The sequence below is a fragment of the Cygnus olor genome, unplaced genomic scaffold (genome assembly GCF_009769625.2).
Source record: "Cygnus olor isolate bCygOlo1 unplaced genomic scaffold, bCygOlo1.pri.v2 S93, whole genome shotgun sequence".
Lineage (NCBI taxonomy): Eukaryota > Metazoa > Chordata > Aves > Anseriformes > Anatidae > Cygnus > Cygnus olor.
This window is the reverse complement of record NW_024429090.1, coordinates 33,037-97,321: the sequence shown is the minus strand read 5'-3', so window position 1 is coordinate 97,321 and position 64,285 is coordinate 33,037. Positions and strand designations below refer to the sequence as shown.

The following is a 64,285-nucleotide window of genomic DNA, read 5'->3' as shown; positions in this document are numbered from 1 at the left end:
GGTATCTCCAACTGTGGTGGCCCCAAACCAATGTGGCCCCAACCATGGTGGCCCCAACCATGGTATTTCCAACCATGGTGGCACCCAACTGTGGTGTCCCCAACCCATAGTGGCTCCAACTCATGGTGTCATCAACCATAATGTTGCCAACTCATGGTGTCATCAACCATGACGGCCCAAATTCGTGGTGTCCCTAACCCATGGTGTTCCTAACCATGGTGTCCCCAACCCATGGTGGCTCCAACTCATGATGTCATCAACCATGATGACCCAAACTCAGGGTGTCATCAACCATGGTGGCCCAAGCTCATGGTGTCCCAACCATGCTGTCCCCAACCTAGGGTGGCGCCAACCCATGGTGTTGTCAACCGTGATGGCCCAAACTCATGGTGTCCCCAACCATGGTGTCCCCAACCCATGGCGTCTCCAACTCATGTCATCAACCATGATGGCCCAAACTCACGGTGTCCCACCCATGGTGACCCCAATGGTGTCCCCACCCACGGTGTCCCCAACCCCTGACATCTCGAGCACCCCACCCGCCTTCCCACAATGCCCTGGGGCCCAGGACTCACGTAGAGGGAGCGGTGGGGCACCCCGTAGAAGGAGAAGGTCTCCCACAGCAGGATCTCGGGGCTCATGCCGTCGTCCTCGCGGGGGGTGGCCATGTCCCCCTCCTCCGGCCCGAAGGGGTAGAGCAGCTCGCTTACGGGGCGCCCACCTGGGGGACCCCCAAAATGTGGTCCGTGAGGTGGCCCAGGAACCCCAGTGTCACCTTGGGACCATCCCAGTATGGATTTTGGACACCCAGTGTAACCATGGGATCTCCCAGTATGGGTTTGGGACCCCCAGTGCCACCCCAGGACCATCCCAGTATGGGTTTGGGACCCCCAGTGCCACCTCTGGACCATCCCAGTATGGGTTTGGGACCCCCAGTGCCACCCCTGGACCATCCCAGTATGGGTTTGGGACCCCCAGGATCACCCTGGGACCATCCCAATATGGGTTTGGGACATCCAGTGTCACCCTGGGACCCCCCAGTATGGGTTTGGGACCCCCAGTGCCACCCAAGGACCATTGCAGTATGGGGTTGGGACCCCCAGTGTCACCCTGGCACCTCCCAGTATGGCTCTGGGATCTCCAGTGTTACCTCAGCACCTCCCAGTATGGCTCTGAGACCTCCCATTATGGCTCTGGGACCTCCCAGTATGACACTGGAACCTCCCAGTATGGTTCTAGGACCTCCCAGTATGACTCTGGGACCTCTCAGTATCCCTCCAGATGGGTCTGGGACCCCCTCTCACCCCATGGGTGCCCCCCATGTCCTCAGGGTGCCCCCCATGTCCCCAGGGTCCCCACGCACTCACCCGTGTGGCCGAGGAGGAAGAGGAGGAGGACGGGGGCAGCCTTCATCTGTGTGGACCTGGGTGGGGGCGGTTCCACTGGGTCACCCCAGGGTGTCCCTGTCCCCACAGGTGTCCCTGTCCCCATGGGTGTCCCTGTCCCCACAGGTAACCCCATCCTTACGGGGTGTCCCCATCCCCATGGTTGTCCCTGTCCACATGGGTGTCCCCGTCCCCATGGGTGCCCCATTCCCCACGGGTGTCCCCATCCCCACGGGTGTCCCCGTCCTAGTGGGTGTCCCTGTCCCTGTGGGTGTCCCCATGGGTGTCCCTGTCCCTATGGGTGTCCCCATCCCCAAGGTGACCCCATCCCCACGGTCGTCCTTGTCCCTAAGGGTGTCCCTGTCCCCAAGGGTGTCCTCGTCCCCATGGGTGTCCCCGTCCTAGTGGGTGTCCCTGTCCCCATGGGTGTCCCCATCCCCAAGGTGACCCCATCCCCACGGTCGTCCTTGTCCCTAAGGGTGTCCCTGTCCCCAAGGGTGTCCTCGTCCCCACAGGTGTCCCCATCCTAGTGGGTGTCCCCGTCCCCATGGGTGTCCCCATCCCCAAGGTGACCCCCATCCCCACGGGTGTCCTTGTCTCTAAGGGTGTCCCTGTCCCCAAGGGTGTCCTTGTCCCCATGGGTAACCCCCAAGGGTGTCCCCGTCCCCGTGGGTGTCCCCATAGGTGTCCCCATCCCCACAGGTGTCCCCATGGGTGTCCCTGTCCCCAACCCCCCCATTTTCCCGACCCCTCCCCCATGTCCCCACTCACCCGGGTGCCATGGTGTCTCTGGTGCCCACGGGGGTGGCCCGGAGCTGCTTTATCCCCTGGGACGGGGACAGGGACGGGGACAAGGGGGAGGGGGCAGGGGGGCACCTCCCAGAGCCCCGAGGCGGTTCCGCCTCCGTTCCCACGGCCACTGGGGACACTGGGATGTACTGGGAGGGACTGGGGGAGCCAAAGGGGGGGGGGGGGACACTAGGGTGTATTGGGGACACTGGGTGAGGGGGGAACTGGGAGGGACTGGGAGAACTGAAGGGGGTGCTATGGGGGACTGGGATATACTGGGGAGGACTGAGGACACTGCGGGTGACACTGGAGGGCCGAACTGGGGTATATTGGGAGGGCTGGGGGACGCTGGGATGTACTGGGAGGCACTGGGGACATGGGGGGGGGAGTGGAACTGGGACGTACTGGGGTGGACTGGGAGGACTGAAGAGGATGCTATGGGGGACTGGGACATACTGGGAGGGACTGGGGACACTGGGGGTGACACTGGAGGGCCAAATTGGCACATATTGGGAGGGCTGAGGGACACTGGGATGTACTGGGAGGCACTGGGAACATGGCGGGGGGGAACTGGGACATACTGGGGCTACTGAGGATCACTGGAATGTACTGAAAGGACTGGGACATAATGAAAGAGGATGGGTCACTGCGGGGGAAGAACACTGGGTGTGGACTGGGACAAACTGGGAGATAACTGGGGACACTGGGAATGGACTGGGACAATCTGGGGGATAACTGGGGCCACTGGGAGTGGACAGGGACAAACTGGAGGATAACTGGGACGTAGGTAGGACATCCTGGGGTTAACTGGGTTTGGGAACCGCGACACCTTTGGAGTGGGGAGGTGGGAACCGGAGCCAACTGGGACATACTGGGAGGGACAGCGGTGGCCCGGGGCGATGCCAGCGGCGGTTCCCAGTGTCCCTCCTGGCACGAGGGAACGCATCCGGGATGGGGGGGGAAAGGGACACGTGGCCACCCCCCAAGGGACCCAGGTGCCACCCCCCCCCCCCGGGGACCTGGGTGCCACCCTCGTCCCCCCCCTCAGGGGATCCACATGTCTGGGTGTCACCCCCCCAGGGGACCAAATTGTCACCCCCCCAGGGGACCCAGGTGCCACCCCCCTCCCAGGGGGATGCAGGTGCCACCACCCCAAGGGACAAAATTGTCACCCCCCAGGGGACCCACGTGCCACCCCCCTCCAAGGGGATCCACATGTCCGGGTGCCACCCCCCCCCCCCCAAGGGGGTGCCCCGGGGCCATGGGCAGGGAGGTGACAATGACGGGAGGTGACAATGACGTGGCCTGACGGGAAATATTGACTGAGGGGGGGGGACAGGGACACCTTGGGGGGGGACAGGAGGTGCCTGGGGCACCGCAGGGCTGGCAGGGGACCTATGCATCCGGGTCCCCCCCCTCCATCCAACCCCACTTGCCCCAAGCCTGATGCTTTTTTACTTTTATTTTTTTTCCCTTAATTTCAGCCATTTTATTGCAAAACAAAACCCTGTAGTTTTGGGGAGAAAAAAGGGGTTAAAAGCCAGCTTTTTGTTACGTATTGTCTGGGCGGCGGTGGTGGCCTCAGGGACGAGGCGTGACATTTCTCTTTTTCTACGTCACTGGATGAAAAAAAGAGAAAAATCCACATTAATTAACCCTTTTTTCAGTTGTTTTGCCCATTTTCATTTTTTTTTTACCCCCTTTTCTCTTTTTTTCTCCTCTTTATTGTTTTCCCCCTCCTTTTAGGCTCTTTCCCATCATTTTTCCCCCTTTTGGTGCTGATGAACTTAGCCATTCATTGTAAGCCCCATGGGGCCGAATTCTGAGGTGAGAAAAGAGGATTTTGGTTAATATGGCCTACACCCTGGGGGGGTTTTCCTCGCGTTAAATTTATGGGGAGTAAAAGGTGATTTTTGGTTAATGTGAAGGGATGAACTGATGGGTGAGGACCTACTACTGTTAGTAAGATGAATGACAACTGCCTCTTTTTGTGTGAAACTGGTGGAAAAAAGGTAATTTTGGTAAATCTGAAGGGATGGGCTGATGAACAGCGGGCTGCTGACAACACCCATGGAGATCTGCCTTGTGTGAAACTGGGGGAAAACCAAAGAATTTTGGTTAAAATGAAGGGGTTGGCACCTCTTGGTGATGGCAGCCCACCTGGGTGCTTCCCTTGCATGAAAACGGTGGAGAAAAAAAAAAGACAATTTTGCTTAATTTCATATGGATATCTTTTGGTGATAGCGGTGTGGAGGATGGCAGCTGTGGGGACTTCCCTTGCAGCAAACTGGGGGAGAAAAGGCAATTTTGGTTAGTCTGAAGGCTTGGGCTGATGGTGGGATGAAGGACAACTCATGTTGCTACTTCCTTCTACAAAAAATTTGTAGGAAAAAGGACAACTTTGGTTAATCTGAAAGTTTTTGACCAACTGATGGACACTTCTCCAAGATGGCGGCACTGCTGCCTACAAGGCCACAACCAGGCCGCAAAACACTACAAATATCCCCCCGAATCGCCCCTAAAAAAGACTCCCCGTGCTGTCACCGCTCAGGGACGCTCACATGGGTGAAGTCAGGTGCTCTCCAGGCCTTCATCGCCGCCGCCATGTTGGCCACCAAACCCCCATCAGGGCCCCGGAGGTCGTTGGCCGCGTCGGCGTCGTAGTTGCCGCACAGGCCGCAGAGGAGCTTGGTCAGCTCCTTGGGGACCGTCACTGTCACCTCACCGGCGGGGCTGAGGCCGATGAGGACGACGGATTTTTGGGAGAGCCACACGGTGTTCTCGGCCTCGTAGACGGTCAGCTGGTTGGAGATTTCAGCCGGGATGGAGGCCGGGACCCCGTTGACCTGAAGGAGAGAGAAGCGGGTAGAACACAACACCTCAATGAGTTAGCCTCAAATTTGGGGGAGAAATAGATGGGGAATTGGTTTTCCTTCCCCACCATTCTTGAGGAGCCTAAAATAGGGTGAAATCCCTCAATTGGAGGGTTTTTGGTTAAGCTATGTGTTGTTCTTGGCCTTGTAGGCGACCAGTTGGCCTCCAAATTTGGGAAGAAATAGATGGGGAATTGGTTCTTCCACTCTATTATAGTGGGGGAGCATAAAATAGGGTGAAATCCCTCAATTTGAGGGCTTTTAGTTGAGTCATGTGGTGTTGGCGTCGTAGGTGGTCAACTGGTTGGAGATTTTGGCCAGGATGGAGGCCAGGACCCCCCAAATTGGTGGAAAAAAAGGCATTTTGGGTCCATATAAAGGGCTGGGCAGCTGCGTGGACATCTCTTGGTAGTGGGATGAAGGGCAACACGTGGCAGCCCTTCTCTTGCAATATTGGTGGAAAAAGACATTGATTTGGTTAAAATGGAGAGACAAACCAACGCATGGACATCTTGTGATGAAGGATGGCACCCATGGGTGTTTCCTCTTGAATAAATTGGAGGAAAGAAGGTGATTTTGGTAAAAATGAAGGGTGGTACATCTGCATGGCAATCCCATGATGATGGTGGGATGAAGCACAACACATAGGTGTCCTTCTCTTGCAATAAACCAATGAAAAAAGATTATTTTGGTTAAAATGGAGGGACAGACCAATGCATGGCCATCTTGTGATGATGGTGGGATGAAGGATGGCACCCATGGGTGTTTCTTCTGGAATAAAGGAGTGGAAAGAAGGAAATTTGGGTTAAAATGAAGGGATGAGCTGAAGGATGAAGACCTCCTGATGATGGTGGGCTGAAGCCTTGCACGAAGCCAGTGCCCCTTGCAAAATATTGATGGAAAACCCACCAAATTTGGTTCCAACGAAGGGCCGGGCTGACACCGGGGGATTTTTGGGGTGGATTCAACCTACCCAAATCTTCTTGTCCCTCTTGATGGTGACGAAAGACGAGCCGCCGAAGAAGTGGATGGCCACCACGACCGGCCGGTCTTCATCCTCCCTGACGTCAGCCAAGAGCCGGAACCAGTGGGGATGGCCGGGGTTGCAAAGAGAGGTCACCACGTAGTTGCCAGTGGCCATGGTTGCACCGGTGGCACCATCAAAGGAGGCGAAGCGGGTGGCAGGGACCAGGGTGCAGCGGCCGGGCTGCTCCACGCACCCACGGATGCCGTTGCGCATGCCACAGACTTGGCCAAAGGGGCAGCCGGCTGGCTGGCACAGCATGCCGCCTGCCGCCCGGCACGTGCAGCTCTCGCTGCAGTCGGCGGAGAGGATGGTCTCGGCGATCTGCGGGGCGGGAGAGGGGTGGTTAGGGTGGTAGAATCCTTTGGGGGGATTAAAAATGCAGCGTGCAGCGGGGTTCTGCCTTGCTAAGGGTGTAAAAGTGGGAGAAAGATGCATGCAAGCAGTTTTTCCTCTTTTGCAAAGGTTGCAAAAAGGGAAAAAAGATGCATGCAACAGGGTTCTGCCTTGCAAAGGTTGCAAAGAAAGGGAAAGAAATGCAGTATGCAATGGGGCTCTACCTTGCAAAGGGTGCAAAAATAGGAGAAAGGTGCATGCAAGCAATTTTTTTCCCTTGCAAAGGGTGCAAAAAGGGAAAAAGGGAAAAAAGCTGCATGCAACAGGGTTCTGTCTTCCAAAGGTTGCAGAGAAAATGAAAGAAACACAGCATGTAATAGGGTTCTGCCTTGCAAAGGATGCAAACACCCACGGCGTGTGCAATGCTGCAAAGCTGCCCCTGCAAAATGCAAGCACCCATTGGGTATGCAATTCTGCAACAGTCACTTTGCAAGGATGCAAACACCCTCAGCACGTGTAATGGTGCAAAGCCGCCTGTGCAAGCACCCAGCGGCACCCACCTCGAAGAGGCGGCCGCGGTGCATGCACCCGCAGGACTCCATGGGGACGCACTCGCCCCCGTTGAAGACGAAACCCTCATCGCACTGGCAGCCCTCGAAGCACTTGTTGGTGGTGCAGCTGCTGCCGGTGGAGAGGCTGGCGCACGTCTGGTCACAAGTGCGGGCACAGAGCTCGTAGTGGCTGTCGGGAGGGCAGGAGAGCGCTGGCGGATGGAAAAACAGAAAGAAAAGCACCAAGTTTGCTATTTCTCGCTTATTTTCTCCTTCTCTCCCCACAAAAATACCCAAATGTGTTGCAAAAGTTGCTGCAAGAATAGTGTCCAAAAGATGGGGCTGCATGTGGACTGCTTCTCCCTAGCAAAAGCTTCCCCCAAATTCCATGCAAAATGTTTTCTCTTAGCAATTTTTTCTAAATACCAACAAAATGTTGATGCAACCACTTCCCCCTCCCCCTTGCAAAAGTTTGCAGGCCTAAAGAATTGCTGCATGCAACTGCTCGACTGCTCGTAGGGATTTAAAATTGCATGTGATTGCTTTCCCCATGCAAAAACCAGCAAAAGTAAATTTACATTGCTGCATGCAAACACTTTCTCACCTGCAGACATTTGACATTGCTGCATGCAAACAGGAACCCCTGCAACGGCTTCCACTCTTGCAAAAATGCAGTCACTGCTGCATGCAACTGCGCGCAAACTCTGCAGTATTAAACTGCTGCATGCAAGTGATTTCATTCTTGCAAACTCTGCAGAACTGGTGCATGTAACCATGTGCAAAACAGGGAACTAAATTGCTGCTGCATGCAGCTGCTCACATTCTTAGAAAAATGCAAGTACATCTGCAAACAACTGTGCACAAACTCTGCAGAACTGCTGCACACAGCTGCGTGCAAACCATGGAACTAAACTGCTGGTGCATGCAACTGCTGGCACTCAGAAATGCAAGCACCACTGCATGCAGCCATGTGCAAACTCTGCAAAACTGGTACATGCAACTGTGCGCAAACTCTGCAGAAAAAGTGCGTGCAATCACGTGCAAACCATGGAACTAAACTGTTGCTGCATGCAACGGCTCCCCCCTTGCAGAACCGCCTCCTGCAGCCTCCCCTCCGCCCACTCACGGCACTTGGCTGTTTCCCTCCACTCCTGCAGCTCCCCGCCGGCGGCCTGGCAGGCGGCGGCATAGGCCTGCAAGATCCTGCACAGCTCCGCGCCTTCCGCCTTGCCGCACCCTTCCTGCGCGCAGCTCGCCGTGTGCTCCCAGGGCGCCACCGCCTTGTGGCACCCCCCGAAAGGCCCTGTCTTGTCCTCCAGCAACCCGCAGAGCTCGGGTTTGCTTTGGGGACAGGGCTCCAGCTGCGAGCCGTGTGTGCAACCCCTGACAGGGATGCCCCAGCTGTTCCCCAGCTGCTCTGGGCTGGCAGCGTCGTTGGCAGCGTCGCCGTCGAAGTTGCCGCAGAGGCCACCGGTGTGGTGCTGGTAGGAAGCGGGGAGGGTGAGCAGCACGTAGGAGATGCTGTCGTAGAGCAGCTTGAGGCCCCCCTGCGCCCGCAGCACCTGGTGGGCGCCCTCCTGCGTCACCGTCACCGCGCCCCCCACCAGCGTCAGGGGCAGGAGGTGCCGCTCGCCGTCCACCTGCGGGGGGGGGAAAAAGGGGGTGTCAGGGTGGGCACCTCGAGGAATGAAGGGGTTTGGGGGTTCTGCAACTTGAAATGGGGTTGCAGGTAAAGGTGGGGTGCAGATAAAGTGGGGGTTGTGTCTTCTGCAACCTGAAATGGGGTTGCAGGTAAAATAGGGTTTGCATTTAAAATAGGTTTGCATTTAAAAGGGAGTTTGCATTTAAAATGGGGTGTGGATGCTCTGCAGCCTGAAATGGGGTTGCACCCAGAAAAGGGCTGCAAGAGCACTGCAAGCCCAAGCAGCATCCTCGGGTGCACGCGCAGTGGGGACAGGATGCACGAGTTCTCCACCTCCAAGCAGCACCTTTGGGTGCATGCACGATCAGGACAGGGTGCAGGAGCCAAACCAGCACCCTTGGGTGCACGCATGCCACATGCACACCGAGGACCCCTTGCACCAACCCTGGCCCCTCACCTTCACCTCCCACTGCTTCCCCCGGCTCATGGTGATGGTGATGCCGTGCACGGTGATCAGCAGCTGCTGGGTGAGCGGCTCCGGCCCTCTGTGGTCCTTCTGCACCCGCACTATGAAGGGCACCAGCTCCACCTCGGGGCCGGCAGCTTCGGCCGCTGCCAGCGTGTAGGTGCAGGAGCCAGCAAAACGCAGCATGTGCCCGTCGAAGGTGCGGAAAGAAGTGGCGCCCAGCACCTCGCAGCGCCCGCAGGTGCTGGGGTAGCAGCCCTGCACGCCGTCCTGCACCGTGCACGTTTCTCCCTCGCCGCAGCTCGCCTCTTTGCACTCAACCTCCCCGTTCTCTTTGCAGGTGCAACGCTCGCTGCACCGCGGGCAGGAGAAAAACTCCTCGCCCCGCTGGTAGTAGCGGCCGTTGTGCAAGCAGCCGCAGTGGGCCAGGGGGACGCAGCGGTCGCCACTCTGCAGGAAGCCGGCGTCGCAGAAACAGCCCTCGGTGCACGGGGCCGATTCGTCGCAGCCTTCAACCTCCACCTGGCCGTGGCACGTGGCCGGGCAGGCCAAGCCGCAGAGCTCGTAGTGCTGGTTCGGGGGGCAGACGGGGCCTGCAGGGGGGCGAGATGGGTACAGGGTCCTACGTCTGTCTGTGCCCAACTCCCTCCATGCAATTCCAAATCCCTGCAGAAATGCGATCCCAAATCCCTTCCTGCAATTCCAAAACCCTCCAGAAGTGTGAGCCCAAATCCCTTCTTGCAATTCCCAAACACGCCAGAAATGAAAGCCCAAATCCCTCCCTGCAATTCCAAACACCTGCAGAAATGCAAACCCAAATCCCTTCCTGCAATTCTAAAACCCTGCAGAATTGTGAGCCCAAATTTCTTCCTGCAATTCCCAAATCCTGCAGAAATGTGAGCCCAAATCATGCATGCAAACCCCAGGCTTTTCATGTAGACCCCAAATCCCTTTGTGCATGCAAACCCAACCGCCTCCGTGCATGCACACCCCAATTGCTCCATGCAAACCCAAACCCCTCCATGCATGCACACCCCAAAAGCCTCCTTGCAACCCCCCAATGCAACCCCAGTGGCTCTCCCCGCACTGAGCCCCACGTACTGCAGAAGGCGGCCGTGCGCCACTGCTCGACGCGAATCCCCTGGCTCTGGCAGGCGGTGACGTAGGCACTGACGGCACTGCAGACGGCTTCCTGGTGCCCCTTGTAGAAACAAGTGTCAAAGAGGCAATCGTCAAAGTAGGGGGCCGGGTCGATGGTGCTGTGACAGGCGGCGAAGGGTCCTTGCTTCTTCACCAGGACCCCGCAGTGCTTGTCGCCGCGGTAGGCGCGCTTCTCTGCTTCGGTGCAAACTTGGCAATCCTTGGTGCAACCGGCAGAGCAGCCGGGGACATCGGCCACCTTCCAGGAGTCGGCAAATTGGATTTCGTCGGTGGCCGAGCTGCCGTCAGGCAAAGCGAAGTCGTCCTCGGGGTTTCCATCGGCGTTGCCGCAGAGGCCGCAGACGGACCGCGAGTAGGTGCTGGGGAGGATGACCCTGGCGTAGCTGTGCCAGTCAAAGGTGACAATGACATCGAAGTCGGTCTTGATGAAGCCGTGGACGCCGCTGATGTAGGCGCGGAGCTGGTTGCCGTGGGTGAAGGGCAGATCCACCAGGATCCCGTTGACCTGGAAGGGGAGCGGAGGGGCAGCAGGATGCCATGCGATGGGCGTGCAACCCACCCAGATGTCATGCAACGAGCTTGAGATCCACCTGGATGTCTCACGATGACCTTGCAATTCAATTGGACACTGTGCAACCATGGCCAGTTGTCTCCCAACGCCCTCGGCACCCAACTGGATGCCTCCCGACGCCCTCAGCACCCAACTGGACGCCTCCCGACGCCCTCGCAACTCACCCACATGCCATACAATGAGCTTGCAACCCAACTGGATGCCATGCAACAGGCTTGTATGATGTCTAGTTGGATTTCTATGACCTTGCAACCCACACAAGGAGCCTGCAAGCTGCCTGGATGCCATGCAAGGAGCTTGCAACCCAACCAGATGCCTTGCTACAACTGGATGCCTTCCCCCCCCCTACCTTGAGCTTCTGGGGGTCTGCTTGGCTGAGGCTGAGGGTCATGTTGTAGACCTTCAAGATGACCTCCTTGGTGTAAGAGACCACACGACTGCCCCGGTTGTTATTCTCCACTGTGACCATGAAGGGGACAAGGGTGGGGTCTTCGGAGCAGAGGGCAGCGAACTGGTAGACGCAGGTGCCCATGAAGTCGTAGCGGCGCCCATCGAAGGTGGTGTAATGGGGGTCCCCGGTGGCCACGCAGACGGAGCGACCCTTGGCCACGCACCGCCGCACGCCCTTCACCATGGCGCACTGCTCGCCCACCTTGCAGCTGGCCTCCTTGCACACCACCATGCCCAAACCCGGGTCGCACCTGCACTGGGAATGGCAGGTCTCGTCATCCCAAAACTCCTCTCCGGGTTGGTAGTAGCGACCGTCGCGGGTGCAACCGCAGTCGGCCACTGCCACGCACTGGCCACCGCTGAGGACGTAGCCCTGGTTGCAAGCACAGGTCTCCACGCAGGGCTGGGTGCAAGAGGCGGGTGCGTCCCGGTTGGTGCACGTGGCCGGGCAGGCGTTGCCACAAGCTTCGTAGTGGCTGTTTTCCGGGCAGGGTAATGCTGCAGGAGGAAGGGGGCAATTAGCTGAGGAGTGGGTGGGAATGCAGCGGGGTTGCATGCATTTCAAAGTGTTATGCGCACCATTTTGCATGCAACATCCCAAGGATGAACATTGCACCTTGCGAATGCACCAAGCATTTTGCATGCAACATCCTGCAGATATTGCACCATGTAAATGCATGCAGCACTCTGCATGCAGCAACCTGCAGATGGATATTGCTCCATGCAAATGCAACGAGCAGTTTGCATGCAGTGTCCTGAGGATATTGCAAAATGCTCACTGCATTTGCATGGTGCAATACCCATTCAGGGATGCTGCACGCAGCATGCAAGCACCTTGACTACTTTGCACGTGGTCTCCTGAGGATTGATATTGCATTGCGTGAGCATGCTTCACATGCAACCCTCCCTGGATGGCTAACTTTTGCAAATGCACCAATTATTTTGCACACACCACCCCAGAGCTAAATAATCCCCCCCCCCCCCCGCAAACTCGCCAAGCACTTTGCATGCATCATCCCATGCCAGATATTCCCCCTATTTTGCAAAACCACATTGGCAAGGAGGAAGCCCATTGCTCACAGCAGCCTGATGGTGTCCTCCAGTCGTGCACCACGGCCCCTTGCTTTTTGCAGGTGGATGCATAAGCTTCCAGTGCCTTGCAGAGGATGCTTTTTGCCCCATCACTCATGCACACGTCATAGAGGCAGTTGCGGAAGAAATCTCTGGGTTTGACAACATCGTGGCAAGCTTTGAAGGGCCCCTGGAAGCTTTTTTTGATCAGGCCACAATACTGGTTGCCACTATACAGCTCCTTCTTCTCCTCCTCGCACACGGGGCAGTCGCCTTCACAGAAATCCCAGCAAAACGGGTCGTCGTCGGGGACTTTCCAGCCCTTGGCCCAATCCACGATGGAGGCGGTGAGGTCACCGCTCTGCTGGGGGATGTCGTCCTCCGGCTTGAGGTTGAAGTTGCCACAGAGGCCGCAGGTGTGCTTGTAGTAGCTGCTGGGGAGCTCGACGACCAGGTACCAGTTCCAGTCGTATGTCACCCGGAGGCCAAAATTGGTCTCCAGAACAGCAGTGAGCCCGCTCTGGTAGAGCTCCAGCCTGCCGTCCTCCAGGCTCACCGGGAGCAGGGTCAGCACCCCGTTCACCTGGGGATGGGGAGCATTACATGTGAGCGTGGTGCAAGGATCTGCATGCTCCTGGGGCGTGCAATTATTTTGCATCCACTTGCAATTACTTTTGTTGGGCTTTGCCTTACCCAATTTACACACACCAGCTGCTATCGCAAACCTCCCGGAGGTGTCCCATGTGCTTTGAGGTTTCTTGCACACCTTTTGGCTTCCCCAGGGGGCAGAAAACCACCCCACATTGCCCCATGTGAGGCAGCGCATTCCCCTTGTACCCCAACATTTCAAAACTTCACATTTTGGCTTGACAGATTCAGCCAAAAATGACGGTGGCCTTGATGGAACGCATGGAGATGTTAGCCATGATGGAAGAAGAGATGGGTGGGAAAGGAGGTGGGGATGAGATAGGTGTGAAAGGAGATGGAAAAAGGCCAATCCTGCCTGTTTTAAGCCAACTCACCCTAATTTTGCCCACTTCCTTCTGATGGATGGAGATTTGTTGGCCATAGACCTCAATGTTGGCCAAGTTGATGTAGGAGACAGATTTCACCCCCCCTCGGATGTTGTTCTTGGCCTCCACCTTGAAGGGCACCAACTTGGAGTCGTTCCCACAGGATTCAGCCATGGTGTAGGTGCAGGTGCCTTGGAAGTCAAAATCGTGCCCGTCGAAGGTGTGGTAGTGGGGGTCACCCCAACCCCAGCAGGTGGCCACCAGGGATGGGACACACTTGGCCTGGCCATCCTCGAATTTGCACGTCTCCTTGGGCCGGCACTGAAGGGCTTTGCAGGGGTCTGGAAGGAGAAGAAATGTCCATGGGGGATGTTCTGGTGAGGAGCACATCCCATGTCATCATGCAGACCAAGCGTCTTCACTGGCCTTGAGGTCCACCAAGCATCCTCTGCTCCCCCTTGGGCTTTAAGAGGGGCTCAGCAGCTCTGAGATGCAAATCAGAGCACAATAATCCACCCCTGAGCCCAAATCCCCCCTTTTCAGCTGTCTCTCCCCCCATTTCATGAGGAAAAGCATCAAGATTGGGTTCGTCCTTACCCAAGATCCCTCCTGCCCTTCAAGAAGGTGCCAGCATGGTTAGAATTGGACATTTGGGCGGACCCAAAGGAAAGAGGTGGCTTGAAGCCCTTTATTTCTCCAGAATCTTCCCACCACTTTCCTGACCATCTCAGTGTTGAGATGGGATCTGTGTCCTCCATCTCCCCTTGCTGTAGGGTTCCCACCTCAGCCTGCACCTTCATCCGCACATCCCAGCCAGCCCCAGGATCTTCTCTGGCTCAGAGATCCCTTTCCCCTCAGCTCATACAACCCCGTTTTTCCTTACTTTGGTTGATGCAACCCAAGACCCCGTCCCGAATTTCACAGGTTTCATCATCACTGCATCCGTGGCTCTCGCAGGTCAAACCCTTCCCAGGGATGCACGTGCAACGCGACTGGCAGTTCTCCTTCACGACCGACTGATGGGGCTGCAGGGCAAGAGGTTGCAAATGTTGCGATGAGAAGCACAAACCATTAGGTGTAAATGCATAAAAATGTGGAAATAAAACCCAGGGACCAGATCCTTAATCCACCCATTATTAGAAAAATTGCCTCCGTCTTGGAAAAAAAACTCCATTATATTTATCCATTTATTTTTGCTCCAAAAGGAGCTGATTTTGGGTGATTAAGATATTTAGAAAAATGTGGAAAGTGCAAGAACTTAATGTTTCTTCCACGTTCTCCTACAGAGAGAAAAATCAGGTCATCTGAGACACGGAAGTGTGCTCTTTTTTGGTCTTAATGTGTTCAAAAGGGCGGAAAACTGCATTGAGATCTACCGGTGCAAATACGCAGCTTGCAGAAAGCAAAATTGCTGAAGGATGTCTGGCTTTTGTTGCCAGGAAGGAGTTTGGGACAAAAAAGCAAAAAGCTATCTGCCTTCTTTCACCTTCCCTAAAGGAAAAATGTATTACTTAGCACCTTCAGCTGTGGAAAACATTGCATCTATCTGTAGGCATCCACAGCTATGCTAGCACTTTTATGCCAAGTGATGAAAAGACGTGAAAATTCCTCAGTTTTCTTCATAACAAAGAGCAGAATTACTTGGCAGATGGAAGACTGTGTTTTTCTTTGTGCAAGGTTCTTTGTGTCATGCACGCATTGCCTTTGAAGGTCCTTGCTTGCACTAGGTTGCTACACAAGTGGGAAGAATAAAACCCAAATAAAATTGATTAAGAAAACCCAAAGTCCCCCAGCCTCAAGACATGACTACCTTGTAATATATCCCGTCCACAAAACATCCACATTTGTCCTTGGGGACACAGGCGTTCCCATCAAAGGTGTATCCTTCGTCGCAGCGGCAGCCTTCGGTGCATTTTTTGGGGCATTTGGAGGCATCCACGAGCCCCACGCAGCTGTTGCTGCAGAGGTTGGCGCACAGGGAGTAGCTGCTGTTGGCCGGGCAACTCAAGGCTGGAAGGAAAAGGATGATTGTCCCCAAACTGAAGGTTGGGCAGCCCACAATTGCACCCGAGGGAGACGGTGGAGCCCCAACATTCGTGAAAATCCACCCCTTTGATGCTTGTGTTGGCTTTTCCTATTTGTTCCCAAGGGGAACCAAAATCCACCCCATTGATGCTTGTGTTGGCTTTTTCCATTCACCCTCAATACCAATTAAAAATCATCTTATTGGCATTGCAAAGTCTATTCCCACTTACTCAAAGTACTCAAAGCACCATTCAAAACACGCCCCATCACATTGTTTTTTCCCAGTATTTTCATGCCACTATCATCATTCCACCCCAACACCACCATTTGCATCACCCCGTGCTTTGATGGTGCTTCAGCTCTCAAGACACTTGGCCAAGATGCTGTCCCTCTGAATTTATTTTTCAATTCATCCCAACAGGGCATGAATTCTGAACCATGGAGGAAGTTTCCCACCTGTGACCCCCACTTACGGCAGAAGGAAGGTTTCCTCCATGCCTCGATGGTGACGCCAGCACCTTGACAGGTGGATACGTAGCTCTGGATGCTCTGGCAGAGGACGTTGGTGTTGCCTTCAGTGAGGCAGAGGTCACGGATGCAGGCGTGGTAATACGGGGCTGGGCTGATGGTATTGTAGCAGGAGGAAAAGGGGCCCTCAGGGACCATGAGGATGCCACAGTAGTTGGGTTTCTGGAAGACCTCCTCCTTCTCCTTCGTGCAGACCGGGCAGTCATCTTTGGAGCAGTCGTCACTGCAAGCCACCTCAGGTGTTTTCCAGGCAGAGCCAAAGGCAGTCACATCGGGGGCGTTGTGGCCATCGGGGAGGAGATGATCATCATCTTGTTGCCCGTTGTTGTTGCCACAGAGCCCACAGAGGTGGCCCTTGTAGCTCTGGGGAGCTGTGACCAACACATGGTGGAGGAGGTCGTAGTGTACAATGAGGCCAAAGTCGGTCTGAAGAAGGACGCCCATCCCATGTTGGTGCACCTGGACCCGTCCCTCGCTCAGGATGGCCGGGAGGTTGTAGAATATTGAGTCCACCTGGGACAGAGAGAGAAATCCCATGGTGAGCCTCAGGGAGGAGGACACGGGGGTAGGAGCAAAAAACATTGGGGGAGGCACATTCCAACCAATGTTTTTATGAATTTATGGCTCCCAGTTTGCAACTGGAAGGGGAAATGGGGATGGAAATGGCTTTCTGTTGGACATAAATGTAAGTTCTTCTCTCCATCAAGGAAAAATGTTTGGATCTCTTGTGTTCGCACCCAAAATTGGTGTACCCCAAAATATGGCCTTACTTGGACCATTCAGTTCTTGCTTCATGGCAAAGTCAACACCAGCCTGTAGACTTTGACACCAGCTTGCAACCAAGAAGAGGCTGAGCACGAAGCACAACTATACCAGGGTGTCCCCTCTATCTTGATGCCAAAGTCAATGTTAGGCTGTAGACTTTGTCACCAGCATGTTTGCACCCATGTTGGGCCACCAACTACCTCCTTACCATGACTGTTCCTGTCTTGCCTTGTGCCATGGTCAATGTGAGCCCGTAGACTTCAACGGACAACGCTTGGATGGTGGAGACCTTCCTTTTCTGCCGGGCATCCTTCTCGATTTTCACAACAAAGGACTTGACGCTGTCGTCGCCAGCACAAGTCTCGGTGAGGATGTAGGAGCAGGTGCCAGGGATTTCAAAGGCTAACCCATCGAAGGACACATAGCTGCGGTCACCGGTGACCACGCAGGTCCCAAGGGCGGCAGATTGGCACTGGGTGACACCGTCGACAACTTTGCAGTTGGTCTCATCGGTGTCAGGAACTTCTTCACAGAGCACAGAGCCATTGTCCTGGCACTGGCATTTCTCCTGCTTGGTGGGGTGGAAAGTCTCCCCCAGCTTGTAGTAGAAGTCCTGGTAGAGGCATCCGCACTGGGCCATGGGGACGCACTCATCGCCACTGAGCACGAAGCCTTCGTTGCACACGCAGTCCTCCTTGCAGTGCTTGGAGCACTTCACTGAGGTGTAAATGCTGCTGCAGATCTGGCTACAGGTCTGGGAGCAGAGCTCGTAGTGGCTGTTTGCAGGACACGAAATACCTGCCACAAGACAAGGGGGATCGTTAGGAGCAAGGAAATTACGGGCCAGATCCAAGAGGTTTCCTCTAACTGGAGAGAGTTGGGCCCAGAGATGAGGTTTGCCAGAAGCAGGCTTTTTTCACCCAATTGCTTCATGGTTAAATCTCATCTCTTGCTTGCTGTGGACATGAGGGAAGAGATGTCCATAAGGGAGGTCTCAACCCTTTCAGGTGGTGTTTTAAACCCCTGAACCGTCCATTTTTTCCCCCATTATTCCCTCAAGCAACACAATTGCTACCACGTTAGGTTCCTAATTGAGTTTCGACACCAGTCCCTCTCCCTTAATACAGAGATTTTTGGTGCATTTTATAAAGATTTGACCTCTAAGCAACCCAGGCAATTAGCCTCGACTCTCATTTTAGCCAAGAATTGGTGCTTATTGGGACCAAATCATTTGCCCACCATAGCTGGATGAGGGTGTGCATTGGCTGTAGACAGTGACAATGGGTCCAAGCTAGACTTTGGGTGGGATAAAACACCAAGTGAGACCTCTGGTTCATCCCCATATAGGTTTTTTCCCAGGACTGGGGCTCCCTTTGATGCTCACAACCCTTTGTGAAGCAAAAAAAAAACAACCCTCCAATTGTCACAGCTTACTGCAGAAATCGTCCGTCCTCCAACTCCCAATGGTGACGCCGGCAGCTTGACAGGTGGCGGCGTAGTGGCTGATCTGCTGGCACACCACAGCTTCCTGGTCTGGGAAGAGGCAAAAATCGTGCACGCAGTTTTGGACATATTTGAAGGGGTCCACCAGAGCATGGCAGGCTGTGAAGGGCCCGTCCACTTTCGAGATGAGCCCACAACCCTTCTCTGCGACCTCCTGCTGCCTCATGGCCTCTATCAGGGTGGGGCATTGCTCCTGCGACAGCTCCATGCAACCTGGGACATCAGTCACCTTCCAGCTCTGCCCGAGGTCATCGGGATTTAGTGTTGTTTGACCGTTCTTCATCATCATGTCGTCACTCGTGTCCCCGTTGTAGTTCCCGCAGAGGCCACACAGGGCATCCGCGTAAGTGCCAGGCACCACCACGGTGATTTGGCTCTGCCAGTCGTAGGTGACAGTGAGGCCGAAGTTGGTCTCCACCACCGCATCCTGCCCACCTCTGTAGACCGAGATCTTCCTCTTGTGGTGGTATGGTAAGTTGGCCAATTGGTTGTTGACCTGGGGGCAAAAGCAAAAAAAATAAATAAAAAATTTAAAAAATCTATATCCATCTGTAAAGACGAATTGTGTTTTCATGCCACCCCAGATGCCTGCAATTTGGTCTCCATCTAAAGCACTCAAGTAATTTAGAAGACTTTTCAGATTTAATCATCTGCCCCAAACAGAGATGCCCACCATCTCTGAGATAAACAGTGCCTTGGCTTATCGCATACTGACCTCCTGGTTCAGGTGAAGACCTTTCAATGAAGGCCTAATATTTAGGCAATTAAATCTTGATTAATGCAGGGCAAGCAGACATGGTAGCTCTGGATATCAGCAGCATGGTTGGAGAAGAATATTCAGCATTATCCAATATGGGGGGAAAAAAATGAGGCATGAAGGTGGAAGAGTAAAAATGGGAAAAGGAGGCTGGGATGAGGAGCAGGAAGTGAATGTAGAAATAGAATAAAGTTTGTTAAACTCACAGTGATTTTGTTGGGGTCCTTCTGGCTGATCACAATGCTTTTCCCATAGACTTTGATCTTCACGAGAGCGATGGAGGACAGAAGTTGGCCATCCTGGTGGCCGTTCTGCACCAGCACCTGGAAATCCACCAGGTCTTGGCTCTTCTTGCACAACCCGGTGAACTGGTAGACGCACGTGCCCTGGAAGATGAACCTCCCACCATCAAAGTCCTTGTAGTGAGTGGTGCCATACGCCGTGCAGTTCCCATAGCTCGTGGGGTAGCAATCCTGGATGCCCTGCTCCACCCGGCACTCTTCCTGGGCATGGCAGCTGGCCTTGTGGCATACGGCCGTCTGCGTGGCCGCGTCGCAAACGCAACGTTTCGTGCAGGTGCTGTCGCCCCAAAACTCCTCGCCGAGGCCGTGCAGGCGGCCCTCGAAGATGCAGCCACACTCGGCCTGGGGGATGCACTTGCCAGCGTCCAACACGAAGCCCTCCTGGCACTCGCAGGTCTCCACGCAGGTTGAGGCACCACAGTCGGCCGGCATTGCAGCATTGTTGCAGGTAGCAGGACAGGCGCTGCCGCAAGACCTGTAGTTGCTGTTCTCTGGGCAGGACAGAGCTGTTGAAGGGACAGGACACCACGGTTGCAATGGTGGGGGGTTGCTCCTTGGCAGTAAGGAAGTGAAGCAGAATGCTAAGAGTATCTACATGGACTTTTGGTAGCCTCCCGTGGGCTTCCTGGAGCCCCCGTGGACTTTATGGGCTTTCTGCATGGACTTTTGGGAGCCCACATGGACTTTACGGGCTTTTTGTGGGGATTTTTGGGAGCCCACATGGATTTTTGGGAGCCCCTGTGGACTTTATGGGCTTTCTGCATGGTCTTCTGGGAGCCTCTATGGGGACTTGCCTTAATAACTTTTTCTAGCCCTCTTTTCATGGAACTCACAGCTTTTTCAGGCACAATTTCGTGCAGCCTAATTCAAAGTGAGCCACTTCAGAGGCTCAACCATCCCCATTGGTGCAATTTCCCTTTCATACCCATTCTCTGCCCATTCCCACCCCATCTCACCTTAATTCCGCCCACCCTAATTAGCACCATGGCACCTTGCTTGCCCAAAGGGAGGATTTTCTGCCAACCAGGAGCTACTCACGACAATGCGCTGGCGTCCTCCAGTCATCAACAATGATTCCCTCTTCCCGGCAGTCATCTGCATAGGCTTTCAGGGCTTGGCACAGCACGGTATGGAGCCCGTCGTTGACACAGAGGTCGTAGACGCAGTTGTTCAGGTAGTTCTTGGGGTTGATGGCAGCGTGGCAGCGCTGGAAGGGCCCCGGGCTTTGGCTGAGCAACGCGCACGATCCCTCCACCTTGTACTTCTTCGCCTCATCCCGTGGGCACTGCTTGCAGTCGCCGATGCAGCTGTCGAAGCAGAGGCTGCTCTCATCGAACACCTTCCAGCCCTGGCCCAGATCCACGGTGTTCTGCGCGGCTTCTCCGGTGGGCAGGAGAACATCGTCTTGGGGGTTGCCGTTGCTGTTGCCACACATCCCGCACACTTTGTTGGCCAGCACGCTGGGGATCTTCACCACCAAGTGGTCATCCCAGTCATACAGGACCTTCAGCAGGAAGTCAGTTTTAATCAGGACGGACCTGCCCTTCTGCTGCAGCTGGAGCTTCCCTTGGGCGAGGGAGATGGGGAGGCGGGAGTAGTGGTTGTTCACCTGGAAGGGAAATAAATCAGATGCAAGGTGAGAAATGAGATATGTTGAATTTTGAGGTGTTTTCTTGCAAGTTGTGAGCCTCAAATTCAGCAAAAAATATGAAAAAAGAGCATTTCCCCTCCACTTCACCATCCCCAATTTTCCCCTCTCCTTGTGCAGAAATTTGTTGATCAGCCAAGGACAACAAAACCCAGGTGGGATCAAGGCAACACTTTTTCCTTCATAAGATGTGAAAATGACATTGGTTCCACCCACCCTGGGGCCAAGGTGGCAAAGGCAATTTTCCACCCACCCTGGGGCCAAGGTGGCAAAGGCAATTTTCCTGCCACGCAAGAAATGCCCGCATGGTAGCATCACCTATTCACACACAGGAAATATGTTATTCTAGTGAAACACCAAGATATTTCTTTGGATTTCTTATTTTTTTCCATACGTACCCTCACAAACCCGTCCTCGGACCTGACCACAGTAATGGTAATGTTGTAGACGTGGACGATCACGACACCGACGTAGGAGACTTTTGGGTTACCCCTGTGCTCATTTTTGGCCTCGACGCTGAAGACGGGCAGATCTGGGTCTTCATCGCAGCTCTTGGTCATGGTGTAGGTGCATGTTCCCATGAAATCAAAGGTTTTCCCGTCAAAGGTAAGGTAGTGGGGATCGCCGGTGGCCCAGCAGGTTGAGAATGTTTCCTGGATGCACGTGGGCGCTCCTTCCACCATCTTGCACCTCTCCTGCTCATTGCAGACGATGTCGGCACAGGAAAGCGTGGAATAAGTTGCTGAGAAAGAAAATAGGTGATAAGGAAAAGCAGAAGCATCCATGAGAAAAGTCAGTGGTCTGCAAGGTACAACGGCAGGAACAAAGCACGGAAGGGTCAATAGGTTGGAGGCCAGTAATTAGTGGAATACCCCAAGGGTTAATACCAGGTCCACTCCTGTTTAATATCTTCATATTCATATGAAGATATATACAAATAATATGAATATTATAATATTTATGAATAATATGAATATCTTCATATGAATATGAAGATATTAATCATATTAATGAAGATATGAATCATTACACCTGGATGATGGGACAGAGCATCCCCCAGGCACAGGAACACAATGGGTTCCAGGTGAACATCAGAAAGAACGTCATTGTGCAGGTCATGGAGCACTGGCTCCGACCCAGTAAGGTGGTGGAGTCCCCTCCTTGGAGGATCTTCAACAGCCAGCTGGACGTGATTTTGGGTGACCTGCTTGAGCATGGGTTGAATCAGTTGGCCTCCAGAGGTCAACCTCAACCACTCTGTGGTTCCACAGAGCAAGAAGCCACCATCTCACGGCCACATAACCACGTGTTGAGCCCTACTTACACACGGCACAAAGGCCAGTGAAGCCAAAGCCTCTGTAACTGCGGAAGCCAAAGACCAGTAGCCCAAAGGTTGCAGAGTGGTGCTCGGCGCTCTGGATCTCAGATGTCTTGCTGATGCTGAGCATGGTCCAGGAGAAGTCTGAGCCGGGAACTTCTTGCCACGAGCTCTTCAATGTCTGCTGGTTGACAGTGATGGAGTGTGTGTCCGTGTTCCTGGCGATGATGAGCGCGTAGTTCTTGTAGTCGTTCAGGCTGTTGACCCAGTAGGACGGGCAATAGCTGACGATGGGTAGGATGTTGAGTAGGAAAGGGTCTTGCCTCAGTGAGCCTTTTCTGGCACCGGTGAAGAAGAAAACCACCTGAATTGCAGCTGAAGAGTTCACGTAGAATGGTGAATTTTGACTCGTCTCAAATTTGTAGACCTCGCCGGCCAAGATGTCCTTTCTGGAAGCTGAATGATCCAAGTGGTAGGAAATGGAGGTTCTCTCAGCCGCCACAACATAGACATAATCATGGACCTTCTGCAGCGGGTTGGGGGGGACGATGTAGGTGTAGCCCCACGCAGTGACTGGCAGGAGCTGCTCCACCACGTAGTCACAGTCTGTGCGTATCTTCACACAGGTGTGTCCGCTGAGGACGGCCACGACATTGTCTGACGTGATCTTGGTGCCCGACAGATCGTCGTTGCTTTGCAGCTGCAAGCTCTGGTACGGGTCCAAGGAGACGCGGAGAAATGAGCCGGTGGAGTAAGTCGTCCCTCTGAAATAAACACTGCCCTTGAAGGTGATGGAGACGAAGGTCGTGGTCTTCCCAGCCACCACCACGAATTCTTTCAAGCCATCTTTTGAGCTGTCGTCTGGCGTCACCACGTAGTACTCAGTGCCCAGCTTTTCGACGGGCAAAACAGCGGTGGCACCAATGCTGTAGGGCTTGGAGCTGGTGAAGACCACGGAGATGTCCTTGGTGGACTTGATCAAGATGCTTTTTTGTGAAATCCGGCTCCTGATGAGCTCCAGGGTACCGGGGACGTGGAAGGAAACCGTCTGGTCTTTCCTGAGGGTGACGGTGTTGCTGAAGGTGTCATCATTCGTTGTCACCATCACTTGGGTGGAATCGAAGTAGGCGGTGAAGAGGAGCTTGATGTCGGGGCGGGTGGCTTCCTGGTTGTTCTGCGGAAAGGCGACAAAGAATTCCTTGCCACGAAAAGTTGCGGTTGAAAGGCCTGGAAAAAAAACGGGGGAAAAGGGTACATTTGGCTGCAGAAATTATAGTAGAGAATTATGCAGAAAAAATCCTGAATTAAACCTTTTTTGTTGTTGTTGCAGAAACTTGCAGCAGGAACTCTGAGAGAAAAAAAAAAAAGACAACCAAGAAAACAACAAAAAGAACCCAAACACCCAAAACCAGGAAAAGAAGGCTTTTCAGCTGCAGAAATTGAGGTAGAAGGTTCTGAAAAATACTAAAGAAGGCTTTTCAGCCTCAGAAATTGCAATAGAAATTTCTGGGGAAAAAAAAAAAAAAAGAAGTATTTTTCCCCCAGTAGAATCTTGCAGGAGAAAGTTCTGAAAAATGAAAAATAGGAAATAAATGTTTTTGTTGTTGTTGCAGAAATTGCAACTGAAATTTCTGAAATTTGGGGCAAATGAAATTTCTAAAAGTTGGGAAGTAGGAAATAAAGTTTTTTGTTGTTGTTGTTGCAGAAATATACAGTTAGGAAGTTCAGAAAAACTAAAAAACCAAACGCTTTTGATGCAGAAATTGCAGTAGAAAGCTTTGAGGTTTATTTTTGTCTTTATTTTTCCTCATAGTTTTTAAAACATGCAGTAAATGGGTTTTTCCACATAAATTATAGCGCAAAGTCCTGAGAACCAAAATATGAAGAATAGCAGCATTTTGCTCAAGAGAACTGAAGTAAAAAGTTCAGGGCAAGGAGGATAAGGTCTGTCTGAATACAGTGATTGCAGCAGAAAAGTCAAGGGGGAAGCACAAGAAAAACAAAAATAAAAATTGTCAGCATAAACTTGCCATAGAAATTCCTATTAACACAGTTAGTAATAGCTATTTCCCCCCCCCAAATAGGTGAAAAGGATCTTTTTACAGCAAAAAGACCCTTTAGCTGAGAAAAAAAAAAAAAAAAGATTTTTGATGAAAATCAAACAGGCTTTAAGGGGCTTTTAGGTGAAAAGTAACACGTTTTTTTCCTGACCTTTCCCCCTCCAAATAAATAGTAATATATATATATATTTTTTTTATATATTTTTTTTTCTGGAAAAGAAAAGGAGGAAAAAACACTTTTTTTTAATAGAATAAAGAGGTAAACAGGACATTTTTAAACCAAGAAAGAAAAATCCCAGGGAATAAGTTCTTTATTTATTTTTTATTTTTTAATGCAAACCAAAGAAGTAAAAAGGGCTGTTGGGTGGGAGAAAGGAATTTAGGGCATTTTTCTAAACAAAAAAGAATTCAAATAGTAAAAAAAACTTCTTTCTTTCTGAAAAATGGGACAAGTGATAGGGGAATGCTCTGAAAAAAAAAGCAGGTTATAAAGGTGTTGTGGTTAAAAAAGAAGAGAGTTTATAGGGCATTTTTCTCCTCAAAAAAAAAAAAATCGGGTATTAGATTTTTTTTTCCTTATGAAGACAAACAGGTAACAAAGACTTTTTTTTTCTGAAAAACAAACAAATAAACAAAATCCAAACCACTAAATCGATAATAATAGGTGTTTTCCAACAACTGAAACACAAAACAGGGAATAAAACTTATTTCTTAAAAAAATAAAAATTAGGGAAACAAGGGCTTTTTACCCAAAATATGATCATGCTGTTTAGTGAAAAATAGGATGTTAAGGTTTTTTTTCCTAGTAAAAAACATATTATAAGGGCTCTTAGTTAAAAAAAAAAGGAAATCACAGGTGATGACAGCTTATTTATTTATTTATTTATTGTGGAAAAAAACAGGTGATAAGGGTTTTTTGGCAAAAAAAAAAAAGAGAAAGACAGGTGATAAGGACTTTTTTTTTCCTAAAAAATAGGGAGTAAAGATTATTCTTGGAAAAAAGGGGCAGATAATAAGGGTAGTTTTGTTTTTTAAAAAATGAATAAATAGGTGATAAGGGATTTTTGCTGATGAAGACACAAAATAAAGAGTTTTGCTGAAGAAAAAGAGAAAAAACACCAGCAAACAGTGTTGTTTTTTTTTTTCCCCAAAAAAAGGGGGAATAAGGATTTCTTACAGCAGAAATGCACCAATTTCCCCCCAAAACAAGCCCCATCCCCAGAAAAATGACATTTTTTGGGTGAACAAGGTCATATCATCACTCACCACACATCAGGGACAGCCAGGCTGGGAGCCACCACATCCTGCCCATCGCCATCGCTGGATAAAAAAATGCCAAGAAAAAGTGGAAAAAAATGCAAAAAATTGAGCTTAGGGTTGAGCAGGAGCCTGGTGGGGACCTCGATGTCCCATCAAAACTACCCCAAAGTGATGTTGTTTTTTAATTTTTTAGGGGGATGAACCCCACCCTCACCCAATTGCCACCACATCCAACCCAACTCCTGAAGACCCTCTTGATGCCATCTCCAAAACCTTGTCCTTCCCCTTGTTTCCATCCACTCCCCCCACCCGATTACCTTCCACCAAGCCTCCTATGGATGAATCCACCCCCAAATCACTGAAATTTGGGATAAAAAGGGGCCAAAGTGCAGGGGCAAGCCCCCTGCCCACCTCCAGATGCTCTCAGAGGTGCGGGTTCCTCTCCAACACCCAACGTCCGCTGGGTTTAGCACCCAACTGATACACCAACAGGGACTGGGTGCTCTGGCTGGGCTTGGGTTGGGGAAAAAAATCCCCTTTTAATTAATCTGTGGTTGATTTAACCTAGCTGGGACCTCTGCTGGTTGGGTGAAGGTATCACTGACACTTTATTTTGCTCATGTGGGATGTATTAGGGGCTCCCAGTAGAACCCAGGATGGGGATGAAGATGAGGATGATGATCGAGATGAGGGTGGGGATGGAGATGAGGATGGAGATGGAGATGAAGATGAGGTTGGGGATGGGGATGAAGATGGGGATGGAGATGAGGATGGAGATGAGGATGAGGTTGGGGATGAGGATGGAGATGAGGTTGGGGATAGGGATGAAGATGGGGATGGGGATGAAGATGAGGTTGGGGATGGAGATGAAGATGGGGATGGGGATGAAGACTGGTATGGGGATGAGGATGGGGATGAGAATGAGGATGACGAAGAAGAAAACAATGGGGATGGGGTTGATGATGAAGATAACAATGGGGATGGGGATGGAGATGAAGATGGGAACGAGGAGAAACGTATATGTAAGAAAAAGAGCAGAAAGTCACTTAAAAATGGAGCCACTTACTGATAGGCTCAGCGCAGCTCTTTGCTCTCCCCGAAGCCCATGGAAATGTGAGGATGGAGGGGAAAAAAGTGCAGGGTTGGTCCCAAGTCCTCCCTTTTTATAATCAGATGGGACCAATCTGTAGTTTCCTGAGAATCTCCTTGCAGAACTCACTTGGGACCAGGGGGGTGAAGGAATTGGCTCTGAAAAAGACAGATTTTGGCTGATTCAAGAGAATCTTGTGGGGGGGGATAGGGCAGGAGCTGCCGAGTTCCCATGTGGCTCAAGGAGGTCAAGTTGCAAAACAGCCCTGGGTTTCCTGAAAACGAGAATATCTGGGGCACATGGTGAGCCAGGATGTGAAGATATGCAGCTGGTTTCCCTCGCCCTGCAATGCTTTTCTTGCAAAAAACGTTTGCAGGGGAACCTTGTGATGGGTGCAGGATCCTCAGGGTGGTTTTGCAAAGGGTGCAGATCTGCAGGTGACCTTGCAAAGGGTGCAGGATCCATGGGGAACCCTGCAGCAGATGCAGAATCTGCAGATGACCTTGCAACGGGTGCAGGATCCACGGGGAACCTTGCAACGGGTGCAGGATCCATGGGGAACCTTGCAATGGGTGCAGGATCCACGGGGAACCTTGCAACGGGTGCAGGATCCATGGGGAACCTTGCAATGGGTGCAGGATCCACGGGGAACCTTGCAACGGGTGCAGGATCCATGGGGAACCTTGCAATGGGTGCAGGATCCACATGGGACATTGCAATGGGTGCAAGACCCCTGGAGAACATTACATTGATTGTATGACCTGCAGCCAACCCCATTAGCATTATTTAGTTGTTTTTTGGCTATTGCAAATGCCTTCGGGCCAATAAATCCCGCTGAGTGCACAACATCCCCAGCTGCAGCCCAGCACCCTTTGAAATGGTGTTTTTTCTGTCTTTCGTTGGAAAAATCCCATCTGGGAATCCTCAGGAACGACCACCCCTCCCCACATCTGCTCCATCTCCTTGCCAAAACCTCACGTAGGATCCAGAAAAACATCAGGAGGAGCCAACTGTCTCCCAGGTCCCGAAATCTTCGCCTGAGATCCCAGGGGATTGCAGCCCCACGCTGCCTTGATGGGCAGAAATTTGGCAGATTCCACTGTGTTTTTGCTTTTTTTTATGGCAGAGGGAGGCCGTGAGGGCTGCGTGTTAAAAGAAGGGTCAGGATCTGCTGGAAAACTCATTTCTTGGTGGCCACGCTCCTGTCAGTGCCTCTTTTCTGCCCTCCTTGCCTTTCCTCTGTGAAATTGGGACACAACGAGATATCGAGGTAAGAGAATTATTTTTTCTCCCCCTTAAATTCTCTCCAAATTGCTTAAAATTGCATAAGTCGAGCAGTCCAAAATGCTCCTGAGAAAACACCAGTTTTGGTGCAAAAATGGATTGTTCTGCTTGTTTTGCAAAATGCTCATCAAATCATCCTAATGACATCATACATCCTCTGCCCTGCCTCAGTTTCTCTTTTTCCATCCATCCAAGAAAACAACTATTTATTATTATTATTATTATTATTTAATATGTGTGTGTATTTTCACCAAAATCCCACCAATTTATGGCTAGTTTTGCTCCATGGAGTGATTCCCATGGGTTCAGTCCCCAGATTGGGGCAAAAAGGGGTAATTAAATGGTTGAAATGCGCAGGTGAAATCTGCTTTTTCTCAACTGCCTCAACAATAAAAATAAAAACCTTCTTGGCCAGGCAATGCTTTGAGAACCAACCAAAATAACTCATCGTGTTGTGGGTCAAAATTGCTATGAAAAAAGCCCGGCTGTTATTTTAATGAGAAACCTTTCACCTACAGAGCATCATCAGACTGCTTAATCATTATAATTAAAAATTTACAGAATTTTTACAATTTTGCAGGGGCCAGGATGAAGTCCTCCTTCACTTTCCTGCTCCTGCTGTTGGGTATGTGGGGAAAAAAGGAGATGGGATTTCTTCCAGGGATGCTCTTAGATGGAAACGTGGTGGTTAATATTTTCCCCCTCTCCTTTCCAGAAGCTGTGGTGAATGTCCAACCAGTGCAAGAAGGTGGGTTTTTGGGCTGTGGGATTTACATTAATAGATGACATTCCCACCCAAAATGGGGCTGTTTCTGCTTTGGTTTGGGAAGGTGGAAGGAAGTGGGGCTTCCTCATGGATATATGGAAATGCAATTTTTTTTTTTCAGGAATCCCAAACCTGATGGGCTTCACCCCAAAATGCATGAGGCTGGGAGAGGCTGGGGTGGGGGTGGAAAAGGTGGACAGGGGGTTGGTCCTGAAATACCTCTACCCCTGCCTTCCTGCAGAATCCCTGTTCTACCCCTATGGTTTGGACCAGAAAGACCAGAAAACCCCCAAACTTGATGACGGTTCATCGAAGAAGCTGTCCCTCTCCGTGCCCTTCACCTTCTATGGCAAAAAGTACCAAACCCTTTATGTACGTGAGCCAAAATTGTGTGTCCTCCTTGCATGTCTCTCCATTTTCCATCTTTCCCTCATTTTTTTCACTCCCCTTTTCAATCCATTTTGTCATGGGCCCACCCTGAAGTCAACCCTTCCATGGGAGTGACCCACGGAAGACTTAATATGAGTTTTTCTGGTGCATCAAAGCATCCTCATAGGGTTAGTGGGTCTTGGAGGAGCCCTACACCCTTGGGTATGGCCAAGTTGACTTGTGCTACATCCCATCTTCCCCTTGGTTTTGATAGAGCTGTAGAGGCAATAGTGACCTAAATACCTCCAGTATGGTCCTAGAGATATAAAAGTTGCTGGTGAGAGCATATCCAGATCCTGCATCCATCTCAAGAAGCCTGCAAGCACATCAAGGAGTTGACCTCATATCAGGGCTCCAATGCAGGCTCCTGTTACTGCCCCACCAGCGTTAATCCAGTTTCTTTTGCAGGTGAACAACAACGGTGTGATTTCCTTCGGAAGCCGGGTCAACCAATACACCCCTGATCCCTTCCCCCTGGCCGACGGGCGTTCCTTTGTGGCACCGTACTGGGGGGATGTGGACAATGTGCTGGGAGGGGACGTCTTCTACCGTGAGACCACGGACCCGACGCTGCTGGGGCTCATCACCAAGCAGATCAACCAGTATTTCCCCAACATCCCCTTCACTGCCACGTGGGCTTTTGTGGCCACCTGGGACCACGTGGCCTATTACGGCTCCACCTCCAACAAGGTAAGGAGCACGGCTAAGGCCAAATGAGGTCCCACATGCAACAATTAATTTATTCTACCTAGCTCCATACAGAGAAACACGTGGACACGGGCAGAAGTGTTGTGGAAGGAGAATGAATTAGGCCTTCAGACTGGTCATCAGGATCAAAGACATCCTAAACCAAAGACAAGCCCAAACCATTGGCCTTTGCAACCCATTCATTGGTCTTATGACCTGTGTGCTGGCCTTCATGCTTCATATGTTGGCCTTCATGTCCCATTTGTTGGCCCCATGGACCTTATATTGGCCTAAAGATCCACTCATTGGCCTTAAAATCCACTCATTAGCCTTAAAATCCACTCATTGGCCTGAAAGTGCACTCACTGGCCTTTACAACCTATTTGTTGGCCCATTCATTGGCCTTCAGACCCCCCTTGTTGGCCCTATGACTCTTTCGTTGTCTGTATGACCCATTTCTTGGCCTTCACAGCTCATGCATTGGCTTTATGACCCACTCATTGGACCTCATGACCCATTTGTTTGCCCTACAATGATTTTATTGGCCTCCACAACCCATTTGTTGGCCTTCATGAACCACCTGTTGGCCTTATAACCCATCCATTGGCCTTTGCCACCCACTCATTTGCCTTCGTGCCATATGAGGTGAACACATGTCCCCCAGTGCCTCTGTTCTACCTGCCAACCCTGGACATCCACACAAAACCCCACAGAGCTCCCCAACCATCCCAAAGTGCTGACATGCAGGTGTCACATCCAAACCTTTACTCCCTGATTAATCTACATTTTTTTTTCCTGGGCAGAATGTCAGCTTTTCCACCACACCATCCCTTTGGGCACCCCATGCAGAGAAAGAGGCTCTGGTAGAGCACCAAAAGTATTTCTCTGGAGGTAGATGTGAAAAAAACAGCTTGGATAACCATGGCTTGACCAAGATGGCCTCTTTGCATGGGTCTAGGCAAGGAGTCTGCACTCATTTACACATGTCAGGGTCCCACCCATACCCTCTTGTCCCTCTTCCGATGGTGTAATTTGCTCCCTTCTTTCTCAGGGGAACACCTTCCAAGCCGCCCTGACCACCAACACTGAGACATCCTTCATCATCCTCAACTATAAGGACATCCAGTGGACCACAGGGGTGGCGAGCGGTGGTGACGCCGAAACAGGCCTTGGAGGGACCCCAGCCCATGTACGTGGGGCTGAATCAAAGGCAGAGGGAAATGGGATGAAGGGAATTAAGGAAGAGGGGAGGAGGTTGGCCTGTAACGTCATTTATGAACACCACCAGGTTCGCCAGGTGGATAGCCCATAATATTCTTGGGGAGGACATCAGGTTCACCAGAGGTAGGAGGTTGACCTGCACCATTTTTGGTGGGCCAACACCAGGTTTGCCAAAAGTAGAGGGCAGCTCCATAACTTTCTGGGGAGGACAAAACCCAAGATGGGATGTTGGCCCATAACATATTTTGGGGTCACCAACACCAGCAGTAGAAGGTTGGGGTCAAGAGCACCAACAGTAGAAGGTTGTCCCATACAGTTAATTCCCTGTGGGGTTGGTGTTTAAGCCCCAAATCCTCCTTTTCGTCCTATTTCTAGGCTGGATTCAACAGTGGAGATGAAACCAACTACTACAACATCCCCGGCTCCCGCACTGACGCCGTCATAAACATCACCAAGACCTCCAACGTCAATATCCCGGGGCGCTGGGTCTTCCAGGTGGATGATTTCAAGGTGACGGGCGTCCCCACCGAGATGCCCAAGGTCGCCGACAGCAACAACTGCTGGCTGTGAGTCAGGTGGTTTTTTCTGAGGTGTGAATCTAGGGAAAAAAAAAAAAAAAAAGAGAGAATTGCAAAAGTAAGGATTTGGAAATTGGTATTATCTTCCCCAATACCCCAGCTTGCATGAATCTTGGTTTCTTCCTGCAGATAAACCAATGCAATGGGGACAGAAGGACTGTCCCCCACTGGTCCTGTCCCCATTTTCCCCCTGTCAAACCCATGCAACAGCCTCTGCCAGAGCAATAAAATTGCAGTCGAGACATCATGGCTCCTGTGTTGTCTCCATTTCTCACGTGTCTGTGTTCTTTTAGGGATTTTGGGAATTTGTGTGTATGAATTTATGCTCTTTGTGTGCACGCATTTAGTTTTTTTTTTCACTGTGTACATGAATTTATTTATTTATTAATTTTGGCCTCAGTGTGTGTGCATTTATGTGTTTTTTTGTTGTTTTTCTTTTTTGTCTGTATATGCACATCTATGGGTATTTTTTGCCCTTTGTTAACAAATTTATGATTTTTTTTGTGAACAAATTTATGATTTTTTTGGCTATGTGCACAATTTAATGTTTATTTTTTGACTTTGTGTGTACAAATCTATGATTTTTGCACTCCATGTGCATGAATTTATGATTTCTTGTATTATATGCACGTATTCCCCCCACCCTCTAGCCTCACCCTCCCATTCTGCACAAATTTAGGATTTTAGCCCTCTGGGAGCATCAAGGGAATATTTATGATCTCCAGCGCTCCCTGCCTGCAAAAAAAGAAAATTCAAGTGGATTTGGAAAAAAAAAAAAAAAAGTAGAAAAGAAAAGAAAAGAAAAGAAAAGAAAAGAAAAGAAAAGAAAAGAAAAGAAAAGAAAAGAAAAGAAAAGAAAAGAAAAAGAAAACCCCCAAATTTGGCATCTCTGAGCAGCAACAATGGGTGCAAAAATAAAACCCTCTAAACACACAGACAATTTTTCCAAATGCTCTGATTTCATTATGCTTTTTTATAATCCTCAAATTTTCCCCATTTCTTGACATTTTCATGCAGGGACATGAAGTCTGCCAAAAGCCCAAATGACTAATTTAGGGGAAAAATCCTAATTTTACAGGAAAAAAATCACCAGAATGACAGTTTTTTTTTTTTTTTTTGCCCTAAAGAAAAGGTGGTTGTGGGAATGTGAACATGCAATGCAACACGCAACACAAAACTCAACACACGCTAGGTGTGCACACAACATTGATGTGCACAACACACATTTGTGAACACGTTTGTGAACGCACAACACACATGCACATGCTAGATGCTTGCATAGCACATGGATGTGCAAAACATGTTTGCACACAACATGCAACACAACCCATGCATGCAACGTGACACACAAGCATGCAACACCCTGTGTGCACACAACACATGCAAACGTGTACAAAACACCCTCAAAAAACACCTGAGTCCCTAATTTGTCATCCTCCCCCAAATGCCTTGCAAAAAGAAAAACGAGCCCTTTTTGCAAAAATTCCCACCTCCCTCCCTTTTCTTTTTTAATTTCAGCTTTTTTTTTTTGACCTGTTTTTGCAATGATTGAACTTTCTTTTTGCATTTTAGCCCCATCCCAGTGCTGCAAAACCCTTTGCGTTCCAATTATGAGGCAATTTCACCAGAAAAAATACTCCTTTTTTTTTTTTTTTTTAACCAAGACCTTCTTAGTGAATCAGAATCAGCCTGCCCTTAATCAAAACCATGCATTCTTTCCTGTTTTCACCTCTTTTCTCGCCAAAAATGATGTCAAAGCACTGGGTGGGTCGGTCCCCCAGCGTCGTCTGCATTTGTCTTATATTTTCCCCTTTTCTGCAAAAAGTAATAAAGGGAGGAGCTGCCCTGGGGTTACTCTCATCATTCACTGCAAGAAAGGATTTGAGGACAGAAAGGAACGCTTTGGGGCTGGATAAAAATCAGAGGCAGGTAAGGCTCTCCTGCAATATAGTTAAATATATGAATATATATATATTTGCTGTAAAAAGCCCCAAGTGTGAAAATTTGGCTGGAAATTCCCCAGATATCCCCACTCCCTGTTACCACCCTTGGGTTTGATCCTGGCTGCAATTGAATTCAATTGTTTCCAGGATGATTTTGTGGGAAAAAAAAGGAAAGGAAGAAAAAGAGGAAAGAGGAAGAAATGGGAGAAAAGGAGGGGAAAAGGAGAAAAAAGGGGGAAAGGGGGAAAAGGTGGAAAAATGAAAAAAGTGGGAAAAGGGAAAAAAGAGATAAAAGAAAAGGGAAAAAAGGGGGAAAGGGGGAAAAGGTGGAAAAATGAAAAAGGGGGAAAAGGGAAAAAAGAGATAAAAGAAAAGGGAAAAAAGGGGGAAAGGGGGAAAAGGTGGAAAAATGAAAAAGGGGGAAAAGGGAAAAAAGAGATAAAAGAAAAGGGAAAAAAGGGGGAAAGGAAAAAGGGGAGAAGAAGATGAAAAAGGGAAAAAGGAAAGAGAAAAAAGGGAGAAAAAAGCAAATATGCTCAGAGGAGGGCTTGAATTTTGTAAAAATCTGGGGGGAACCAGGTCCATGTGAAGCAATGGGGGGATCTTGGACGAGGGAGGCACATATAAATGCCAAAAAAAAAGCAGATTCTGGGGACAGGTGTAGGTGTGGGTGTGATAAAAAAGGAGATTTGAGGGACAGGTGTGAATGCAACAAACTTGGAGACTTATGGGATGTGTGCAAGTGAAAAGAAAAACTCAAATTTCTTTTGTTTTGGTTTGTTTTGTTTGTTTGGGACATGTTTGAATGGACGTGCAATAAAATGTTGAATTTTGGGACAAGTACAAGTGCAATAAAGCCCAGACTTTTGGTCTGTGTAGAAACATGAGGGCAATAACAAAATTCAGAGAATTTGCTCATTTTCAATGATTTCTCACGTTCTGCAGCTGAAGTGCCATGGATGGCAGCCCAGGACGGAGGAAAGCCGATGTACTGCTGCGAGGCTGGACCGCCGTGTTATGGGGTGAGTTCAAGTGGGTTTGGATGCATCATAACCTGTAAAATCCCCTCCAAAATCACCTCAAAATATGATTTTTCAATTCAAGGTGACACATCTTGCACCCTCATCCTGTGCCACAGTTGAGAAGAGACAGAATTACCCCTCCAAAATATGTAGAAGGGAAACCAAGGGACAAAGACCCCACCCAAGACATGTTTTGGGGTGGTCTGGTTTAAAACAGGGCAATTTTCCTTCTCATTGCAACCCAACCCTGGCCAAGATCATCTCCATGTGTGGCCATCCATATTTCCACCCCTGTGGCCTTTCTGAGAGGAAAAGGAATACTTTAAAAAGCCCAAATACTCTTCACAATTCCTCCATCCAACATGAAACCCATCCAAAAATTTCACTTTTTGCCCAAAGAATTAGTTGTTATTTCTACAAAGATTTTTTTTTTTTCCAAATGAGAGTCCTCTAAACCCATATCCCTTTAAATCAACATTTGTTCCAATTGATAGACCTTCAAATTGGCAGTTCTCCCACTTGATATCCCTTCAAATTGATCGTCCATCAAATCAAGTCCATCAAATTGTTGTCTTCAAATCGATATTTGTTTTAATCACTGGTCCTTCAAAATTGATATTTATCCAAAACTATATCCCTTCACATTGATAGTCCCTCTAATTCCTTAACCACCGAGATTAAATCAGGTGCCACCACAAGCCCAGCTTGATTCTTTGTCCCCAGCTTGGGTTGCCAAATCTGAGTTTGGGGGTGATGAAGGCACCAATGGCAAAATTTCCTTTTCTAGGTCTTTTTTATCTGCTCAACATCGCAGCATCAGCTCCTCATCACCTGGGGAAAGAGTTTGTGGTGGCCTTCATGCAGAATGGTTTGCAGCAGACCCTCAACAGTGACTTCAAGCTGCTCATCAGGGGTTATTCACCCTTCACAGCCGTAACCATCTCCATGAAGAAGCCAGGCTTGAGGATGACAGTGCAGGTGACCACGGGGCAAACTGTCCTGGTGAAGATCCCGCCCCAAGCTGAGATGGTGGGGAGCAAAATCTTCGACAACACTGTGGTGGTGAGGGCCAACAATGCCATCTCCTTGGTGGCCATCAACGAGAAACCAACCTCGGCGGACTCAACTGTGGTGTACCCTGTGCACAGCTGGGGCACGGAGTACCAAATTGTGACACCCAACGTAGGCACGGACCGCTACGGAGAGTTTGTGGTGGCTGCCTGGGATGAGCCCACCACTGTTGACGTGCACCTTAAAGCCACAGTGAACTACCAAGGCCAGTCTTACCCCCGGGGCTCAGTGCTCCCCATCAGATTGGAGCCCTTCCAAGCAGCCCAGCTCCAAAGCCCAGCTGATATGTCTGGCACTCATATCGTGGCGCAGAAACCCGTGGCCGTCTTCACCGGCCACACTTGCCTGGCCAGATTTACCCAGTGCGACCATTTGGTGGAGCAGCTCCAACCCGTTTCCAGCTGGGGCACCACCTTCATCGTCCCACCCTTGCCTTTCGACACTCAGTCCGACATCGTCTATGTCTCCACCTCCCAAGTGACGCGCGTGGAGTCTCAACACGGGGCGAGCAAAACTTCTCGGGAGCTACGGCCCGGCCGGTCGACACTCTACGGACTTCAGGCCCCAAATTCTTTGTACCTCTCTGCCAACAACGGCATCCAGGTCATTTTTTTTGCTGATGGGGGTAATAAAGATTCTATCACTTATGACCCATTTTTTATGACCATCCCCGATGTCTCCAGCTACTGCCACTCCTACAACATCTTTGCTCTGGAAGGGTACAATAATTACGCCGTATTGATTGCCAAGAACTCGGAGAAGGCTGGAATAATGTTCAACAAAACGCCGCTGGGAAATGTCGCATGGAAGCCTGTCCCAGGCACCGACTACTCCTGGGTCAGGCAGAGCTTGGGTGGTCAATTTGCTGTCCATACGGTGGAGCACAAGACGTCCCCCTTCGGGTTGCTCAGCATGGGGATCCGGGAACAGAAATCCTATGGGTTGGTGGCTGTTTGTGACAGTGGTGAGTGTCCTTTTGCCACCTTCACCTCTTCTTGCTCCCTTTTCACTTCCTTCCTCCACTGTATCAAAAGTGTGGTTGCAATACAAGGCCAAACCACATCTGAATTTATTCCTCTGAGTTGGATGTTTCTAATGTTTCCTTTGAACCTCTGTAGCTAATAGATGCTGAGCTCATGTCGAGAAAAGTATTTAAAAATTGGCTCTTTGAGCTGAAACTTGTCTTTTCTCTTGTAGCACAAAGACAGGAAGCTCTGAAAAGTGGTAATTCAACCAACATGTCTTTGTGTCATTTTGGGAGGGGATATTTCTTCTATGAGTAAATATATTGCCTATAAAAGGAGCCTTGAGCAATCACCCCAGATGTTCAAGTCTAAGTTTTGGGTGGTCAAACCTAGCCGGGATGAATTCCTGCTTTAATAGAATGTAATCTGGTTGACCATCTACGGTGACAGTGACATTTGTGTGGCTCCTGAGGCCACATATATATATCAGTAAAAGTTGGTCCCATGATTAAGTGTGTGCAATTTCTTCTAGATCCTTGCAGGGCCATGAAATGCCGCACAAAGGAGACGTGCAAAATGGAGAAGGGGGAGGCTGTGTGCGTGCATGACTACATGGGAACCTGCATGGGGTCGCAATCCCTGCAATACCACACCTTCGACGGGATGACTGTGGACATCCAGGGGGGCTGCACCTACACCGTCGCCAAATATTGCGGCAAGGATCCCACCCTGGTGCCTTTCGTTGTGGAGGAGAAGAAGAGCAAAGGCAATTTCAAGGAGTGGCTGACCAATGTCTTCGTGTACGGCTACAACATCTCCATCCACAAGGGAGAAGGTGGCAAAATCCAGGTGGGTTTTTCTGGGCCGTGGCAGCGTTATTCTGGACAAAGCCTTTTGTGGAAAGTAGAAGTGTGGTGGGTGAAGCTGAAAACAAAAAAAAAAAATGAGGAGAACCACCAAAAACACAGCTGGGCAATTTTGCATTACAAATCAAGACAAGGGCAATTTTAAGATGTAATCCACGCCTCCAAGTGTGGGCATCTACTCCAGGGTGAAGTCAGTTTTATCCAAGTGATCCACCAACCGCGGGAATCTACCCCAGAAAGGCAGCCTAGGTGGGATATATATCTATTTTTCAAGATTAGATGAGGTTTCTCCTACCCATAAAGTTTGGGAATACAGAGCTGGTCAGATAAACCAGATTTTAAGCTCATAAATCAAAGGAGATGGTTCTCCCATGACACACTTCAGTTTTTACCTTTAGCCACTAAAACCTGTTGAGTATCTGGAGGACAAGAGGCAAAATTTCTGGTTTAGGCTGATAATTGCTTCGTCTGGAAAGAAAATTCTCTTTCTTATATGATTCTGGGGGTGGTAAACTCTTGGAAGATAAACTGTGCACTGAGATTTAGTCCTTCTTCTTCCCCTTCCCTCCAAGGTCAACGACCAACTCACCAGACTACCAGCCACCCTGAAGGATGGGAAAATCCAAATCTCCCAAAACGAGGGCAGGGTCATCCTGCAAACAGATTTTGGGATGCAGGTGACCTATGACGAAGACTGGGCCGTAATGGTGGCAGTACCCAGCAGCTATTTTGGGGCTACCTGTGGGCTCTGTGGGAACTTCAACGAGGATGCAGAGGATGAAATGAAACTCGCCGATGGCACTCAGGCTGCCAGCGTGGAGGATTGGGCTGAGAGCTGGCGAGATCCCTCCTGCCAGGATGATTGTGGAGGTCAAGGGACACTGCAGGACACGGAGGGCTGTGGTGAGCTTGGATGGGGGGTTCCAAAGCATTTTGGGGGAGAAAAAAGGGGGATCTATGCATGGTTCTGGTGCTGGGTGCCTGGGAATTGCTGCCCAAGTCACTAAGTTGATGCTTGTAGGCATCAACTTGGCCAACATTTCCAGCAATGGGGAAGGGTTGTGTTGGTCTTTTCATGCCAAACCACCCCAAAATCTGTCTTATCTGACTTCAGATGTCCATAACATGCAGAATAATGTTTTTTTCAAGAGCTGTCCTCATGGGGTATCTTGGGGACCCCAAATTGCTTGTAGGCATCAACTGAGACAGCTTCCAGTGCAGGAGCCCAATGTCCCTCTGTCTCAGGAAACTGCTCATCTCATCCTTTTTTAAGATCTTCTCAAATATCATCCCCACAGCTCAGAGATGCCCCAAAAACAGCCACTTCGAGACCTGTGGGACAGCGTGTCCTGCCACCTGCACCCACCCCAAAGCCCCCACGTCCTGCAGCAAACCATGCACGGCGAGCTGCCAGTGTGATGAGGGCTTTGTCCTCCACGATGACGCGTGCGTCCCGGCAGAGTCCTGTGGTTGCTCCTACAACAACCGTTCCTACAAGGTCCAGGAAGAGTTTTGGGAGGATGGGAGCTGCCAGAGCCGGTGTCGATGCGAGGCAGGGGGTAAGGTGGCTTGCAAGAAGTCTGGGTGCAAGGCCCATGAGAAATGCACCATGGTTGACGGCGTCCCCAGCTGCCAGGCAAACAAGTACTTCACCTGCATCGGGACGGGAGATCCTCACTACACCACCTTTGATGGGTTGAAATATGACTTCCAAGGGACGTGCATCTACCAGTTTGCTGCCCTCTGCTCCCAGGACCCCGCACTGGTCCCCTTCACTGTCAAGGTGGAGAACAACAACAGGGGCAGCAAAGCCGTGTCCTTCACCAAAACCGTCACGCTGGAGGTCTACGGCAACACCATCAGCATGAGCCAGGAGCATCCACGCAAAGTCAAGGTAGGTGGCCACCAAGGACCTCTTGCAACCTGCATCCAAACTACTTATTAACTACATTGTCCCTCAAATTCTCTTTTTCAATTCATTCACGCTTCAATGGAAGCGTCAATTTCTGTCTGCTGTCTCCAGAGGGAGCCCTGAGCAGCTAGTTTGGATTTCAACACTTTATTTTTAAAACTTAGAGTTCTTCTAAAAAAATAGGAAAAGAAAAAGAAAAACAAAACAAAACAAAACACAACCCACACAGCTTGGTTTTGATGTGCTGGAAATGGGCTGGTTTTGCTCTGGTGAGTTGAGGAAGTAACAAATATCCATGAATAATAAGACAAACACTTCGACATTCAAAAGCATCTACTTTGGTTGACGTCTTTGGCTTCCTTTTTTCTGGTCCCATGTGGCTTTCTGAGTTAAAAATTCCTCTCTACCCTGGTACCTGCAAACTGACATAATCAGTTTGGGAAAGGTTCAATTCCCGCCTTGTTTTTTGCTGAACTGTTGCACAAAAGGTTGTGCTGTGACCATTCCTTTATTTTTCTGAGTAATCATGTTTTCAGTGTAAGAGAGAGCCCTTTCCCTGCAAGTCCTCCCTCTTCAAAGGGTTTTGAAGAAACACCCACATCGTGAGCAATTTGTCCTTGCCTGGGAATCCTTCCCCTTGCAATGCTTTTTATGCAAATCTTGAGTGACTTGCACCTGTCTGATTATACTTCCCACACAAAGTGTTTGCCCCAAACATCCCATATTTGACATATTTGCATCTTCCAGGAAATCTTCCTCATGCAAAAAGTTTCATGAACAAATAAATTAACAAAAGCCCCACAGATCCCAAGTTTGAAGAAACACCCAAATCCGGATCAATTTGCCTTTGCCTGAAAATCCTCCCTCTTGCAAAACATTGTGTGGAAGCACCCAAATCTTGAGTGATTTGCATTTGGCCACAAAACCCTCCCCATGCAAAGGGTTTGCAAAAATCACCCCACACTGCCTTTGCCAGCAATCCTTCTTCTGCAAAGTGCTTTGCAAGAACACTCAGATCTTGACTGATTTGCACTTGCCCAGAAATCCACCCCGTTTTTGCAGAAAAGCCCCAGAAATCCTCCCCATGCAAAATGTTTTGCAAAAGCACCCCAATCTTGAGCGCGTTACATGAACCCAACACCACCATAACCCTCTTTACCTCCTTCCCCAGCTCAACGGTGCCTTCGTGGAGCTCCCGTTCACCCAGAAGGACCAGTTTGAGCTCTACCACAGCGGTGTCCATGGTTTTATCCGCACTAAATTTGGCTTGCGGGTGAGCTTCGATTGGTACAGCTATGCGCGTGTCATCCTCCCCGATGCCTACGCTGGCGCCGTCTGCGGCCTCTGCGGCAACGCCAACGGCAACCCCAATGATGACTTCATCGCTCGTGATGGCAAACGTGCCAAGGATGAAATCCAGTTGGCCGACAGCTGGAAGGTTGGAGATGTCCCTGGTTGCTCAGCTGGTTGCGTGGGGGATTGCCCAGTGTGCAACGAAGAGCAGAAACGACTCTACCGTGGTGATGACTATTGTGGGGTGATCGCCAGGGCTGGGGGACCCTTCCGAAATTGTCACCGGGCCGTCAACCCTGGGACTTTCCTGGAGGATTGTGCCTTTGATGCTTGTCAGTACAAAGGACGCCGGGACATCTTGTGCAAAGCCATCGCTGCCTACATGACAGAGTGCCAGAGCAACGGCGTTGGCGTGGAGCAGTGGAGGACGCCGTCCTTCTGTGGTGAGTGGGGATGAAGGGAGTTTTCTCCCCCTGTTTGGCCAGAAAAAAAGAGTTCAAGCCCAACTGCATGCTCTTGGCTTTGCTTAGAGCCAAAGGGAACACAAAATGCCTCTAAAATTGGGTTTGTTTGCCCCCACTCTCAACATCTTCCAGTGCAACTACTGTATCATCTCCCTCCATGTCTCCAAGGCCAGATGATGAGTTAAGATGCAATCACAGATGTGGGAAAAGTCCTTCAAACTCATTGCCAAAGCAAAACTCATCTTCCTTCATGCATTGCTGCAAAATAAATCCATACTGCCCTCCATGTTCTTCCATGCAAGGAAGGAAAATGAAAAATAAATCCCAATTTCCCTCCAAATTCTTACACAATGCATGGAAGAGAAATGCAAAATAAGCTTGCATTGCTCTCCGGAGCTGTAATGATGCTCCACCACCAAAGACTTGCTTGGGTTTGCTCCTCAAGCCTCAGTGCAATGAGAGAAATCCTCTCCCTGACATTTTTGGCTGCAAATCTGAGCGGGGCTTTGAATTTTCTCCCTTTCTTTTTGCAGCCCCTGTCTGCCCTCGCCATTCCCACTATGAGCTGTGTGGGAATGGCTGCCCGACCACGTGCCGGGGCCGAGCCAGCCCCGAGGGCTGCGCATCAGCTCCGTGCACCGAAGGCTGCTTCTGCGACGAAGGCTTCGTCCTCAGCGGCGCTGAGTGCGTGCCGGCTAGTGAGTGTGGCTGCGAGCACCGGGGCCGCTATTACAAGAAGGGCGAGGATTTCTACGCTTCGTGCCGCGAGAGGTGCATCTGCAAAGCCAATGGGGTGGTGGAGTGCAAGGAAGCCGCCTGCGGTGCCCACGAGGAGTGCCGAGTGGAGGATGGAGTGCTGGGGTGCCACCCCGCTGGCTACGGGCGGCTGGTAGTGTCGGGCGACCCGCACTACGTGACGTTCGACGGAAGAGCTTTTGACCTCCAGGGGTCCTGCAACTACGTCCTGGCACGGGTCTGCAAGCCGGATCAGCGACTGGCCAACTTCTCGGTGTTGCTGGAGCACGACGTCAGCGGACGGGGCAACGTGGCCCTGACGAAGAAAGTGGCTGTCTCCATCCACGGGTATACAGTCAGCATGGAGAGGGGTCGGAAGTGGGAGGTGACGGTAAGTTGGAAGGGCTATGTGCCTCGGTGCATGCAGGCATGCAACAACACATCTTAATGAATCCATGCATGTAAAAGAAAAAAAAAAACACAACACCTTGGTGCATCCATGCATGTACACCAAAATCCCCTTGGTGCATCCATGCATGCAAAAAACCCTCAGTGCATTCATGTATGCATGCACAAAAACCCTCAGCACATGCATGAATGCAAAAAAAAACCCTCAGTGCATGCATGAATGCACCCTCCCACTCAGTGCATCCATGGATCCATACAAAAACCTCTTGGTGCATGCATGCATGCAAAAATCACTCTGTGTATGCGTGCAAAAATCGCTTCATGCATGCAAAGCCTTCCTGCATGCAAAATCTCCCCACTGGTGTCAGGATGTCCCCAGCTCTTGGTGCACACATCTGTGCAAAATCTTGGTGCATGCAAAATGCCCTGGTGCACGTGTAAAGGCAAAATCCCCTGGCTGGGAAGTTGGGATGTCCCTGTCTGCCAGTGCACATGTGTTTATCCAACCCCCCGGTGCACATGTGCATGCTAAACCCCTCCTTGGGAAGCTGGGATGTCCCCATCCCTTGGTGCACATGTGTGTGCAATATCCCCTGGTGCACATGCACATGGAAAAAAAATCCCCTGGTGCATGCATGCACACCAAATCCCCTGCTAAATGCATGCATGAAAAATCCAGTGCTGCACATGTGCATGCAGAATCACACCAAAACGCTGTGGAGCATGTGTGCACACAAAGTCTGTTTCATGCACAGGGTGCACAAGGGCATGCAAAAGCCCCTTGTGCATGCAAAATCATGCCAAAAATGGTGCACGTGTGCAGGAAGAAACTTGTAGGTGCATGCTTGCATGCATACAAAATCCTCTGGTGCACATTTGTGTGCAAAATCACCTGGTGGGCATGCAAATGCAAACCTGCCCCTTGTGCTCTGTCCATATCTCAGGTGGACAGGGAGCACTTCACGCTGCCGCTGGTGACGGAGGACAAGAAGCTACGGATTGGCCAAGAAGGGAACAACATCGTCCTCCAGACTGCCGCTGGTCTCCGGCTCCTCTACAACGCGGCCACCTACCTCCTCATCACCATCCCCGACGCCTACCGGGGCCGCGTCTGCGGGTTGGGTGGCAACTTCAACGGGGACCCTGGTGATGACTTCCAGCTGCCTGGTGGGTCCTTGGCGAAGAGCACCGAGGAATTTGTCACCTCCTGGAAGATGCCGGAAGAAGACAGAGCATGCACCGACGGTTGCAATGGCAATGCTTGCCCCATATGCGATGCCTCCGCCACTGCTCCCTACGGAGCCAGTGACTCCTGCGGGCTCATTCGGGACCCAATGGGACCTTTCGGGACGTGCCACCACCGGGTGAGCCCGGTGGAGTATTTCCACCACTGCCTCCATGATGTCTGTGCTGCTGATGGTGCCCGGGATGCCCTGTGCCACAGCCTCCAAGCCTACGCTGCTGCTTGCCAAGCTGCCGGGGCTGAGATTGGAGGATGGAGAACAGTGACTTTTTGCCGTAAGTGCTCCAAATTATCCGCATGGAAACACTTCAAGCCCTATTTTTCCCTCTGAGCCACATTTCCCCGCATCAAAACCCTCCAATTTTGTGATTGTGTCCCTGCTTTTGAGGCAAACCTTTGCCATCCGGACCAAGATGATGTATGAATGACCTGCATAAAATCATGCAATGCTGCTTTTTGCTTAAAGCCACCCCAAATCCATGAGACAGCCTAGAAATGCTTTCAAACCTCACCCAAAAAGCTCATTTGAGGGCTTCAATTGCGTGTTTCCCACCCAAAACACCCTGAAAGAAATTTCTGCTCACTACCTCCAAAACTTCGATATTTATGTCAAAAGATTTTGAAACAGGAGTCCCTCTAATTTGCTTCAGAGGTGATTAGTGGCATGCAGATGCTTTAATTTGGGTGCTAAAAGCAGGGTTTGATGGCTTCAGCATGTTTTGGAGCTGCCAGAGATGCCCAAGACCATCAGTTGTGCATGGGTCTTCCACCCCCCATTGGATCAAGCAAAAACAGTGACTTTTTTGAGGCAATAATGGTATTTTTCCTTTTTTCCCAGCCCTCTCCTGCCCACCCCACAGCCACTATGAGCTTTGCACCCGTACCTGCGACTTCACCTGCGCCAGCCTCTCCGTGCCGGCCCCATGCAGCTGGACATGCTTCGAGGGATGCCAGTGTGATGACGGGTACCTCTTCGACGGAGAAGCCTGCGTGTCCTTGGAGCAATGTGGCTGCGTGCACCAGGGACGGTATTTTAAGGTGAGGTTGGCCCTCGAGGCTTGGTGCTTTTAGTGGAAATCAGGTTGAGGAAGGATTGTGGGGTGGGTTGTCCCATCTACTTGATGTGACTGGTTTGGGGGTTTGATCATCGGTGGGGTAGATTGTCCCACGGTGTCAATGCAACAGGTTTGGGGACTCGATCTTTGATGAGATGGGTTGTCCCAACTAGATGATGCAACTGGTTTGGGGTCTCAGTCTTTAATGAGGTGGGTTGTCCTATCTAGATGATACAAAGGATGTGGGGGCTCATTCTTTGAGGAAGGTGGTTGTCCCATCTAGTCAACACAACTTGCTTTGGGACTCAGTCTTCAATGTAGTGGGTGGCCACTTCATTTTAGGGACACATGTCCAAAATCATGCAGTTAATACCATCTTAAAGTGCCTATTTTGCTCCACTGGACTGGAGGGTGATTAATTTGTTGAGTTGCACAAATTTCACCAAATTGATCTCATGGTTTTTCTACCTCTTTGTGGGACATCTCCCTTCTTTGAAGCGGGGAGGTTTGGGGGCTAGTTTGGAGGTGGCATCCATGTGGACTAACCTCTGAGCCTTTCCTTTCGAGGCGGGCGAGACCGTCGTCTCCAACAACTGCTCCACGAGATGCAACTGCCACCCATCCCGGGGACTCATCTGCGAGGCCATCCGGTGTCCCCCAGACAAGGTCTGTGCCACGCAGGAAGGGGTACAGAGGTGCATCAAGCAGGAAGGCTGGTGCAGGATCTCCCCGGGGGCCTCCTTGACCACGTTCGACGGTACTGGAGGGAGGCTTCCCTTCAGCGGAACCTACAAAATTGCCGCCCTCTGCGATGAGCAGTCGCCCAACTGGTTCAAGGTAGTGGTGGAGGTCAGCGAGTGTCGGGATGACGGCATCCCGGCTGCCGTGGCTATCTTTGTCTTCTTCCGCGACGCTTTCATCACCGTGAACAACAACATGGAGGTGTGGGTAAGCTGGAGCGGGCCATGGACAATCCTTGCAGCCAAAGAAGATGGGAAATTAAATTAAGAGGCAGAATTCGGGCGGGGTTTACCTGCTCTTCCTTTCAGTCCTAAATTCAAGATGATCACTAAATTTAGTTTATCTTCTGGGTGCAAAACCTGAGATTTTTGGCCCATTTTAAATTACCACTTCAGGATGAGGTTGAAGGTCTCCTTTTGGGATAGACATTGAGACATTTATGTCGAGCTGGGTAGTCTTGCCTAAAGAAAGACATTTACCAACTGCAGTTTAGGGACAAAATATTGCCCAAGAGTCTTAAGCATGACTAAATGACTAAATGACTCAATGACTAAATGACTAAATGACTTCATCTCCTTCATGAAGTTTTAAAGGGATTATTGCTCTGGTGCAATATGTGGTCCTATTGTCCACGGAGCCTTCAACACCAAGATCATTGACTTGTGCTGCATCACTTTATGGGGTTGTTGGGCATTTCTAATCCATTTCTGGCATTTTTCATCCCTGCAGGTGAACGGTCTCTTCACCCACCTGCCGGCGGAGGTGTCTGAAGCCATTTCCTTGAGCACAGCAGCAGGGAACATCACCATCTCCCACACATCAGGGTTGGACGTGCTCTTCAGCCCCAGCGGGGAGGTGACGTTGACCGCAAGGGCCGCCTTGGTCAACCGTCTCTGTGCCCCCTGCGGCAACTTCAACGGGGACGCCAGCGATGACCTGAAGCTGCCCGACGGCCGCACCGTGAGGAACATCGCGGATGTCATTGATGCCTGGAAAGCCAAGGATTTTGCGGGATGGTGAGTAACCCCCAAAGACCCCTTCCAAAATGTGGGTTGGTATTTTTTAAGCCTGGGCAAGCAAGAGGGTAGGGAACAACCTCCATGGGGCATCAAAGGGTTGGGCAAGGAGGCATCTGGAAAGGACTTCTCCATCTTCTTTGGTTTCATCCACAGCGACTGACACACAAACCCAAGGAAATTATTCTGGTAAGTGACTCTGCTCCTTTGCTGTCACGTCTCATGCTACAAACGCCCCTTCGGCCCCATGGTTGGATGAGGCTTAGTGTGATCGACACTCCCTAATGAATTCCTTGAATTATCTGGGTTTTCTGGTGCCTCGGCATGGACTGGTGTTAGAGGCATGCGTACAAAGAGTAAACTCCCAGTGCGTTAGCTTTGATGTAGGACATCCTGGATGAAATGCTTTTTTGGCCATAATCATGATGATCAGTAAAGATTTATTTGTAAAAGGAAAAAACTGCAAAGATGAAGCTGAAAAGTGGTACTCCAGCATCTCATGGGATGTCTTTTGCTACACTATGCTCCTCAGCCCAACATTTTCTCCCCGTGAGAAGCAAAGAGGAAAGAGACAAATACGGGGCTATTTGGCTGAATAGCGATTTCAGTGAATAAAGAACAAACTTGCTAAAAATAGGGTGATTTTGCTAAACACAGAACGATTTAGCCAGAGCGATCCTGCCAAATACAGAGTGATCTTGCTGAATACACTGTGATTTTTTGAATATAGGGCCATCTTGCCAAATACAGATCAATCTTTCTGAGTATTGTCATTTGACAAATGTACAGCAATTCAGTGGAAAATAGGGTAATCAATCTTGCTGAATATAAAGTGTTTTCACTAAATATAGAGCAATTTTTTCAAGTATAGTGCAGTCTTGCCCAATATAGAGCGAGCTTAGCAAACAGAGCAATCTTCTTAAGTATACTACGATCTTGACAAATACAGATTGATTTTGCAAAATACAAAGGAAACTTGTTGAATATAGGGTGATTTTTCCAGTTAATGAGCAGTCTTGCCCAACATAGAGCCCTTTTGCCAACTATAGACATTTTGCCGACTTCAGGGCAATCCTGAAGTCATTGGTGAAGGGCAATGAAGATGCCTCCAAGGGCTGTTCCATCTCCACCTCCCGCTTGCTTGCCCGCACGCCTTGCCCTTGTGCTCCCACTAGCTTGCCCTCACTCCACCGCCTTCCCCAGCCCTCCCACCACGCTGCTTGTCCTGCACAGCACCTCCACACCAACTCATGACACCCCAACATGTCCTCACACAACGTTTTAACCCCTGTTCTCCCTCCGCTGCGGGCTACGAGGATGCTCCTGCAGGACATCAGACAAGGTTGCATCAAGGGGGTGGTGGATGGGGAGGGAACTGCAATTTTTTTGGGCAACATCCATGATGTGGAGGACGAAGGCAACAATACTTGAAGGTGGTAGCCGGGCTTGGAAGCTTTTTCCCCAATCCCCTGGTTTGGGATGGGATTAGCCCCACAAAAACATGGTTGCATTGGGATGGGATTAGCCCCGTAAAAACAAGGTTGCATTGAGCAAAACTCACCTTTTGGGAAGGTGAAGATGCAACTTTTCTCCCTCCTGGTGGTGATGCAATGAGGAAGAGGAAGGTCTAGTGGTTCCTCTTCCAAGGGGGACCCTGATGGCTGCCCATGTTTCGTCTCTTCCAGCCGCGCCTCCAACATCGTGCGGATGGAAGTGGAAGCCCCTGTCTACCCCGTGCAGTAGACGAAACCACGAGGGGGCAGAGGCAAGAGGACAATTTTCACGCACACCAGCTCATGCACTTCTTGTAAATAGTCCTGCAGAGGTTTTCATGCATATAAAGGCACCAAGCGACATCTCGGGTTGAGTTTCTGCAAGCGCAGAGGGAAAACCAGCACTGAGCTATGACGGACGTCTACGGTAGGAAGTCACTCGGCCTCAAATACACACACAAAAAAAGGGCAAAAGCTTGATCTGGCCTCAAATTGGTGAGAAAAAAAAGGGTGTTTTAAAGACCTGATATACTTCAGGTAGAGCCCAATGCCGAGATAACCTATCCACACCGGAGCGGCCTGAAGGAAAGCACAATAAATACCCCAATCCACAATGAGCACAAAATGGAGGGTGGCAGACCCAAATCCCTGCCATTTTTCCCTAGAAATGCACTGTTCCTGTTGACTGTTTTCAGTATAATGCTGCCTGCTGTTGGGTTAAAAATAAACCATTTTTACAATGTTTTTCTTTTTTTTTTTTCTCATTGTTTGGGGTGGGTTTTGGTGTTTATTTATTTATTCATTTATTTTGCTCTGCAATTCCTGGGGTGAGGGGAAAAATGGGAATTGTCTTCTCTGCTTCCATTGTTAGTGGGGAAACACCTCAAAGTTTTGCTCACGGTGAAACAACCCAACGTATTTCTCAAAGGGAAATATCCAGATTTATTTTCCATGTTGGAACAACCCAGCATAATTCTCAAAGGGAAATAACCCAATGTTATTCTCAAAGAAAAATAAACCAACATAATTCTCAAAGAAAAATTACCACTGTAATTCTCAAAGAGAAACAACCCAACATATTTCTCAAAGGGAAATAACCCGACATATTTCCCAAAGGGAAACAACCATGTTTATTTTCCATGTTGAAACAACCCAACATAATTCTCAAAGGGAAATAACCTGGCGTAACTCTCAAAGGGAAACAACCAGATTTATTTTCCATTTTGAAAGAACACAACGTGCTTCCCCCCATAAAATAACCTATCATGTTTCCTGCTGTGAAATCAATCCAACTCATTTCCCATCGTGAAACTACCTGACACATTTCCACTCGAGAGCACAGCCAAATTATTGTGGAAACGACAAAAACACAAGCTCAGCTCTTGTGTTTAGAGACACAACAGACTGAGAAATTAAATCAAAGAAGGAATAATAAATTAAAATGAAATGATAAATTAATGATAAATTAAAATTAAAGCAAAGAAAGATTTTTTTTTTTTAAAAAGAGAATTTGCTGCTAAATAAGTGAATTATTGGGCTCGTTGTAGCGTGCAGCTTGCTCAAATTGACAGCAGACATGTACAGACATGAATCTTCTCCCTGGGAGGTTCTTTTTTATGTAATACTTGACTTGACTATCAGTATTTTGAAAAGATAAAAAAAGAGAAATAAATTGTTTCCTATGAAATCCATGCAAGGTCACTTCAAGTCCACCAAAATCTTTATTTTCATCAGCTCAGCAGGAAATTATTGCCATCAGCAGCTGCTTGACTTCTGGAGCTTTTCAATTCAAGCAAGAATCCCACAACAATAACTAGTTTTGTGCAATCCCTCATAACTGGAGAGAGGGGGAATTATCCTAAAGCGGTTAATGACAAAAAATTCCCAAGCAATTAATTATAAAACCATCCCAAAGCATGATAACAAACCCCAAACTATTTGTAACAAACCCTAAAGTCATTAAAAAGAAAAAAAAGTCAAGTATCTCTAAATTGGTTCAAAGCATTTATAATGCATCCCCAACCAATTAAATCAAATCCCAAAGCAATTCTAACAACGTCTCAAAATTTATTACAAAAGGAGGAATTCTAGCAAACCCAAAGAGATTCTAAAAACATCCCCAGACCGTCATAAATCACCCAATTTTGGCCATTCACAACCTGCCCTTGAAAAATTTAGCAAGTGATGATCTTCCCCAGAACATCAAATTTACCAGATATCATGCAAAACCTGTGATAAATTGAAGGTGATTAATCACTGCCTGGTTTTGGATGTCCTCCCCAGGCACAGGACTTAATCTACTACTTTTTAGCCCAAATATTTGTGTGGAGTCGGAGCTCGACAATTTCCCTGGAAAAATGTTTTCTCTTGTATTGTTGATAAACTGGAGGATGTCAATTCTAGCGAAGGGCATTCACCTGGGAATTAAAACCCAGCAGTGAAAAAAAAAGCATTTTTTTCCCCTCAAAACAAAAATAAATAAATGGAGGTGACCCCATGTGATCAACCCTTTCCAAGCCGGGTCATGCAATGTCAAAACAGGGTGCAACCCCCAGAACAAGGGGCACATGGCAATCAGTGCAAAGCACGTTGTGGTTCAAAACAACGTACAGTGACCCTACAAAAAATGCATTGCAACCCCACAGCAAAGCTGATTGCAAACCAGAGCAAGACACATTGAAATCCAAAGCAAGGGGCATTGCAACCCTCAGCGAGGGGCATTGCAACCTAAAGCAAGTGGCATTGCAACCCCCAGCAAGAGACTTTGCGACCCAAAGCAAGGGGCATTTCAACCCCCAAGAAGGGGCATTGCAACCCAAAGCAAGGGGCACTGCAACCACCAGTAAGAGCATTGCAACCCCCAGCAAGAGACTTTGCAACCCAAAGCAAGGGGCATTGCAACCCAAAGCAAGGGGTACTGCAATGCAAAACAAGGGGCACTGCAATGCAAAATGATGCACTTGGCAACCCCAAATCCACAGACACTGAAATCAAAAGCCTGCCAGGCCACCATGCTTTGCACCCTCCCAGCCCCCATTGTGCAAGGCCGTCACTGCTCTTTATTTACCTCCAGGGAGCAGAAATATCAGGTGTGTCCCCCCTCCCCTGGGGCCCCGTCTCAGCTATCCCATTGCAAAAGCGAAGACGCAAGCAGGAGGCGAAGGCGGCTTTGGCAGCAGGAGACCCAAATTTCCCAGAAACCGGAGAGGAGCTGGCGGGACGCCCAGCTGCTTTTGCAACCTGAGCCGTGTTTGTCCAAGCCCTCCGCTCTGTGCTCACAAGCAAGGAGCAGCAAGGAACCCAGTGCACACGTTATTTTTTGTTGTTTCTTTGCATTTTGTTTTGTTTTGTTTTTGCAACCCCCTTCACAAAACTCCCAACTCCAACCAGATTTTGGTTGCAGTTTTCAGGCAAAGGGGAGGGAAGCATGCAAACACCAAGGGACTTTTTTTCTTTCCCTTGTGCAACACCCGGATTATTGCTCTGCAAAACAAAACGGATCTTTAGCAAGGAGCAACACACTTCCCTGGGGGTTAATCCCCTCGTAACCGCTGTGTAAACCAGTGATTTCACAATCCCGCCTGCGAAAAGCAAATTTATTTATTTATTTTCACCCCAAAAAGGAATCCGGATCCAAGAGGTTTCAGAGCGTTTTGTTTAAAAATCGTCTCTGTGAGATTGTGGAGGTGGAAGAAAAGCAGAGGTGGGGAGAGAAGGTAATGCAGCAGGTCAGAGAGCGGAGGAAAAATAAATAAATAAATAAGTAGATATAATCCCATACAGGGAGCAAATGCAAAAAGAGCAGTAATCTAACCTGAAGCAAACTGAAAAAGGGGCAGAAATAATTTGTGTCAGGTGCAAATGCAAAAATTGCAAAGATTTAACTTGATGCAGATGCAAAAAAGAGGGAGAAATAATTCAGGTCAGGTGCGAATGCAAGCAGTGCAATGCTTCAGCCTGGTGCAAATGCAGAAAAAGCAAGAGAACCTGATGCAAATGCAAACAGGTGGAGAGATAATTTAGCCTGGGTGCAAATGCAAACAGTACCAAGTGATAAAAGGGCAAGAAATAGTCCAGCTCAGGTGCAAACGCACAGACTGTAATGATTTAACCCAGTGTAAATACAAAAACGGGGAGAAATAATCTGGGTGTGAATGCAGAAAGGGCAATGATTTAACCCGATGCAAATGCAAAAAGAAAAAGAAATGGTGTGCCTCAGGTGCAAATGGAAAAAGTACATTAATTTAGCAACAGGAGAAGTAATTTAGTATTGACATAAATGTGGACAGTGCAAGGCTTTAAACGTGGTGCAAATGCAGAAAATGAGGAGAAACTATTTGGGCCAGAAGGAAATGCAAAAAATGCAAGGATTAAACCTGGTGCAAATGCAACCCCCCCCCCCAAAAAAAAAAAAAATAAGGGGGGGGGGGGGGGAAGAGAAATAATTTAACTCATTGCGGATTAAAAAAAAAAAAAAAAAAGAGGGAGAAAATCTTGCAAAAAAACCTCTCAGTGTTGCAAATCTGTGGGGCATGATGGGATGGCGGTGTGTGATAACAACATGAGGGGCTGTGGTGTTTTGGGGAGAATTATTGGGGGATAGGGGTGGGGAGGGGAAATCATTGCCTTAGGGATAAACATTAGGGATTTAAAAATGTGGGGGTTTTTTTGTTTGTTTGTTTGTTTTTTCCCCTAGAAAATGCCTTTTTAAAAAAAAATGACGGAGGTTTGCAGGCTGCTGAAGCTGGAGAGGTTGGGCCCAAACCCTAAAAAAGACCCATAAATTTTGGGACTCCTCTCTATGAAGATGACCAAGGGGGTCCCAAAGGTTTTGGGGGACCCCAAACCCTCCAGGGACCCATGAATTTGGGGACACCTCTCCACGAAGGTGACCAAGGGGGTCTCAAGGGTTTTGGGGGACCCCAGACCCTCCAGGGACCCACGAATTTGGGGACACTGCTCCATGCAAGGGGATCCAAGTGTCTGGAACCCCCCGACCCCTCCCTTATTTCCCAGCCATGGTGGGGACGCCCATGAGGGCGTTGCACTGGTCTTACTGGGAGGTGAGTGCTGGGGGCGGGGACTCGGGTGCTGGCGTCCCCGTGGGGTGGCTGTGGGACGCCAGGGTCCCTTGCTCACACTCTCGTGTCGCTGCTGCCATCTACTGCCCGGCCTCGGGCCTGCGGGAGGACACGCTAAGGAACACTAATGCATGCTCTTGCACTTGGCCGCACCCCCCCCTTTTGCATTGCATTTTTGCTCCCACTTCTTGCATCACCTTTTGCACCACCGTTTGCATCACCTTTTTCACACCCTCCTCTTGCATCACATTTTTTGCATTTGCTTTTGCTCCCCCTCCTTGCACCCTCCGTTTGCATCACGTTTTTGTACCCACTTTTGCACTGCCTTTAATAATCCCATTTGTACCTTTCTTGTGCACTCCCTTTTTGCATCGCCTTTTGCATTGCATTTTTACATTGCCTTTTGCATTGCATTTTTGCAGCCCTTTTTGCATCTCCTTTTGCACTCACTTCTTCCATGCCTCCTTTTGCACCTCTTGTCTTGCTTCCTTTTTGCATCTCCTCTTGCACCCCTCCTCTTGCACCCCTCCTCTTGCTTCCCTTTTGCATTTCCTTTTGCACTGCATTTTTGCACCGACCTCTTGCATCCTCTTTTAGCACCTGGGCGATGCTGTGAGCTGTCTCCATGCTTCCCATCGCTGTCCGACCACTGCAAACCATCATTGCAAGTGCCACTGTGGCCATCTCCTACCTTTACACCAACCCCAAGCTCTTCTTGCTGCCGGCTGCACCCATCAAGAAATATTACAGCTCCTATTGCCCACCCGGAATCAGTTTGGTGTTGCATGCTGCTGAGGATGCAATGGTAGTGTTGCATGCTCCTCAGGGTGCAAATTCAGTGTTGCACGCTCCTTGTGGTGCAAATTTAGTGTTGCATGCACAAGTTGCACTGGGATTTGGGGCTTGAAATGCACACGTTGCACAGGGATTTGGGGTTTGCAATGCACACATTGCACGGGGATTTGGGGTTTGCAACGCACACATTTCACAGGGATTTGGGGTTTACAACACACCCTCTCAGCACTCACCTCTCCCCTCCTACCCACAGCACTGCCATGCCTGGAAAGCAGCCACTACAATGCCTGCAGCTCTGCCTGCTTGCACTGTGCACCCCACAAAACTGCTCAGCACCCTGCCAGGACACCCAGGGCTTGGTCCTCTGCAATGGCACCTGCATGGTGGGGACCTACATTATGTCACCTTCGATGGGAACTGCTGTGATTTTGGGAGCGGTTGCTTCTATGAATTCACTGGGACGTGCGAGGTAAGCAGGAAGCTGGTGGGCTTCCAGGTGTTGGTGCAGGATGGGGCTCAGGGGCTGGTCTCCTTCACGTGCTTGGCGCGGGTCATCGTCTATGGGTACAACTTCACCTTCAGCCAGGACTTCCGAAGGAAGGCCATGGAGAGGGCGGCCCCAACACGGGGCCTTCAGAAGGTTTTGGGGGGGTGATGAGAGCATTACGGAGTGCTGAGGGGTGTGGGGAGCAGGGTGGGGGACTTGGAGGGTTGAGGTTGGCCTTGGCCTTGGTGTTGGGGCTGGCCTTGTTGTTGGGGTAGGCCTTGGCATTGGCCTTGGCCTTGGGGATGGCATTGGGGTAGGCCTTGTGGCCCCAACATGGGCCTTCAGGGGTTTTGGGGGGTGCTGGGAGCATGGTGGGGTGCTGAGGGGTGCGAGGAGAGGGGTGAGAGACTTGAAAGGTCGGGGTTGGCCTTGGAGTTGGGTTTGGGGTAGGCCTTGGCTTTGGGGTAGGCCTTGGCCTTGGCCTGGGGGTTGGGGTAGGCCTTGGCATTAGGGTTGGTGTAGGGGTAGGCCTTGTGGCCCTAACATGGGGCCTTCAGGGGTTTTGGGGGTGATGAGAGCATTATGGGGTGCTGAGGGGTGTGGGGAGAGAGGTGGGGGACTTGGAGGGTTGGGGCTGGCCTTGGTGTTGGGGTAGGCCTTGTGGCCCCAACATGGGGCCTTCAGGGGTTTTGGGGGGTGCTGGGAGCATGATGGGGTGCTGAGGGGTGGGAGGAGAGGGGTGAGAGACTTGAAAGGTTGGGGTTGGCCTTGAAGTTGGGTTTGGGGTTGACCTTGGCCTTGGGGTTGGGTTAGGCCTTGGCCTGGGGGTTGGGGTAGGCCTTGGCATTAGGGTTGGCATTGGGGTAGGCCTTGTGGCCCCAACATGGGGCCTTCAGGGTTTTTTGGGGGTAATGGGAGCATGAGGGGGTGCTGAGGAATGTGGGGAGAGCAGTGGGGGACTTGGAGGGTTGGGGTTGGCCTTGGTCTTGGTGTTGGGGTTGGTCTTGGTGTTGGGGTAGGCCTTGGTGTTGGGGTAGGCCTTGTGGCCCCAACATGGGGCCTTCAGGGGTTTTGAAGGGTGATGGGAGCATGATGGGCTGCTGAGGGGTGGGGGGCGAGGGGTGGGGGACTTGGAGGGTTGGGGTTGGCCTTGGTGTTGGGGTTGACCTTGGTGTAGGGGTAGGCCTTGGCCTTGGGGTTGGTGGAGGAATCACCCAAAACACTCTGGGCATCCTCCAGAACCACTACAGGGACCCCCTAAACCTTCCAGAGACCGCTCCAGGGACCACAAAGCCACTGCGAGCACCCTCCTGTTACCCCATGGACACCCTAAGTACCCCCTGGGACTCCCTAAACACCCTGAGACCCCTAAATTTCTACAGGGACCCCCCTAACCTAACCCAATCTAGGGTTCCCCCAAAACCCTCCATGGACCCCCAAAACCACCCCAGAGACACCACAGACTTCCACAGGGGCCCCCTCAGCCCCCCTGCAAGCCCCAAACTCCTCCAGAGACCCCCAAAATGGCCCCAGAGACCCACTCAGATCACCCTAGGGAGCTCCTAAATCCCACTGAGATCCCCAAAATGCTCCGGAGACCCCCCAGAACACCCCAGAGACCCCTTAAATACCCCATTAGGACACCCAAGCTGCTCCAGGACCATCCCAAATCGCAGCAGGGACCCCCATAAACCATCCTAGAGTGCTCCCAAACCCTCTATAGAACCCCAGACCTCCTCAGGGACCCCTTCAGGCCCTCCAGAACACCCAAATCCCTCCAAGGTCTCCTCAAATCAGCCTAAGGATCCCCTAAATCCCCCCTGGGACCCCCAAACTGCTCCAGTGTCCCCCCCCAACCACTCCAGGACCCTCCAGACCCTCTGTGGATCCCCAAATCCACCCCAGAGATGCCCCAAATCTTTCCAGGGACCCTCTCAAACCACCCCAAGGACATCCCCATAATCACCTCAGGGACACACTAAATCCCTCCTGGGATCCCCAAACCCCTCCAAGAACCATCCTAAACCACCCCAGGGTGCACCCAAACCTTCCATGGACCCCCAACACCACCCCAAAGACCCCTTCAACCCCCCCCTAGAACCCCTCCAAACCTCACCACAGGGACACCACCCAAATCACACCAGGAAGCCCCCTATATCCAACCTGGGGACCCCAAACCCCTTCAGGTATCCCCCAAAACCACCCTGTAGACCCCCCAAACCACCCCATGGGCCCCCCAAACCACCTCATGGACCCCCCATACCACCCCATGGACCCTCCAACCTTCCCCAAGCACCCTCCAACCTACCCCAGGGCCCCCCTAAACCACCCCAAGCCCCCCAAATTTCCCCAACTACCCCCCAAACCTGCCCAGGGAACACCCAAGTCCCCCGTATGGCTGGTGGGGAGGGGGACCCCACAGCGTCCGGGCCCCTCGTTAGCGGCTCTCCGGGCCGTGATGCCCTGGTGCCGCCTGTTCATTTGCTCAACAATTAGCGGCAACGAAGGTGGGGCTGACCCACAGCCGCCTCGGATGCCTGGGTCCCCTGGGGGGGGGGGTGGAATTGGGGGCAGTCCCCTCACACCCCTATGTCCCACAGGGTGATGGTGGTGGGGTTTACGGAGGGGGCCCCCAAATGCCTGGAATCCTCTGTGGGGTGGGGATGAACCCCTGAAGTCCCTATGGAGGTGGGGAGGAGGTCCCCAAACCTGGGTCCCCCAAGTTAGATGGGGTTTGGGGTGGGGGTCCGCAGATGCTTGGGATCCCCCAGGGCACACTGATTTGGGGGGGTGGGGGGAAAACTGGGTGCTTTGGAGGGTGGGGAAGGTGCTCTGGGACCCCCAGGACAAGGGGGGGGGCAAGAGGGGGGTGTCCGGGCACTTGGGTCATTATGGGGGTGATGAGGGGATCCTTGGCGGTATTTGGGGGGGGGGTCCCTCCTGCATGCATCTGGGTGCCACTCCCACCTATTCTGGTGGGTCTATGGGTGCTCCATGGAGCTTTGGACCCCCCCAACACCAGACCCACCTGGGACCCTGGGTGCCGCCCCCATTTCTCCCTCCCCCGCTGCCCCACCTCGGCCGTGCCTATTGTTCCCGAGAACAAAAGGCTCCTGCCCTGTCGCAGCCCCAATTATCCGGAGCAGGAGAGCAGAGGGACCCGAGCGTCCCCAAACATGGCCCTGCCCCACGTCGGACCCGGCCGCCTGGGTCCTGGGGGTTGGGGGGGGGGTGGCAAAAAGGGGGCTGGAGGGCACAAGACATGGGAAAGGGAGGGAAGGATGAGAAGGAGGAAGGGGAAGGGAAGGAGGGACCATGCCCAGATGGATGGATGAAGGCATGGATGGGTGAAGAGGTGGATGACGAGATTATGGGGATGGAGGAAGGATGAAGGGATGGAAGGAAGGAGGGATGGAAGGATGATGGATGGAAGGATGGATGGAGGGTTGGTGGATGGAGAGATAGAAGAACAATTGGGTGGATGGAGGGATCATTGGGTGGACAGATGGATGGAGGAACAGATGGATGGAGGGATCAACAGAGGAAGGAACTGTTGGAGGGATGGGTGGATGGATGGATGGATGGATTAATGGAAGAATGGACTGAGGGATCATTGGATGGATGGAGGAACGGATGGATGGAGAGATCAGCTGAGGAAGGAATTGTTCGAGGGATGGGTGGATGGATGGATGGATTAATGGAATAATTCATGGAGGGATTGTTGGATGGATAGAGAGAGGGATGGAGGGATCGTTGCATTCAAGGATGGATGGAGGAATGGATGGATGGAGGGATCAACTGAGAAGGGAATTCTTGGAGGGATGGGCAGATGGATGGAGGGATGGATGGACAGATGGAGGGACTAATGGAAGAATGGATTGAGGGATCATTGGATGGAAGGATGGATGGAGGAATGGATAGATGGAGGGATCAACCGAGGAAGGAATTGTTGAATGGATGGAGGGATGGATGAAAGAGTGGATTGAGGGATCCTTGGATGGATGGATGGGTGGATGGACAGACAGACAGACAGAGGGATCAACAGAAGGATGAATCATAGGATGGACGAATAGATGGACAGACAGACGGAGGGATGGATAGAGGGATGGATGGACGGACGGAGGGATCATTGGCTGGAAGAAGGGATGGTTGGAAGAAGCATTGAACGGACAGATGGGTGGATGGATGGATGGACGGACAGATGGATCATTGCATGAATGTATGGATAAATGAAGGAGTGGATGGCAGGATGGAAGGAGAGATGGAAGGACAGATGGACGGACGCATCATTGGACAGACAGACGGATGGAAAGACCGCAGAGGAGCCACCACCGCCGCTCCCCCCCCCCCCCGCCCTGCTGGCGCCAGCACCGGCCCAAATCCGTCCAGCCCCAGATCTTATCTCTGCCCCTGGGGCCAGGGTGCCCCCAAACCCCACCCCCTCCACGGGGACCAGTGGGGGTGGCACTGAGGGGGGTGGAGCCAGCACGCCATTGGCTGCTGCCACCCCTTTGGCTCCTACAAAAACCCGGAGCCCTTGGAGGAGTCACAGCCCCGTGGCCCTGGCATGGTGAGTCCTGGACACTTGGGTCCCCTTTCCATTTGAGGGGGGTGGGGAGGGTTATGGGGTCTATGGGGCAGAATGGGGCAGGGTGGGTCCCAGACACCTGCATCCCCTTCCTCATTCTGGGGGGTTATGGGTTCTATGGGGTGGAGTGGGGCAAGATGGGCACCTGGGTCTCCTGTCCTTTTCTGGGGCATCGTGGGGTCTATGGGGTGGAGTGGGGCAGGACAGGTCCTGGATACCGTGGTTCCCTACCCCATTTTAGTGGGATATAGGGCTGTGGGGTACGGTGGGGCAAGATGGGTCCTTGACATCTGGGGTCCCCTGCCCCGTTTTAGGTGGGAATGGGTTCTGTGGGGTGCAGTGGGGTGGGGTGGATCTCGGATAGCTGGTTCCATTGCCCAGCTGTGGGGATTTATGGGGTGCAGTGTGGCAGGGTGAGTTCCCAAATGCCTGGGTCCCCTGCCCCATTTTAGGTGGGAATGGGGTCAATGGGGTAGAGTAGAGTCAAGGTGGGTCCTGGACATATGGCTCCCCCTTCCATTCTGGGGGACTGTGGGGTCTATGGGGCAGGGTGGGTCCCTGGATGCCTGGATCCCCCCACACCCCTTCTTACCGTCCTCTCTGCGGCGTGTGGTGCAGATGGGGCCTCGTCAGACGTTGCTTCTCTGGGCCTGGTTCGTGCTCCAGTGTGGTGAGTCCAATTTGGCCAAAACCTCCATTTCTGCACCCAAATGCCACCCTATCCCTCTCCCCACCAGTCTCTGAAATGGCTCCTCCTTTTCCACCATGTCCCTCCTTTCCCTTTTCATCTCCAACCTGCCAAATTTTGCACTTCCTGTCCCCAAATCTATGCATCCTTTCAATGCACCTCTTGCTTTGCATCTCGCACCCCAAATCTGGCATTTCTAGCCCCCAAATCCATACACCCTTTCATTGCGCTTCTCCTTTTGCATCCCCAATGCCCAGATTTGGTGTTTCTAGCCCAACATCCATGCAACCCCATAACTGCGCCATCCCCTTCCCTGGGAATGGGCAGCAGTGAGCGCTCAACCATTATACAAGCCCCTAGAGAATACTGACCCTTAAATCCTCCCATGAATATGCACCCAAAAGAAGGAAGAGATGGTTTTAGCAGGAGGAGAGGAAAAGGTGGGAAAATCTGCCTTATTTGTCACAAAAGTAACCTGATTGTTGAGCAATGGATTCTCTGCTGTCTGGTAAGGGGTTGGGGTGTTGCTCACCGGGCTCCTGGTTTTATTCCCCAGGTGCTGATCCACAAGCCCACAGCAGTGCCAAGCTCTGCGCTGGGGTACAATGTGGGCTGGGGACCACTTGCCGAGTGTTGGATGGCAGGCCCAAGTGTGTCCCCTCGCCCTCCTGCAAAAACTACCCGTGCAAAGAAGGGACACAGTGCCAGATGGTGGATGGGTGGCCCCAATGCATCCCACTGCCATCGTGCAAGAACACCCGCTGTGAAGCAGGAACAGAATGCAAGATGGTGGACGGGTGGCCAAAATGTGTCCCATTGCCATCATGCAAGAACACCCGTTGTGGAGCTGGAACAGAATGCAAGATGGTGGATGGATGGCCCAAGTGTGTCCCACTACCCTCATGTAAAAACACCCGTTGTGAAGCAGGAACAGAATGCAAGATGGTTGATGGATGGCCAAAATGCATCCCATTACCCTCATGTAAAAACACCCGTTGTGGAGCTGGAACAGAATGCAAGATGGTTGATGGATGGCCAAAATGCATCCCATTACCCTCATGTAAAAACACCCGTTGTGAAGCAGGAACAGAATGCAAGATGGTGGACGGGTGGCCCAAGTGTGTCCCATTGCCTTCATGCAAGAACACCCGTTGTGGAGCTGGAACAGAATGCAAGATGGTGGATGGATGGCCAAAATGCATCCCACTACCCTCATGTAAAAACACCCGTTGTGAAGCAGGAACAGAATGCAAGATGGTGGACGGGTGGCCCAAGTGTGTCCCATTGCCTTCATGCAAGAACACCCGTTGTGGAGCTGGAACAGAATGCAAGATGGTGGATGGATGGCCAAAATGCATCCCACTACCCTCATGTAAAAACACCCGTTGTGAAGCAGGAACAGAATGCAAGATGGTGGACGGGTGGCCCAAGTGTGTCCCATTGCCTTCATGCAAGAACACCCGTTGTGGAGCTGGAACAGAATGCAAGATGACTGATGGATTGCCCAAATGCGTTCCATTGCCCTCATGTAAGAACTTCCAGTGCCAAGCAGGAACAGAATGCAAGATGGTGGACGGGTGGCCAAAATGCATCCCATTACCCTCGTGTAAAAACACTCGTTGTGAAGCTGGAACAGAATGCAAGATGACTGATGGATTGCCCAAATGCGTTCCATTGCCCTCATGTAAGAACTTCCAGTGCCAAGCAGAAACAGAATGCAAGATGGTGGACGGGTGGCCAAAATGCATCCCATTACCCTCGTGTAAAAACACTCGTTGTGAAGCTGGAACAGAATGCAAGATGACTGATGGATTGCCCAAATGCGTTCCATTGCCCTCATGTAAGAACTTCCAGTGCCAAGCAGGAACAGAATGCAAGATGGTTGATGGATGGCCGAAATGCATCCCCTTGCCCTCCTGTAAGAACACCCGTTGTGGAGCTGGAACAGAATGCCAGATGGTGGACGGATGGCCAAAATGCATCCCATTACCCTCATGTAAAAACACCCGTTGTGAAGCAGGAACGCAGTGCAAAATGGTGGATGGATGGCCCAAGTGTGTCCCATTGCCTTCGTGCAAGAACACCCGTTGTGAAGAAGGAACGCAATGCAAGATGGTGGATGGGTTGCCCAAATGTGTCCCGTTGCCCTCATGTAAGAACTTCCATTGTGAAGCAGGAACAGAATGCAAGATGGTGGACGGGTGGCCAAAATGTGTCCCATTGCCATCATGCAAGAACACCCGTTGTGGAGCTGGAACAGAATGCAAGATGGTGGATGGATGGCCCAAGTGTGTCCCATTGCCATCATGCAAGAACTTCCAGTGTGAAGCAGGAACTCAGTGCCAGATGGTGGACGGGTGGCCAAAATGTGTCCCATTGCCATCGTGCAAGAACACCCGGTGTGGAGCCGGAACTCGGTGCCAGATGGTGGACGGATGGCCCAAATGTGTCCCATTACCCTCATGTAAGAACTTCCATTGTGGAGCAGGAACTCAGTGCAAGATGGTGGACGGGCGGCCGAGGTGTGTCCCCTTACCATCATGCAAGAACACCCGATGTGGAGCTGGAACTCGGTGCCAGATGGTGGACGGATTGCCCAAATGCGTCCCATTGCCATCGTGCAACAACTTCCATTGTGGGGCAGGAACGCGATGCAAGATGGTGGACGGGTGGCCCAGGTGTGTCCCCGTGCCCTCGTGTCGGAACTTCCCCTGCAAGGGTGGGACGCGGTGCCAGATGGTGGCCGGGAGACCCAAGTGCGTCCCCGTGCCTTCGTGCCACAACACCAAGTGCGGCGAGGGCATGCGGTGCAAGATGGTGGACGGATGGCCCAGGTGTGTCCACCTCCTGCCATCCTGCCGGGACATTCAGTGTTTGAAGGGGACCCACTGCAAAATGGTGGACGGGTGGCCCAAATGTGTGCGCAAGCAGGTCTTCCAGAGGGAAGTGCCACCACCGCCAGCTCTCCAGGAGCCCCCCTCGTGCCAAAACATTCCCTGTACAAAAGGGACCACGTGCAAGGTGGTGGATGGTTGGCCCCAGTGTGTCCCGACCAAGACGTCCCCAAGACGACCTTCCTGCAGTGACATCCACTGTCCCAAAAGGACCACGTGCAAGATAACGGGTGGGTGGCCCCACTGCGTCCAGAACCGCCCCTCCTGCAGTGACATCAAATGCGAGAAGGGAACCTCATGCCAGATCGTCGATGGTTGGCCACGGTGTGTCCAAAGCAAGACGTCCCCAAGACAACCTTGTCGGGACATCCAGTGTCCCAAAGGAACCTCATGCAAGGTGACTGACGGCCAAGCACAGTGTGTCCACAACCCGCCCTCCTGTGATGACATCCAATGCCAGAAGGGAACCGTGTGCCACATGGTCGATGGCTGGCCTTGGTGTGGGCCAACCAAGACCTCCTACTCGCAAGCCATCCATAAAACACCATCGTGCGAGGACATCCGTTGCCAAATGGGGACGGTGTGCAAAGTAGTAGATGGGTGGCCCAAATGCGTCGGTCCCCTGCCGTCATGCAACGACATCCGATGTTCCCAAGGCACCGTGTGCAAGATGATCAACGGTTGGCCCAAGTGCATCCACAACCCGCCCTCCTGCAGCAACATCCAATGCCCGAAGGGGACCAGGTGCCTCATGGCCCAGGGTTGGCCCCGCTGCATGCAGAGTGGACCCTTCCACCAGCAACTGGCTTCTCCCAACTGGGCAGGCACCAGGAGATATTTCTACTCCCATCCCATCCCGAAACAGCTACCCAGTGCGCAGCCATCTTGTGCCAATGTGTGGTGTCACCGAGGGACCTCGTGTAAGATGATGGACAACATACCTCGGTGTGTCCCCAACCCACCTTCCTGCAGCAATGTCCAGTGCCAGAAGGGAACCGTGTGTCAGATGGTTGATGGTTGGCCCCGGTGCATTCAAACCAAGGTCTCACCAAGGCAACCTTCCTGCAGTGACATACAGTGTCCTAAAGAGACCACGTGCAACATTATTAATGGCCAACCACGATGCATCCACAACCCACCTTCATGCAGCGATGTCCAATGCCAGAAGGGAGCCACGTGCCAGATGGTTGATGGTTGGCCCCGGTGTGTTCAAACCAAGATATCCCATACACAGCCAACCCAGAAAAAAAGAACGTGTGAGGACATCCAGTGTGCAAAAGGAACCGTCTGCAACATAGTGGAAGGTGGACCCAAATGTGTTGCCCAACGTCATTCCTGCAGTGATATCCAGTGTCCCAAAGGGACCACGTGTAAGATGGCGGATGGACAACCCCACTGTGTCCACAACGTGCCCTCCTGCAGTGATATCCAGTGCCAGAAGGGAGCTGTGTGCCAGATGGTTGATGGTTGGCCCCAGTGCATCCAAACCAAGATGCCCATCAGGCAACCTTCTTGCAATGATGTCCACTGTCCCAAAGAGACCACTTGCAACTTGATTGATGGTCAACCACGATGTGTCCACAACGTGCCCTCCTGCAGTGAGATCCAATGCCAGATGGGAACCGTGTGCCACATGGTTGATGGTTGGCCCCGATGTGTGCAAACCAAGACCTCCGTGAGACAGCCGTCCTGCAGAGACATTCAGTGTCCCAAAGGGACCACGTGTAAGATGGCAGATGGGCAACCCCATTGTGTCCACAACACACCCTCCTGCAGCGATGTCCAGTGCCAGAAGGGAACCGTGTGCCAGATGGTTGATGGTTGGCCCCAGTGCATCCAAACCAAGATGCCCATCAGGCAACCTTCTTGCAATGATGTCCACTGTCCCAAAGGGACCACTTGCAACTTGATTGATGGCCAACCACGATGTGTCCATAACCCACCTTCCTGCAGTGAGATCCAATGCCAGAAG

The 64,285-nt window shown here is 51.0% G+C and overlaps 2 protein-coding genes across 2 annotated transcripts; one reads left to right on the top strand and one right to left on the bottom strand.

The window, feature by feature from the left end:
• Window positions 1-3,647: 3,647 nt before the first annotated feature.
• LOC121063139 (Fc fragment of IgG binding protein) lies at window positions 3,648-26,699 on the bottom strand. The gene is made up of 21 exons (XM_040543475.1): window positions 26,565-26,699; window positions 25,505-25,558; window positions 22,185-23,405; window positions 21,259-21,602; window positions 20,251-20,821; window positions 19,117-19,718; window positions 18,085-18,649; window positions 16,859-17,448; window positions 15,831-16,398; window positions 15,143-15,342; window positions 14,216-14,357; window positions 13,342-13,673; window positions 12,329-12,902; window positions 11,148-11,746; window positions 10,168-10,732; window positions 9,058-9,659; window positions 8,085-8,598; window positions 6,968-7,170; window positions 6,021-6,395; window positions 4,736-5,020; window positions 3,648-3,793 (listed from the first exon to the last, which is right to left on the bottom strand). Exons 2-21 carry the CDS (start codon window positions 25,554-25,556, stop codon window positions 3,791-3,793), a joined length of 8,907 nt encoding a protein of 2,968 aa, XP_040399409.1. The 5' UTR covers window positions 25,557-25,558; window positions 26,565-26,699; the 3' UTR covers window positions 3,648-3,790.
• A 912-nt stretch (window positions 26,700-27,611) lies between these two features.
• On the top strand, window positions 27,612-48,524 carry LOC121063138 (IgGFc-binding protein-like). Its single transcript, XM_040543474.1, has 21 exons — window positions 27,612-27,858; window positions 28,453-28,497; window positions 28,588-28,620; window positions 28,880-29,010; window positions 29,476-29,757; window positions 30,806-30,943; window positions 31,351-31,541; window positions 33,379-33,460; window positions 33,577-33,605; window positions 34,448-34,518; window positions 35,306-36,553; window positions 37,087-37,403; window positions 37,993-38,323; window positions 38,719-39,314; window positions 40,504-41,068; window positions 41,623-42,215; window positions 43,177-43,750; window positions 44,314-44,513; window positions 45,098-45,478; window positions 46,001-46,287; window positions 47,973-48,524. Exons 2-21 carry the CDS (start codon window positions 28,461-28,463, stop codon window positions 48,028-48,030), a joined length of 6,144 nt encoding a protein of 2,047 aa, XP_040399408.1. The 5' UTR covers window positions 27,612-27,858; window positions 28,453-28,460; the 3' UTR covers window positions 48,031-48,524.
• Window positions 48,525-64,285: the final 15,761 nt, after the last annotated feature.

Excerpts from the sequence above, each read along its gene's own strand:
- LOC121063139 (XM_040543475.1), bottom strand. The coding sequence starts at position 25,556 with ATGGCGATGGGCAGGATGTGGTGGCTCCCAGCCTGGCTGTCCCTGATG. Across the intron at positions 8,599-9,057 it reads GGAAGCAGTGGGAGGTGAAG|GTGGACGGCGAGCGGCACCT; the intron begins GTGAGGGGCCAG and ends CCCCCCCCGCAG. Across the intron at positions 5,021-6,020 it reads AGAGGGACAAGAAGATTTGG|GTCAACGGGGTCCCGGCCTC; the intron begins GTAGGTTGAATC and ends TCTCTCCTTCAG.
- LOC121063138 (XM_040543474.1), top strand. The coding sequence starts at position 28,461 with ATGAAGTCCTCCTTCACTTTCCTGCTCCTGCTGTTGG. Across the intron at positions 31,542-33,378 it reads GACAGCAACAACTGCTGGCT|TAATAAAGGGAGGAGCTGCC; the intron begins GTGAGTCAGGTG and ends TTCTGCAAAAAG. Across the intron at positions 33,606-34,447 it reads CTCCCTGTTACCACCCTTGG|TGCCATGGATGGCAGCCCAG; the intron begins GTTTGATCCTGG and ends CTGCAGCTGAAG.